A 71,131-nucleotide genomic window follows, 5' to 3' on the forward strand; every position below is an offset into this window, starting at 1 on the left:
GGGAAAAAAAATCCCCTGTTCAAAGATTTACTTTCATACACAACTTTTTGGCTGTTATTCCTGACAGACCACTACCAATTCCAACCCCTCCCCAATGGGTTTTCCTTCCCTCTCTTCTTTCTGAAAACCAACTGTTTCTCCAGCAGAGAAACTATAAACCATTCTCTTGTGCCCTGGGGGTTCTCTTGTTTATCTATGGACTCATCCTCTCACCAAAGCTCTCTTGAAATTAAAAACCCTGAGTTCATTTTGAGAAATGAAAGCAGACACAAAATTAGTCCACTCCTATTAGCCGATCTAACTTCCTCCTTCTTGCATTTATTCACTGATTCATTCATACATTTATTTATTTGTTTGACCACAAATACACTTGTGGCTTAACTCCAGAAAGAGAAAGGAGTTTTCTCTCCATGTGACCTGGAGCTCAAGCCCTTTTGTTTTTGGGATCCATATTTCCCACAAACTCACCTCCATATCACCACACATTTCTTTCTCACATCCAGATTGAGCCAGGGGCTTCCTGGAAACTCCTGATCTCCTCAGTGCAACTACAAGTCCCAGCTCCAGAGACAATTGGTACCTGGTTGTTCTTGTGGTCAGCATCCAAAGGTGTGGCTGTAGGTGCTGGGAGCAGCAGGTTTCTAACCCATCCCTGGATTGGAAAATGTACTTAGGAAGGGGGGCAAATGGAGCTGCCAAGAGGCGCTGACAGGTGAATGCTTCTCCTAGAAGGAGTCGAATGAGGAAGTCACAGCCTGCCTGCAGCTCTTCCTGTTACTTTGAAAACTAGAGGTAATAGAATTAATCCTAGGGGACTTTGGACTGGGCTAAGATATAAAATGATAGGAAGTCTAAGGTGTGCTTTGGTCAAAAATGCTCACGTCTTCCTACCTGCAAAGGGCTGAAATCACATTATTCAGGGAGGGAGAATCCCTTTCCTGTGTGATATTCAGGGATGTTGGTCATCCCAATTTTTAACTCACAAAGTTAACTGATTAAGAGAACAAGAACCACAGATACAGGCTTCCTCCTATCACACCCCAAATGACACTGGAAGCCACATGCTGAGCTGTGCAGGGGAAAACAAGAGGTCGGAAATGGAGGGCTCTGTACTCTGAGGAACTTAGGGCTGTATATCCAAAAACTTTAGGGCTCCCTAAAGTAACATGGAAATAATAACACAATTGTACAGTCCCAGACATAGAATGTGCTCAAAAGGCGTTTCTTTCCATTTCACATTCTTTCCAAGTACAAGTCATGTTTTTTTCATATCACACAAAGTTGACAGATAATTAGGGACACAAATAGCAATTGCGTAAATATTAGTATGTAAGCCACTAGCAGTCTGGTGAAAGGGATACCAAGATTCTAAATAAATATTCTCTAGAGACAGTGAGGTACATTTGACTCTTTAAAAATAAAATTTATGGAGATATAACTTGCATGCAATGGAATGTATGGATTTGAAATGTACATGCCAATGAAGTCTTACAAATGCTTACACTCATAGAACTACCACTTCCCTCAAAATATGGAACATGTTTGTCTCCTGAAAATTTCCCTCATCTTTACTGTCAGCCAATTCATTCCAGGAAAAACAAACAGTATTTTGATATGAATCATGATAGCTTAATATTGCCTTTCCTAAAACTTCAAAAACAATAAAAAAAAATCATACAGCATGTCTGCTTTAGCATTTGGCTTCTTTGTATAAACAAAATGTTTTTTTTTTTTTGGAGATTCAACCATGTTGTATCAGCACATTAAAAAATTTTTTTTATTGCTGCATAATATGGCATTGTTTGATTATAGTACAATATGTTCTTTTTTAAAAATTTTTTAAAAAAGTGTTTATTTATTTTTGAGAGCGAGAGATAAGAGTGTGAGCAGGGGAGGGTCAGAGAGAGATGGAGACATAGAATCTGAAGCAAGCTCCAGGCTCTGAGCTGTCAGCACAAAGCCTGATGCTGGGCTTGAACTCATGAGATCATGACCTGAGCAGAAGTCAGATGCTCAACTGACTGAGCCACCAGGTGCCCCTACAATATATTTTTCTACAGTTCTTTTCAGGGTTGCTTTCCCACCTCTCTCACTCCCTACTCGTCCACTCAAGTCCTCTCCCATCATGTAGGGCAGCCCTCCCCACTGAGCACTGAGCTCTGACATCCACCTAATACGTTAAGTCTGAAGTATTTGGGAATGAGAAGGGAACACTGAAAGAAAAAAAGTGAGGGTTAAAGATACTACTTACCTCTTGTTTACTTTGTGATTTCTGAATATGCTTGTGTGTGTATTCTGTTCCCAAATGTAAATAGATCAATATACATTTCCAACAAAGCTAGAAAATAAATGTGAAAAATTCATATATATATATATATATATATATATATGACATTTTTCCCAATAACAGAGAATTGTTTGAGGAAAGTCAATCTGTGGAGAATATTTTAAGGGAATTACATCATGTCTATAGCAGTGTTCATGTTTTTAAGGGGAAAGGTGAGGAGGGAGGGTAAGTGAGCACTACAAGATATTATTCATTTCGAAAAGCAGTTTTAAGACAGTGTGAACAGTATGGTCTTACTTGCTTAAGAAATGTGAAAGGATAGACATCGAAATCACAAAAAAAGGTATCCTGTGGTATTTATTTTTGAGTGATACAAATATGGGTGTTTCTTTTTTATATATATATTTAAATGTTTATTCATTTTTGAGAGACAGAGGGAGACAGAGTGTGAACAGGGGAGGGGGAGAGAGAGAGAGAGAGGAAGACATAGAATTTGAGGGAGTTTCCAAGCTCTGAGCTTAAGTCCCATGCAGGGCTTAAACCCACAAACTGTGAGATCACGACCTGAGCCGAAGTTGGCCGCTTAACTTACTGAGCCATCCAGGTGCCCCAAAAATGGGTGTTTTTTTTTAATATGAAATTTATTGTCAAATTGGTTTCCATACAACACCCAGTGCTCATCTCAACAGGTGCCTTCCTCTATGCCCATCATTCATCCTCCCCACCCTCCCATCATGGATAAAGAAATTGTGGTTTGTATACACAATGGAATACTACGTGGCAATGAGAAAGAATGAAATATGGCCTTTTGTAGCAACGTGGATGGAACTGGAGAGTGTTATGCTAAGTGAAATAAGTCATACAGAGAAAGACAGATACCATACATTTCACTCTTATGCGGATCCTGAGAAACTTAACAGAAGACTATGGGGGAGGGGAAGGAAAAAAAGAGTTAGAGAGAGAGCCAAACCATAAGAGACTCTCAAATATGGGTGTTTCTATCTGTTATTTTTGCTTATCTTGAATTTTCAAATTTCTCTCACATAAAAAAGTGAAGAATAATATGTATATAAAGATTTTTAAAAATACAAATGTGAAGTACAATAGGAAGGATTCATTTGTCGGAAACGCAGGACTGAAGAAACAGTCAACATTCCTGGGAGTGAAAAACTGGCTTAAAGTAGAAACCAAGTGAAAGGCTCAGATATGGGAGTAGACACTGCTGAAGGTCAAAACATTGGGCGAGAGCACTTGGTGTTAACATGGAATGCTGCATCACTAAACTGTACACCTGAAACTTACACTGTATGTTAACTAACAGGAATTTAAATTAAAACTTAAAAGAATATATTGGGCTAGAAAAACGGGTTACTGGATTCTTCCAGAATCTGATATTTTAAATCAAAGAGATAAAATCTAAGAAACATAAGTTAAATTAAGTGCATTAGATCCAGAACTTCAACATTCATCTAATAGGCTTTCCAAACTGGGAAGCAGATTAGGGCCCAGAATCAGAAGAAAGAGTACTTCGTAAAGAGTTAGATTATTGGAGGGAAAAAAGATGTCACTTACTCATGAATTTTTAAAAAGTTTTAGAATCCCAAATAAAAAAGAATCTCAAAGCTTCCAAAGTCCAAAAAAAATCCCTCATGTACAAGAGAAGAATCAGATTCCATCATACATCTGCCATGTTGAATGTTAAATTATTTGCTGAAAACAATTCAAAGTAGTCTTTACATCCCTGAGTAGAAACTAGAATTATCTAAGTGACAAAATGAACATCTAAATGTAAGGGCAAAAGACACTTCTGGACAAGAAAGGAATCAGAAGTTTCCCCCTCACAAAACTTCTCTTATGTAAAGAGTGAAGAGTTGGAGGTTTTGACCACAGGGGCTTGGAGCAGGGAGGTTTGGAGATACATCTCATGCTCTGTTTACTCCACTTGGGTTGGAGTAAGGTGGAAAGATAGGAGATTTGGTAGATGCTGTCGACTGAAATTAGCTACCTAGGAATGGAGGAGCCACATGCTGACTTTGTGTTTTTGTTTTTCTGGTAGCCTCTCCCAAAAGAGCAGTTGCCTCCAAGAGAAACTGTGTGGCTTTTCTGTGGTAGTGACTTATTTCATAAATTTAAATTCAAGTATCATTCACATTCATGTTGAATCCCTGACTGTTTAGAAAATGTAAATCCAAATCCCTATTGAGATTACATACTTAAGCAAGTTTCAAAAAGAATGCTTGAAATAAGCAGATATTTTGGTATTTGTTTATATAAGAACAGCTGGAAAAGATCTGGAACTCCCAGCACAGTGGAGGAAGGAGTTAGATAAGTGTCACACTGGGTCATTTCTACTAATCCATGTTAATTGTCTGCAGTGGATTTATATTAATAAAAAATTAAGAGAAATTGTTGGATCTCACAAAGTCATAAAGGTTTGATATAGCATAGTTTATATAACATAACTTCTATAACTTCATTTATATGTTTCTATAATAGTTCTGTTAATTTCTGACTAAATTATAACTAAAATTCCTTTTTTTTTATTTAAAAAAAAATTTTTTTTAACGTTTATTTAGACAGAGAGAGACAGAGCATGAACGGGGGAGGGGCAGAGAGAGAGGGAGACACAGAATCGGAAGCAGGCTCCAGGCTCTGAGCCATCAGCCCAGAGCCTGACGTGGGGCTCGAACTCACAGACTGCGAGATCGTGACCTGGCTGAAGTCGGATGCTTAACCGACTGAGCCACCCAGGCGCCCCCTAAAATTCCTTTTTGAGTTCCCAACTGATTTTGCGTTTTTTAATTTTTTTAATGTTTATTTATTTTTGAGAGAGAGAGAGAGAGAGACAGAGCATGAGTGGGGGAGGGGCAGAGAGAGAGAGGGAGACACAGAATCTGAAGCAGGCTCCAGGCTCCGAGCTGTCAGCACAGAGCCTGATGTGGGCTTGAAATCACAAGCTGTGAGATCATGACCTGAGCCAAAGTCGGATGCTTAACCAACTGAGCCACCCAGAAGCTTCTGATTTTGCATTTTTTAATTCAACTGTATGCTATTAGCACCATCCAAAAGTCTTTGTTGTTACTAAATGTATCTATCTGAAAGGACAATTTTGTTTCTTTGAATTTCTCTGAATGTTATTTTTTTAAAAATTAATAGCGCCATATCTACAACTGTATTAGAATGTGTCTGGTTTGTATTTATTTCTTGTTCTCTATGTCTCTTATAAACCATTTATAGATATTTAATCTTAGACACAGAGTTTCAAAAATGTAAATTAGAGTTTTAAAAAAATTTTTAGTCTCTAACTCAGAATTTCTGTCATTCTAAGCAAGAAACAATTATTCTAGAATTCATAGACCTTAAAGGATCTTCAAAACAAAAATGATTTATGTAGACAGGGGACAGTAATCTCATCCTTACGTCTCCCATTATTTATAGCATTGAATGAAGATGAAAATCTAAGAGGATCATTTGGGAAATTTTAATACTGTTTTTCTTTTATCCTTGTTGAGATGGATAAAATCTGGATGTTAGTGGAGAAAATTTCTGTCTGGGAGATGAGTTAGAGAGTATGAATGTGCCCATGTCTTCTCAGTTCCCTGCCTAATGAAATGAGGAAGTCCAAAATTCTCATCAGAATGGCAGACATATTGTGGTGAATGAGCAAGACATTAAAATAAAAATTGCTAACAACTTACACATAATCTATAAGTTATTGACACTCTTCTAAGTGCTTTACATACACTTGTGTACTCCTCACCCAAAATAGGGTACATACTATTATCCAACCCATTGTCACATGAGGAAACTGAGGCACAGATAGGTTGTGTAACTTGCTTAAAATCATAAGTTGTAAATAGCCTCACCAGGATCTTAACTCAGGTAGTCAAGTTCTAATATCTATGCTATTAACCTAGACAATATACTTCTCAGAAAGAAAGAAATGACTTGCTTTTGATCCTGTCTATATTTTATAAGCAAGTAATCATTAGATAGATTTACTATACATGACAGGTCAAAGTTTTCTTTCCTTATCTTATTTTACTTTCGGTTTTGAGTGTGTCAGTATCGTCAAAGAGAAGTATACTGCTGAGAGATTCCTATGTAGGGGCCGTCTTTCTTCCAGTTGTCTCAAACCCCTTAAAAAACCACCCCAGGCTTCCTCCTAGACCCCATGTTTTGCAAAGTCTGATATCCTCTTGGCATCTTGGAGATACCTGTTGGCAGCCAAGAGCAGGTAACTGGAAGGAATGGATGAGAGTATTTATCCATGGTGCCTGTGGCCTGAGTCTGAGAAGTTTCAGAATGTCTTCACTTCTGTAAGAAGAATGTAAAAGATGTGAGTGTTGCATTTTTGTGGGTGATGGGCAAGAGAGAGGGAAGTGAGAGCATTTGGGCAAGGATCCTAAGGGCTGACAGAGGACAAACCAAGTTATATGTGCTCCTCCATCAGATAGGAATGTGGTGGGGGGTGGGCGGTGAGGGGTAGAATTTGTTGAAGCCAAATTAATGTTTGTACTAAAGCCATCTCTTTCTGTGGTTGCTCATTGCCTCCCTTCTGTCTCTTTGTCCATTGGAAAAAATATTGAGTTAGAGAAGAATTTAGAGAGATTGTGGACAGATTTGTCATTGCAGAACTTGGCTGTTGAGATGAAGACTGTTCACTTGGAGGCACTGTTCACTGGGTGGCTCAGTTGGTTAAGCATCCAACTCTTGATTTCGGCTCAGGTCATGGTCTCATCGTTTGTGGGATCAAGCACCGTGTCGGGGCTCAGCATGGAGCCTGCTTGGGATTTTCTCTCTCTGCTCCTCCCCCTGCTCTCTCTCTCAAAATAAATAAATAAACTTTAAAACAGACTGTTTCCTTGAAAAGGGAAACAAAAGTTCTTTTTTTGGGAGTGTTAAAGGCTTCTCTGATGTTCTCTGAGAGACACACTACAGTTGTTTGAGAGCTTCTGGAGGCCATTTCTTAGAATCACTGCAAATTGTCTTAACTATGACTTTTTTTTTTTTTTTTCTTACCTTATGGATCCCATTTTTGTCTTTACCCTAGCTATTTTCAGGACCTTACTCTGTGTCATACTGTTGTCTGCTCTGGGAAAGATGGTGGGTTTCCTGGACTTCTCTCTGCTAAGAGACTTCTTCTCTCTCCTACTTCTCCAGGTGTCCATGTGGGGCTCAGGTAAGAATATTTTATATTTTATACTTTATATTCTTGGATTCTTTTATTCTCTGAACAGAAGGAGTAAATTACCCTATCACTATATGCCTGGGTTAATTACAAATCCTTCATTTTGATATAATGATTTATCTGCCCATACATGAGGGCAAATAAGCCATTATATGATTAGTTTAGAGAGAAAGACCAGCTGGAATTATTTCACTAATGCCTTCTAATTCACTCAGGTCTCTGCTTCATGAAGAACACATTTTTCTGAGCCCAAGACCTAATTAAAAACCCTGGTTTCATGATTTCCCAACACTCTTCCCTACTTCTTCATAGAATTTCTCACCATTGCAATTAAAAAATTATTTGTTCAATAAGAGATTACCCTATTGATTGGGTAGAGATACTCTTTGTCTTGTGCACCACCATCTTCAGTCTGAATGTTTGCTACAGAAACTAGTGTATGAATGACAATGTCTATGGGCTTCTACTGGGCCAATAATGATGCTGTATTCCAAAATGTCCAGACAGGTCATTGATATTCTTTTCACTATGGCTCTATTCCACAGATTCATTCTTGGTTATCAGCCCCTCAGAGCCAATTGTAGCCATGCTGGGCATGGACACAGTGCTGCCCTGTCACGTGTCCCCGGCCATGAGTGCAGAGAATATGGAGCTGCGGTGGTTCCGTTCTGAATTCTCAGAGGCTGTGTATGTATATCAGGATGGAATGGAGCAGGTGGGAGAACAGCTGGTAGATTTCAAAGGGAGAGCAGAGTTGGTGAAAGATTACATCACTGAGGGAAGAGTATCTGTGAGAATCTACAGTCTCCGGATCTCAGACAGTGGAATATACAAGTGTTTTTTTAAAAAAGGCAGTGAATTTCAAGAAGCCACTTTGGAGCTGAAGGTGATCGGTGAGTAATTATCTGAGAACACAGATCGTTCTAAGGGAATGTAAGTGCTCTGCATTTGATTTCTGGGGAGGATGGTGAACAGAACAGAGACAAAAAGGTACATATTCTCGGAGCTGGTCAACGTCCTTGACACTGGGTTTAATCCGAAATTCTCTCAATCTATTTATACATTTATTGTGCTGTACTTTAATATTCAATGACTTCCATAAGTATCTGCCATAAAAAATAGATCATTTATTTCTCTGATATGTCTCTCCTCACACATTTTGAAGGAAGACACCATGATTCCCTAAAATTACCATCAGAGACCAGAGTCCTAGTTGGCTGCTGTGTTGGGTAGAGGCTCAGCTGGGAATGTCAGTGGTTGAGTCTTGAATGCACTGTTTGGAGGAAGTGACTATGGGGGTTGGGCAGGGTGGACAGGTATTGCAGAGAACAAAAGTCACCAGAGGATTGAGGCCAGAAAATAACTGACGCTCAGTGACTAAGTGAAGCAGAAGTAGAGAAAACCATCAACTGCGTAGCTTTTGGGAAATAAAAAGGCCCTGAAGAGAGAGACCAGTGTGAAAAGCTGGAATGACTGAGCCTTGGTCCATAGGACGTTGAATTGGCCAATGTCAATTTTGGCACCATTGGTGCTGTTTTATTTTTAATTACAATAAAATTATAACTCATTGTATCAAACTCCAACAATTCAAAAAATATAGAAAATATAAGTTGATAATCCTTCTGTCCTTTCAATATTCCTTTTTCTCCTCCAAAGTAACTATCAATACCAGATTGTTCTATGTCCTTCCAGTTATATATTTATATAAAGATATCACTAATTACATACAATATTATATATAATAATATATAATTATATATAGTAATATATAATTATATATAATAAAATAATAGTACAATAATATAGTATATATTATATAATATAACAATATATGATTATATTATTTTATTATATATTATATATTATAATATATGTTATATATTATATAATTATTATAATATATTTATGTAGCAGACCTTAATCTCTGTTCACAAACTAACCTTTAAAATATTTATTGTAACTTGTTTAAATACAAAATTGAATCTTTGAGCCCCCAGCCAATCGGGCTAGCGTGAAGCTTTGTCTTAATTCTTACTGGGGCTTCCTGCCCCTCTTTCTCTTGAGTAATCATTGTGCAAAGGTCCTATGGAGCCCAAAGCATTCAGGATTCAGCTCCAGTCTTGGGCCCTCACTGGTTAATGCTAGGATGATCATCATCCCAGACTTTGTTAATCTCTTCCATTAACTGCAAAGATTAAGTTACGGATATTATTAAAAACTTTTGATGCTACCCTTCTAGAAGCCCTGAAGATCTCTGTCTCTTTGTTAGGTTTTGAGAAACCTCCCATTCAATCTACCAAAGCTTCCTTCTGTTCCCCGTATGGACACTAGCTCATCAACATTCTTCTTTCCACCCATACTGCACAATTACTTTCACTAATTTGTACACTCAGCAATACAGCAAGAGAGTCGTCTTCTCCATTCAGTTATGCTTTAAGCCAAAAAAATATTCCTGAAGCTGAAATATTACAGTTGGATTCAGGAGAGGGGAAAGTTTAGAGGAAAACTTAAGTAAGTTAATTTAGCACAGTTAACACATTAAAGTGTCAAGTAATTTTCTGCTCCAAATACACACACTAATATTATTTACAATATTTCATGATATATTTTTTCTATAACTTGCCTTTTTCTCCTTTACAATATATGAGACAGATTATAAAAAATTATGCTTTTTAACGTCTAAACATATTTTCATTATATAGAAATTCCATAATTTATGTTAATATTTACTTTTTAATGAACATTGACAATTTTCGATTTTATATGATCGCAAAAATCATAAAATACATATATTTGCATGAAAATATGCGGCAATATAAATTGATATAATATAAACTTCTCAAACAATTAACTTTATAACATAATTTTTCTAATGTTTATTTATTTTTGAGAGACAGCGTGAGTGGGGGAGGGGCAGAGAGAGAAGGAGACACAGAATCCAAAGCAGGCTCCAGGCTCAGCTGTCAGCACAGAGCCTGACGCGGGGCTTGAATTCACAAACCATGAGATCATGACACAACCTGAAGTCAGACGCTTAGCCGACTAAGCCACCCAGGCGCCCCTATAACATAACTTTTTTATCCTAAACTTTAATAATTCCAGTTTCAGGATAACCATAATGTCACCCTGACAGTCTAATAATTGTTCCAGTTTTTATTCTTAACAGTATTTATCTATACTTTTGATGGCATTGAATATTATTTTTCTTTTTTCTTTTTTTTTCATTCACATAAACTTGCTTAATTTATTTTTTTAAAGTTTTTATTTAAATTCCAGGTAGTTAACATACAATGTAATATTAGTTTCAGGTGTACAATATAGTGATTCAACAACTCTATACATTACTCAGTGCTCATCATAAGTATACTCTTTAATCTCCTTCATCTTTTTCACCCATCCACCCCACTTCCTCTCTCATAACCATCAGTTTATTCTCTATAGTTAAGAATCTGTTGTGCTCATGAACCATTTTACTCACTTCTATTCATTTCCTTTGTTCAAGAGAGTTGGTACCTCCCTCAAGTAATTCTGAAGATTTTCTTTCAGGTTGCTTTCTATTTTTTACAAGTGTGTCCTTCCCAGGCAAGTCAGTATCTGACAGTAAAAATTAATAGTTTCATTATAATTTTTAGCCAAAAAAGACAATGTCTCTGAGGTTTATAATATATTTCCTACATCTGAGGAATTGGAGTAGGACTGAGCCAGAACTAAGAAGAACCATGTCAGGAGATAAGTTTAAAAAGTACAAAATAATATATAGCCTTAGAAGCCAGGATAGCCATTATTCTCAGAGACAGTGGATTCTTCTAGCATTCTAGTAGTGTAATGTTTTAATATGGGTGCTGGATCCATTAGTAGACCCAACCTGTGAAAAGTTAAAAAGGAGAGGTTGTGGAGGGAAAATAAATAAATGAGAGTGTAAAAGTGAAAAACATATTGACTCCTTCATGGAATCATTTCACCTGGCTATCTTCATATTTTTGTTATTCTGTACTCAGAGGAAGAAAGAAAATTTGGAAACCATTACAAAATGAGATTGTTTAAGGAAGTGACTACAAGACTCAGTTTAATCACAGAAAGGTAGTGGTTCTAGAGACTTCAGTAAGTGGAATGGATAGATATAGATATATTGGTGTGTTCCTGAAAGAAATTAACATTGGTAAAATTTGTTCTGCTTTTTTCCTTCTGTGGCCAATTGCAGATATGCCTGGGTAGAGAAAATGTGATAGGCATCAGTATGAAGACCTAGTGTCAGCTTCAAATCTCTTGAGATTTTACTACAATTACCCGTTTATCTAATAAGAGAAGAAAACAAACCCTCTCCTCCCACCAAGAATGATGGTGCTTTGTCCATATCCCCACACTGGTGTTACTGTATAAATTAGGGACTTCTGGGCCAAAAGTGTCCACGTCTCAAATGAATGACTTTCATCCTCTCCAGGTCTGGGTTCTGGTCCTCATGTTTTCATGGTAGGTCCAGAAGGTACAGGAATAAGACTGACATGCACAGGCAAGAGGTGGTTTCCCCAGCCTAAGGTGCAATGGAAAGATGCAATGGGAGAGAAGATACCATCTCTTTCTGAGGTTGAGACCCAGGATGACGATGGGTTATTTCAAATAGAGGCATCCCTCATTGTAAGAGACAGTTCAAAGAGAGAAGTGTCCTGCTCCATGAAGAACCCCTTCTTTGGACAAGAGCAGGTGGAAACCATTTCTATCCCAGGTCAGTGTTGCTCATTTGGGGGACAGGATAAGGGTAAGGAGGGGACATTTAAGAACTAGGATGGAGTAGGATTGCTTGGTGTATGTTTTTAATCAAGTCTTTGGGACCTCTGTATCAGAATCCTTCTTCCCTAGGACCTCTCCTTGGATGACGGCATTTGCTGTGACTTTTATCATACTTGGGATATTCCTGGGTGCTGTTGTGTTTTTGGCCTGGAAAGAACGACAGGAGAAGAAGAGAGCACAGGAAGCCCAGACAGAAAAAGAGAAAGAAAGTAAAGACAAAGGTAAAACTGTGAATCAGACTTGGTGGGATCTGTGAATTTATGGGTTTGTTGGCTGTATATATAAAAGTATGCATGGTATGATCTCAATTCTTGTATACTTATGAAGGGCTGTTTTGTGACCCAGTATGTGATCTATTTTGGAGAATGTTCCATGTGCACTCGAGAAGAAAGTCTATTCTGTTGCTTTGGGATGCAGAGTTCTAAATATATCTGTCAAGTCCATCTGATCCAATGTATCATTCAGGGCCCTTGTTTCTTTATTGACCATGTGTCTAGATGATCTATCCATTTCTGTAAGTGGAGTGTTAAAGTCCCCTGCAATTACCACATTCTTATCAATAAGGTTGCTTGTGTTTGTGAGTAATTGTTTTATATATTTGGGGGCTCCCGTATTCGGCACATAGACATGTATAATTGTTAGCTCTTCCTGATGGATAGACCCTGTGATTATTATATAATGCCCTTCTTCATCTCTTGTTACAGCCTTTAATTTAAAGTCTAGTTTGTCTGATAGAAGTATGGCTACTCCAGCTTTCTTTTGACTTCCAGTGGCATGAAAAATAGTTCTCCATCCCCTCACTTTCAATCTGAAGGTGTCCTCAGGTCTAAAATGAGTCTCTTGTAGACAGCAAATAGATGGGTCTTGTTTTTTTATCCATTCTGATACCCTATGTCTTTTGGTTGGTGCATTTAGTCCATTTACATTCAGTGTTATTATAGAAAGATATGGGTTTAGAGTCATCTTGATGTCTGTAGGTTTCATGCTTGTAGCGATGTCTCTGGTACTTTGTCTCACAAGATCCCCCTTGGGATCTCTTGTAGGGCTGGTTTAGTGGTAACGAATCCCTTCAGTTTTTGTTTGTTTGGGAAGACCTTTATCTCTTCTTCTGTTCTAAATGACAGACTTGCTGGATAAAGGATTCTCGGCTGCATATTTTTTTTCTGTTCATCACATTGAAGATCTCCTGCCATTCCTTTCTGGCCTGCCAAGTTTCAGTAGAGAGATCGGTCACGAGTCGTATAGGTCTCCCTTTATATGTTAGGGCACGTTTATCCCTAGCTGCTTTCAGAATTTTCTCTTTATCCTTGTATTTTGCCAGTTTCACTATGATACGTTGTGCAGAAGATCGATTCAAGTTACGTCTGAAGGGAGTTCTCTGTGCCTCTTGGATTTCAATGCCTTTTTCCTTCCCCAGATCAGGGAAGTTCTCAGCTATGATTTCTTCAAGTACACCTTCAGCACCTTTCCCTCTCTCTTCCTCCTCTGGAATACCAATTATGAGTAGATTATTTCTCTTTAGTGCATCACTTAGTTCTCTAATTTTCCCCTCATACTCCTGGATGTTTTTATCTCTCTATTTCTCAGCTTCCTCTTCTTCCATAATTTTATCTTCTAGTTCACCTATTCTCTCCTCTGCCTCTTCAATCTGAGCCGTGGTCATTTCCATTTTATTTTGCAGCTCGTTTATAGCATTTTTTAGCTCCTTCTGACTGTTCCTTAGTCCCTTGATCTCTATAGCAATAGATTCTCTGCTGTCCTTTATACTGTTTTCAAGCCCAGCGATTAATTTTATGACTATTATTCTAAATTCACTCTCTGTTATATTGTTTAAATCGTTTTTGATTAGTTCGTTAGCAGTTGTTATTTCCTGGATGTTTTTTTGAGGGGAATTCTTCCGTTTGGTCATTTTGGATAGTCCCTGGAGTGGTGCGGAACTGTGGGGCACTTCCCCTGTGCTGTCTTGAATACCTTGCGTTGGTGGGCAGGGCTGCAGTCAGACCTGATGTCTGCCCCCAGCCCACTGCTGGGGCCACAGTCAGACTGGTGTGTGCCTTCTCTTCCCCTCTCCTAGGGGCGGGATTCACTGTGGGGTGGCATGGCCCATCTGGGCTACTTGGACACTGCCAGGCTTGTGGTGCTGGGGATCTGGCATATTAGCTGGGGTGGATCGACAAGGTGCACGGGGCGGGAGGGACAGGCTCAGCTCTCTTTTCCTTCTGAAATCCACTTTGGGAGGGGCCCTGTGGCACTGGGAGGGAGTCAGACCCGCCGCTGGAGGGATGGATCTGCAGAAGCACAGCGTTGGGTGGTGCAAGCAAGCTCCCTGGCAGGAACTGGTTCCCTTTGGGATTTAGGCTGGGAGATGGATGAGGGAGATGGTGCTGGTGAGTGCTGTTGTTCCCCGCCAAGCTGAGCTCTGTTGTCCAGGGCTCAACAACTCTCCCTCCCGTTGTCTTCTAGCCCTCCGGTTCTCCAAGCAGAGCTGTTAGCTTATAACCTTCCAGATGTTAAGTCCTGCTTGCTGTCAGAACACACTCTGTCCGGCCCCTCCGCTTTTGCAAGCCAGACTCTGCTTGGCCGGTGGGCCGCCCCTCTCCACCGGCTCCCTCCCGCCAGTCTGTGGAGCGCGCACCACCTCGCTGCCCTTCCTACCCTCTTCCGTGGGCCTCTCGCCTGTGCTTGGCTCCAGAGACTCCGTTCTGCTAGTCTTCTGGCGGTTTTCTGGGTTATTTAGGCAGGTGTAGGTGGAATTTAAGTGATCAGCAGGACGCGGTGAGCCCAGCGTCCTCCTACACCGCCATCTTCCCCTGTTGGCTGTATATATAAATGGCATCTATAGGAACATAGAGATAGGAGTGTAGTTAGAGTCCCAAGACCTCCAGTAAGACATGGAGCCTAGGATCTTCTCTCCAATGGAGAGAGAAAACTCACTGCTATAAACATGGAGTTAGAAAAAAAAATGGTCACAGTAATTCTCAATTAAGGTGAATTTCTTGATCTAGGTATATGGAAGTAGTGTTCAGGACCTGAGCTTAGGAAATGTAGTCTGGACTTTTTTTCCATAAAATGTTTTGTTATTTTCTTTCCTTTTTAGAATCACTTGAGAAAGAGCTTGGTAAGTTTTCCATTTTTCTTTGCTCTAGTACAAGAAATAGAGTCCTTACTCCATGCTGGTACTTTGCACCTCACAGGTTGTTATTCCTTTTCAGGGAGAAGAAAGCAATTATATCAACAAGGTAAGTTATATCAGTGTCGTGGTTGGTCCAGTCATCTAATCTGTTCCTCTGTTCTTATCATACCCTATTCACCTTGCTAGTGAGGAAGGGATCCCCCACCCTAATTAGGATAAGATGGTTAGACACATGACATCCAACACTGGACATATGAGCTTGACAGCAGTTTATTAATCACCTATACTCCTATCCTGGGGGAGGAGGACACCACAAGTCATGCAGACCACATGGGTTTTCACCTGGGAACAGAGTGAACCAGCAAGGGCTGAGGGAAGCAGGCTTTTTAGTAATAATAAGATGAAATTCTACTAGTCTCCTTGGAAGTATATGATTGGCTTGTCTGAGTAACTTTTCAGGTTGATAGGAAGGTGAAAGCCATTAGGTTGAGGACCAGGTGGGGTTCAGCTGGCTTGACTGGTAGGGAAATTAGTTGAATGTGGAGATTTTCCTGCTGATTGGAGGCATATCTGGTGAGAGAAGGGGAGCTTATGGTGTTTAGAGCCCTGTGAGCTCCAAAGATGTCAAGGCAGCACATGAAGTTTTAGGCTTTACAATACACTCTCACAATTCAAGTTTATCTTATCCTTCTCCCAAAAGAATCAGAACCTCCTATTCTATCACAGATATGTTGGCGGAATGTGGAAAATGTGAGAAGTAGAACAGGAGACTGAAGGAGACAAATACCCCAGAGCTGTCATTGAGGTGATTAATACAGAAATATAGCACTATTATAAATCTTCATATCTCATGTGGTTGTAACAATTTAATAGTCTGGAGTGAAGGTCCTAAGGATTAGAGAATCTAATTCCTTTGTTTTATTTCAGACTGGAGAAAAGCAAAGTTATATGCTGGTGAGTAACAGATGTCTTGGGACTTCAGGCACCCCAGGATTTCATGAGGCAATTCTAGGGCATTTTTCAAAGACATGCTATATTCTGGAAAATTGACTTTGAATGTGGGACTTCAAAAAAATACAGGGGATTCTCTCTCCTAGTTGAGAAGACATGTTCTTTTTTTTCAAAAAATTTTTAATGTTTTATTTGTTCTTGAGAGAGAGAGAGAGAGAGAGAGCATAAGCGGGGGAGAGGCAGAGCAAGAGAGAAACACAGAATTGGAAGCAGGTTCCAGGCTCTGAGCTGTCAGCACGGAGCCTGACGTGGGGCTCAAACTCACGAGCTGTGAGATCATGAACTGAGCCAAAGTCCCATGCTTTGCCAACTGAGTCACCCAGGTGAGAAGACATGTTCTTGATGTATTTTCTTATATGAGTTTTTTTTTCGTTTTAGACTGGAGAAAAGAACAGTTTGAAGCAGGTGAGTGACCTTATTATTTTGACCCGCACAATCTCTTCTATCACAAATTAGAAACACATTTATATAAACCCTCAATAAAACCTGGTTGGTTTTTCATTTCATGGCTTTCAGTTCAGTCTCAATCTCATGCTGAAATGTGAACAGATTTCTTACATTTCTGATATCATTCATTCATTTACAATTAATTTATAGAACTGTTTATTCAGGATCAAATAAATAAAGGATATCTGATCTCTGATTTCATGGAAAAGTACATGTACAAGTTGTAATGAAGGTTATGAAAGAATAAGATTTCCATGAGAAAAATATGGTGGATTAAAGGAATTTCCCTGAGGAATTGACTTCTCAATCTGGGACTTAGTGATACAGTGGATTTATTCGTGTGAAAAACACTGCAAGAGCAGTTCAGTAAGAAGGAAGTCTATTACATCAGCCTGAGACAGGGACTAGCTCATTGTATCTCAGTGTAAGTGGAAAACTATCTTAGAGTCTTTCCAGAATTATGAGTTGATTATCAGTTTCTAGTACATGTTGCTTTACTCTGAATATCCTTGCATCTACAAATGTTTCCTAGTTAATTCAATCCTCCCCAAATCAAAGCACATTCTAGTATTCCCACATACAAATTCTTATGAGAAAAATTCTGACTATTGATGATGTTTGATTTCAGAAGAACAGATTAATTATTGCTGGTATCAGTACTGGAGTCTGCTATTACTACTGGTATTAGTGTTACCATAAATATTGGAAGCTAAAAAATTTACCAAGTGTTCATCATGGGCAAGACCTAGTTCTGAGTTCTCTACACATTATCTTGTTTATTTCTCACAGCAGTCCTATGCTGGGGTATCATAATTGTGTCCATGATTATGAGGGTAAAGTGAAGCTGAGAGAAACAAAGTAAATTCAAGATCACACTTACTAAAGACAGAGTGATAATCAAAATTCAGATCTTTCTGACTACAGAGCCTAAGATTTCAGCCATTAGAAATCTAATAAGAGTGCATGAGAAGTGGGTGACTTAATTATTACATAATAAATGATTCCAAATGAAAATGATACCAAAGAAGCTTAAATGAAAGTAGATACACTGTGACTGGAATATGACAGGGCCTAATTACTCAGAACAAGCATAAAGTGACAGCATCTTTCCTAAGGACAACCACTTTCCACTGTGGAATGACTTATTCCGCCCCCCCCCCCCCCTGACATTTGCAGTTGCTGTTACTCTGGATCCAGACACAGCTCATCACAACCTCATCCTATCTGAGAATAGAAAACAAGTTTCTTTAATGGGAAATGCTCCTCAGAATTGTGATGCTTCAGTACGCCAAGGACAAGGGGAATCTGAAACCATCTTCAGTGTTCTGGGCCAGAATTGCTTTACCACAGGGAGACATTACTGGGAGATAGAAGTCAATATAGGCACAGAAGTTGGACTTGAACCTAGATGGGCTGTGGGTGTTTGCTCAGATACAGCGGAGAGAGATGGGTGGTTTGTAGAAAGTCCAGAGAAGAATTTCTGGGTGATAGCATATAACAAAGGAGTTCTCATCTCCTGCCCAGAGTCTCTGTCACTGAGACAGCATCCTCAAAGGATAGGAGTTTTCCTGGACTTGGAGGATAAGGATGTGTCCTTTTACAACATGGTTGATGGATCCCACATCTATTCCTTTACTGGAATCACCTTCTATGGGACCCTCCGTCCTTATTTAAGCCTTCAGGGTGCTGGCACATATGTGACCATCTGCTCAGCTTCAGATGACACTGAAAATTACCCTGAGTCTTCTCCAAAGACTCATTTAAAGAGTCATGATATGGGTGTTGCCCAAGAAGCTAATCCTCTATTACCTCCATAAGAGGTGAAATGTCAGCATTTCTGCTGTCTCTGCTCAGGCTTCTTATAAGTATATTCTCAAAGAAAGCTGCCCTGGGCGCCTGGGTGGCTCAGCCAGTTAAGTGTCTGACTTTGGCTCAGGTCATGATCTCTCAGTTCTTGAGTTCAAGCCCCACGCTGGGCTCAGAGCCTGGAGCCTGTTTCAGATTCTGTGTCTCCCTCTCTCTCTGCCCTTCCCCCCCTTGCACACTGTTCTTTCTCTCAAAAATAAATAAACATTAAAAGAAAAAAAAAGAAAGCTGTCCCTGCGTGGAGAGTAGGTCAGCTTCACTAGGTACATTTTCAGCCCCTTTCAAAAAGAGAGGCAGAAAGAGAAATGGGACAACTACAAAATGTCTGGGGGAGTTTCCTCTCGCATTGGTTTTGGGGAAATTCAGTGTCTTTTTTGAGCAGCAGCAAGAAAATCCCAAACAAGTGCATGGCCTCTCTTCTGTTGTGTGTGTTGAAGTAGTATTTTTAAAACTACATTTAAAGAGGGGTGCCTGGGTGGCTCAGTCGGTTAAGCATCTGACTTCAGCTCAGGTCATGATCTCACAGTTTGGTTCGTAACTTCAAGGCCTGCATTGGGCTCTCTACTGTCAGCACAGAGCCTGATTTGGATCCTCTGTCCCCCCTTTCTCTGTCCCTTCCTGGTCACACTCTCTTTGTCTAAAAAATAAATAAACATTTAAAGAAACTGCATTTAAAGAGAAAAATCTCTCTTCTTACTAGTTTTGTTATCAAATATGAAGGAGGGGGTGGTGTTTGAAGGGAAGAATCACAGTTGAGTAAATTCTTGATACATGTTACTAGTGTTAGAGATACACAAAACTGTCCAAGTTTTGTGAAAGTTAATAGCTCAGCTTGTCCTTTCTTCAGCCATTGACCTCTAAACTTGGAGTCTGCCATGGGGTAGGGAGGACTAATATAAAACTATAAACCATTTGAGCAGGAGCCCAAGACTTCTGTGAGAGAAACCTACCCCCCCCCCCCCCCCACACACACACCCTTTTTGTTGTTGTTTTTTACCAAATTCTCACCGGTTAGCAGGTCCTGAATTGTGCCCTATGTGAGTATGTGAATGAAAAAGGAATTGATGTTGCAGTTTATGTTTTTGAGAAAAATAGTCAAATAAGAATGAAGAAACATCTACAGGCTTCATGGAGAAAAAGTCATTGAGAATGCTGATATGTATATATATATATATATATATATATATATATATATATAATTTTTTTTTCTTTCTGACCATCTTCTTCCCACTCTTCAGGGTTTCTTTCCCTTTAATGCAACTAAGCCTATGTCTTCAAGGATATAAAATATGAGCTTCTCCTGTTAAACAAGCTCCCTCTTCCTGGAGATAGAAGAGATCCACTTAGATTTGTATACACTATTAACAGATCTTTAAACCATACGTCTCATTATCAACCTCTCTTGGAAGATGTATCTCCTTAGCAACATTCTGCTGATGCATTATAGCCAGTATTGAAACCCAGGAAGAATGAAACCAGAGCCCAGAATATTAAATTTACTGACGGTAAACGGAGGGCTTATATAATAAGCAAGCAAAAATAGAGTCAGGAGAGAGGTAAATGAATGGTGGACAAGCATTAATAGCCATAATCAAATGGACATGGTGGATGAGAAGGGATTTCTGGACATAAGAACCCTTTACATGGAGATAACCACAAAATAGGAACAAATGGGATTGAAACTGTGATATAGAACAGGAAGGATAACAGGTTGAGTTTTGGATATTTTACGTTTGTTATATACCCTGGACAATCAGCATGAGGTTTCCAGATGTGTTTTTAAGTATCTCAACTGAAGAAACTACAGAATGCTTCCACCTGTTACTCCTCCACTCATTTTTTTGTTTTAGAAAGGCCAGCATAAAAGCACTTTTATTGCAATAATAAAACTTGACATGCATATGTAGTGTGGGGAGGTGGGAGTGGGTAGACAGCAATAATTTCTCTCACCAAATCATTATACAGGACAGCAAAGGGTGAGAGGGGGGAAGAAAAGCAAGGAAACAGATGAGCAGGGGTAGCTGAACATCCAAAACCAGGAGACACTGCAGCTTTTCTCAAGACAACACTCAAGGGTTTGTCATGATGTCTGGACTTTCATTGGATGACTATAACCAGCACCTTCAATTTAAACTCTAAAAAAAATTTTTAACATTTATTTGTTTTTAAGGGGGGGAGGGGCAAACAGGGGAGGGACAGAGAGAGAGGGAGACACAGAATCCAAAGCAATCTCCAGGCTCTCAGCTGTTAGCACAGAGCCCGACACGGGGCTCAAATCCATGGACGGACCATGAGATCATGACCTGAGTCGAAGTCAGATACCTAATTAACTGACTGAGCCACCCAGACGCCCCATCACTTTAAACTTAAAAAAATGTTTATTGGGATGCCTGAGTGGCTCCATCGGTTAAGCATCTGACTTTGGCTCAGGTCATGATCTCATGGTTTGTGGGTTTGATCCCTGTGTGGGGTTCTGTGCTGACAGCTTGGAGCCTGGAGCCTGCTTTGGATTGTGTGTCTCCCTCTCTCTCTGCTCCTCCTCCGCTTGCACTCTGTCTCTCTCTATCTCTCAAAAATAAATAAAAATGTTAAAAAATTTTTAATAAAATGTTTATTTTGAGAGAGAGAGAGTGGGGGAGGGCCAAGGAGAGATGGAGAGAGAACATCCCAAGCAGGTTCCATGTCATCAACACAGAGCCTGACACAGGGCTCAATCTCATGAAGCATGGTGACCTGAGCCAAAATCAAGAGTCAGACACTCAGCCAACTGGGCCACCCAGGTGTCCTTTCATTTTAAACTTTTGATTAAAGTTCTTACAATTGGGGAAGTAGAGCTTGGATAGCTATGAAATTACAAAAGTCCTGAATATCCATTAGAAAAACCACAGGATGGAAAAAAAAATAGTAATAATAAGCCAGGTCACAAAGAAGGTTTCAGAGGTCTCTCCTAGCCTGGGCACAGATACCTGTAGTGTCCAGCAACTCAGTGAGAATGATCTGCCTATGGCCCAGCAATAGCGCTGCTAGGAATTTACCCAAGGGATACAGGAGTGCTGATGCATAGGGCCACATGTACCCGAATGTTTATAGCAGTGCATTCAACAATAGCCAAGTTATGGAAAGAGCCTAAATGTCCATCAGCTGATGAATGGATGAATGATGAATGAATGAAGAAGATGTGGTTTATATATACAATGGAATACTACTTGGCAATGAGAAAGAATGAAATCATGCCATTTGCAGCAACATGGATGGAACTGGAAGGTATTATGCTGAGTGAGATAAGTCAGAGAAGGACAGATATCATATGTTTTCACTCATATGTGGATCTTGAGAAACTTAACAGAAGACCATGGGGGAAGGGAAGGGGAAAAAATTAATTACAAACAAACTGAGAGGGAGGGAGGCAAACCACAAGAGACTCTTGAATACAGATAACAAACTGAGAGTGGATGGGGGATGGGAGAGAGGGGACAAAGGGTGATGGGCATTGAGGAGAACACTTGTTGGGATGAGCACTGGGTGTTATATGTAAGCCAACTTGACAATAAATTATATTTAAAAAACCAAAACCAAACAAACAAACAAAAAGGCACAGGGTTTAACGGGAGACTGGCATGGTATATTGGAGGCAAGGATCTCCCACTCCCCACTTTAGTTTTAGGTAGGACTTTTTTTTTTTTTTTTTTTTTTTTTTTTTGGGACAGAGAGAGACAGAGCATGAACGGGGGAGGGGCAGAGAGAGAGGGAGACACAGAATCGGAAACAGGCTCCAGGCTCCGAGCCATCAGCCCAGAGCCTGATGCGGGGCTCGAACTCACGGACCGCGAGATCGTGACCTGGCTGAAGTCAGACGCTTAACCGACTGCGCCACCCAGGCACCCCTAGGTAGGACTTTTAATTTGACCCAAGGACATGTCTCAACTTGGAGAGCAGGCCCTCAATAACACCTCAAATCTGCTATGACTTAGCAGTGCAGCAGCAAGAATGTTTAATATATGACAGATAAAAATTTCATCCAAAATAATAAAATAAAGATTCTTGCATTCTCCCCCACCCAACCCACACCAATTCCTATTCTAAAGTTAACCCATTACCTGTGCTGTTAATACTTGACTAATACTTACATGGAAACTTAGATTCAAAAGACTGAAACTGAACCTTCACCCCAAAAGCAAAAACTAAATAAAATGAGTAACGACATTTATGGCATATAGTTTAGTTCAACATACTTAGGGGAAGAAAGGGAAAGAGCAAAGAGCTGGGTGCCAGAACATATTCAGTCAGGGTCATGTTTATACAGAGTGTTGTGGAATGTCAGAAAAATCTCCATATGATTCACATGTGCTTCTGGAGGCACTGGATCCCTCCATGACACATCTAAGAATGGGGAGGAGGCCCTGTCATTCCTGTCATTCCAGTTTCAGAAGCTCCATGCCAAAGAGGACAGTAGCATTTGGTGGGATGATGCCTGGGTTCTCAGTGGCACCACACTGTAGATGTAGTCTAGGGAGACAATTTTACTCTCTGACCCACACTCACCTGGGCAATCCTTTCTTCCCAACCTCGGATCACCTCCTACATGCCTAGCATAAATGTAAAGGGATTGTTTCTATCCTGGGAAGAATACAATTTTTTTCCATCTTCAAGTATCACTGGGTAGTACACCACATACGTCTGACCATGCTTGGACAAGGTTCACCCACCTCCAGGGGAGATGGTCTCCTCCTGCACTCCCATGGCTGCAGCAGAGGCTGGGCAGACAGGCAGACCCACTGTGGGCCTGGGGGGCAGCTCCCTGGCTCTGAAATGTTGTTTTCATTGTTGTGGTGGTGTTAAGTAAGCTCTAATGAAGTCAGGACTCTGAGATTAAGAGTCATATGCTTCACCACTGAGCCAGCCAGGCGCCCCTATTCCTCCACTCATTTTAATGGGTTTTGTCCTTCTAAGCTTAGATCTTAAAGAACATAGGTTAGAGGTGGCAATGAAAGAAAATATGAAGGCTAATTTTCTGCTGGGATCACAATTGTAGAAATGTGAGGGGTAGCATCCTCCATCATATCCTCATTTCTGCTATGAGTAAATCAATGAGCAATGAAGGATCTCCAAGTAGCCCATAGTTCCTGACAAAGTAGTGACCTTGAATTCACCATCTGACTCCATCAATTAATTATTTATTGCTGGACCACTCTGGCAATCCCATTCTGAATAGAGCCTAGAAAGGAATGATAAAACATTCAAAAAACAAAGAGACACCTTACTAGAATAAAAAAATATCTTGGGGCAGGAATTAGCCTTACTAATCACTTTATCTCTACAGCTGACCACAGTGCATTATACAGATAAAATATCTTATAAATATCCTGTTTATGAATCTATTCCTCTCTTTCATAAATGTTTATTGATCAACTAATATATGTCACTTTTTGTGAGGACACACACACACACACACACACACACACAATCACTGCCCTAATGGAACTGAAAGTCTCTGGTTTCCTCCAGTCCTCTCCTTTAAATTGAGATCCATCCAATCTGTACATCTCTTCTGAGAGTCCCCATGCTTTTCATGACTATGACCAGCTACCTATGCATCAGGAGTGTCAGGGAACAGGATCCTTGATGGCCAATCCATCCATCAGCCACAGTGATGGCTCAATGATTGGGGTGTTTTAGTCAAGCCACCAATCATTCTCCTTCCCCATGATTTTCCCAAGTGGCATTGGAACTGAGAAAATAAATTAATCCCCAATTTGGTGAGCTAAAGAAAAACAGGTTTCTTAATACATAGTGAAAGAATGTGACTGATAAAAAACACATTTTCTTGAGACCTTCCTAGGGAAAACCTATATGTTTATATATAGGGATGGCACAAGTACATAAAACTAACAAGCAAAAAGACTGATCAGGAAGGAAGACAAACAATAAATAAATAAAGGGATAGTTAACTTTCAGACTTTATTAGACAAAACATTTTAAATTATATTAGATCAAAATAGAGTAACATTAAAAATATTTTAAGGCAAAACTAACATATCTACTAATAAGTTTGTCTTCAAAATATAGAGTATATCAGGGTATATTAATGTACCAAAAATGGTAAGTCATTGGCCAAACCCTACAGAATGTACAACACAAAAAGTGAACCCTGATGTGAACCCTACCTATGAACTGTAGTTGGAAATAATGCATCAATATCAATTCATCTGTTGTAATAAATGTACTACACCAGTGCAAGGTATTAATAGTAGAGGAAATTGTGAGGAAAGAGAGGAGGGATATGAGAATGCTCTGAATTTTCCACTCAATTTTGTAGTAAAACTAAAACAGCTCTTAAAAAAATAAAATTTTTTAACAGAAAAAAGGAATGAAGTACTGGTACATGCTACAACATGGATGAACCTTAAAAACACTATGCTAAGTAAAAAAAAAAAAAAAAAAAAAAAGCCAGACACTAAAAACAAAATCCATATATTTTACAATTCCATTTATATGAAATATCTAGTATAGGCAAATTCATAGGGACAGAAAGTAGATTCGTGAGATTAGTGGTTTCCAAAGGCTGGGGAGAGGAGAATATGGATAGTGACTGCTTAATCGTTATAGAGTTTTCTTCTGGAACAATATTCTGGAACTGGATGCTGAAGATGGCTGCACAAAATTATGAAGGCATAAATACCACTGAATTGTATACTTTAAAATGGCTAAAAGAATAAGTTTTGTGTTATGTGTATTTCACAACTGAAAAATTTAAAACTAAGTAATATAAATGTGTAAATACCAGTGGGAGAATAATACATAGTTTCAAACATAAATGTATGACTTAAAAAAAAAAAAAAGCAGAGAAAAAAATACTATGAGCCAAAAGAGACTCTCCAGGATGCAACAAATGAATGATTTTCAAAGGACAGTGATTACTGTGATGGCTGTCATCCTAAAAAATAGCAGAGTGCCATTAGTAGGTATTCCTCATTGTCACTTCAGAAGACTTTAAGACTTTTTCCAAGTCTTCCCTTTTCCAGAGTCTTTCCTCTTCCACATGTAGCTTCTCTTCTTTAATTCATTATGACTTTAAAAAAAATTTTGCTATGTGTTGCATTTATCGCTTATGTATATTTATCTTGGAATTATAAATTTTAATTGTGCACTTTTTTTACTCTAAAAATAAAACTGATATCTTCATATACGTGGCACAATGAATTTTTCTCTTTTTTTCCTTTTATTGTTAAATAATTGACATATATCACTATATAAGAGTAAGGTCCACGGCATGATGATTCATTTTGTATATATTGTGGAAATGTTTACCACACTAGGTTTAGTTAACATCTATCATCTCATATAGATACAATGAAAAGAAATTAATTTTTTTCTTGGACTAGAATTTCTTTTACTTAAATTTTTTTTTTTATTTGAGGAAAGTTGACACACAATGTTACATTAATTTCAGGTTTACAACATAGTGATTCAACAAGTCTGTATATTATGCTATGCTCACCATATGTCACCATACAATACTATTGTAATATTATTGACTGTATTTCCTATGGTGTACCTTTAATTTTTGTACTTATTCATTCCATAGCTGGAAGCCTATGTCTCCCACTCCCCTTCACCCATTTTGCTCATACCCCTACCCCTTCTCTATGGTAACCACCAGTTTGTTCTCTGTATTCATAGATCTGATTCTGCTTTTTGTTTATTTATTCATTTGTTTTGCTTTTGGATTCCACACATAAATTAAATCATATGGCATTTGTCTTGGACTAGAATTTCTGAAAAATTTTTTCACTCCAAGTTCTCTATTAACTTTTTGAAAAAGTCTGGAACAGGAATTCCACATTTCATATGATATTCAAGATTATATCTCAGTTATCATATTGTTCTCTTTCCATTTAGCTGTATTTTCTCTTACTCTTTTCAACAGTATTTTTCATTTACTTAGCCCCACTTGGAAAATTGTCACCTTCGTAAAGAAACATATCAAATAATAATTCCTTGCATTTCCTCCTTTGGCCTAATTGCATTTCCCATTGGATTTTCTAAGAATCTTTGGTCATCACATATCAGGTTGTGATGAGTGGCAGGATATCAGACAGCTTGGGAGAGTATAGTTCTCTGAAGGATCAGTCTCCAGATCAGATTTGAAGCCAGACTGACATTAAAGCATCTTGATTTGGTAGCTTGACGATGGTGTGAAACCTTTCAAGCAGCTGGTAAAAGGAGAAGAGCTGGGACTTAGAATATAATCCTTGTTTCCAGAATCCAAGGTTGTTATTTCCCTTGGAGATGTTGCAAAATTTCATGGGTGCAGGAAATATGTCAGGAGAACCCACATTAAAGGATCAAAGAATGAAATGAAGGAGTGTAGTTTCAGAGAAGAAAACTTGGGGAAAAGTGTAAATAGAGCACTTGTTGGTCATATTATAAAAGGAAAGGTATCCAGAGGCTCTTCAAGGGAGATTCTGACCCATCCTGGAGCCATGGAGAGGACGCTTGGAAGAAAGGTAATGGCCCTGTACTGGTTTCTATAGTGACTCATTGCCTGAACACATTCTCAGGTAACACAGGGATGACTCCCTTGCTACATTATCCTTGGCAACACCTGAGACCCATACTGTCTTGTCCCCAACCTCCACCTCACAGTACCACTTCCCTCACATGAGCCCCTCCTGGCTTGGCACATTGAGCAAGTCGTCAAATCTCCATAGGATGTATGGCTGCATGAGTGTTCAGGGGTCACATGCTTGTTCTCCTCAGAAAGTATCATTCTGGGTGAGCTCTATTTGGATCAATGTCATGTTCATTATAGAGAAAGAAAATCCATTATGATAATAATCAATGTGGAGTATTTTAAAATATAAATTTCATTACATTAACATCCAAACAGGCAAACCAAAGTTACAGTGACGTAAGAAATTTGAAGTGAAGAAACTTTATAGGGCACAAAAAACAATCTCTATGTCAACACATAAGGGCCCTTTATCCACAGAACAAGAACCACCAATAAGTGAGTCACCATATTTTTAAAGATCTTAGTGAAATGTTCATGCCAACAGAACCTCAGTCAAGTCTCAGCTATCAGTCTTGAAAGCATAGATGACTATGCTACTTTTTTCATCCTCTCCTTAACTAGATCACTTGGGAATGTTCATAGTGGGATCCAATTATTGTCTTTTAATTCTTTTGCTACTTTTATCACTGTAAACTCTGATATCAGTCAATACCAATCCTCCATTACATGAATGTAAAACCATGGACCTTATGTTTCATTAATTACTGAATGTTCACTGAAAGCCTCCCCTATGCGGTTGCTGAAAAGAGAGGCTAGGGAAAGTGCACAGCAAGGTTCCCATTACAAAGTATGCTCCATACCATTTCTATTTACCTGACTTACCTTTTTTATAGCTCTTCCTCATGACCAGGCCTACAGCTGCAGCAAGAAGCAATCCACAAATAAGCACTGTCTTCCATGAAAAAGTCATCATGGACTCTAAAATGGAAAACCCATAAGCTCATTAAGTCATGAACCTGGGAAAATTCAAAGATTGTTCTTTTTATCTGAACAACTCCTGGGCTAGAAAGGAGGATGAGAAGTGGGTCTCTCAAGGAGATAGCTGGTCAGTTCCTCCCTGCTCTGCAGAAGCTGAGGAGAGACCCAAAGTTTATGCTAGCTTTATTGTTTGCTCCTGTCAGAAATACACACACACACACACACACACACACATGCACACATTTCTTTCCCTTCTCTTTTCCAATTATATCACCATCGCTGGAGTAATGAGGGTAACAAAAGGAGAAAATTATTTAATCCACAGGCATGAAGATGATGTTAAGGAAAACTAGTTTCTAATTCTGAAGACAATCCACAATAAAGAAAAAAGAACACCAAGAGTGATATTGTTTTTATATCAGAAGAAAAGACTTTGTCCTTAGAGTAACAGTAGAGTCAATTCTTTTTTTTTTTTTTTTTTTCAACGTTTATTTATTTTTGGGACAGAGAGAGACAGAGCATGAACGGGGGAGGGGCAGAGAGAGAGGGAGACACAGAATCGGAAACAGGCTCCAGGATCCGAGCCATCAGCCCAGAGCCCGACGCGGGGCTGGAACTCACGGACCGCGAGATCGTGACCTGGCTGAAGTCGGACGCTTAACCGACTGCGCCACCCAGGCGCCCCTAGAGTCAATTCTTAAAAGTTAGTGTATACACAACAATATAACCTTAGGACTTTAGTCAAGGGATATTGATAGGATCTCCAGGTGTCCTGAAGACCAGTTTTGCAAGAGATAGTGGAGATTTTATCAGAGAGAATAAAATAAAAATTAAAATATGGTAGAGCAATGAAATAAGTAAGTCTGCATTTGTCTTCATATTTATTTTCCACAGTTGAGAGGAACACATGGAGTCACCAACCTGAGAGAGAAAAAGTTGCCATTTTCTCCTCACCAAGAAGGGGGTTGCTAATGGAGCAGGTTACATTCACAATAAAGCTGTTTGTGACCAATAGAGATGTCTTCACATGGAAAAGCCCATGACTTCCTTGAGTCAGAACCTCTGAAAATGATGGTATTATCTTTGCTTCCATGTCCTTCCACTGCACATGGGGCTTTGGGAACCACCCTTCTGAACTGCACATCAACTCTATTTCTCCATCCTTCTGTCCTATTATGGTAATCAGCGGGGAAGAACCTAGACCTGGGGAATAAAGATCAAGGAACAAAACCTCAAGTATCTGCCAAGTGGTTATATGGCCAGTAACTTCACTGAGAGGAAAGAGCTTGGCAAGTCAAAGGTTTGGGAAGAGAACAAAGCTTATAGTGGAATTATATTCCACTGAGAGATGACATTGGCTGGAGTGGTTTATTGTTTTGTTTTTTATTTTTGTCTTCCTAAATTCAATCCTCAGGGAGAGTCAGAGGAACAATAAATTTTAAATCCAATCTTTTCTGTATCTGTGAACAAAATAAGTTTGACCATGACACAAATCTCATGGACAGGATAAAAGAAAATGATTAAGAGAATATTCTTAAAGATCAAGATTTTAGAAATATGTGTGTCCAGTGGCAGAAAATGATGGAGTCCATTTAACTTCTCAACGTGTGCCCCTATGGATATGTCATGAATATGTTTATGAACGGAGACACAAAATCAATGAGGGAAACAAATCACTTATCTAAGATGTTGACCTGTGTCTTCAATGGCATTTGCTAACCTTGAAAAATCAATTCTAACTCACAATATAAGCAGTGGGAAATTATCATTCAGGGAGTGATTTTGTCTTTCCTCTTCCATCCTGCCAATTCTGTTGATACTTATTATTTTAACTGATATGTGGATCTAGTTTAATCTTCGCATAGTTATACTTCCTAGTAACTACACATTTTCCAGAATTTTAATAACACTCTGTGAAATAATTAGTTTTGTGTAAAGTTATGGAGTAAAATTCTCCAATTTTAGTAAACATGTGGTCATTTTATGGAGATCCTGGTAAGTGCACAGATTTTATACCCAGAGAATTAAATCTGGTTCATTTGCGTTTGTGAACTTATAAGTATATACTACAGTTCCTGTGCATCAGAGTGTTCAATATAAATTTGACAAATGAATGGTCATTCAGAAAATTTCAGGTACCAGGGAAATTTCCAGGAACTAGCATGTTAAAGCAGTAGGAACAGAAGTTGAAACCAAAACATCTGGAATCCTTACCTACTATCTTCAGATCCAAACTGGCCTCCTGGTAGACACCATCTTTTTCAAAACGGCACCGGTACTGCCCATTATCTGACGTTGTGGCGTTGTGTATCTGTAGGGTCAGTCTCCCCTCATTGATGGCATCACTCACCAAGGCTGTCCTCCCTCTATATTCTGTCATCTGCTCTTCAGTCACATGTTCCCCATCCGCATACACATAAACAGCAGGATAATGGTGTGATTGGAGCCACCTCACCTCCATGCTTTGTGCATTAGTCTTGGGGGACAGACAACAGGTTAGTTGTATGTCTTCTCCCACTCTGACAAGGATGGGCTGGGAAGGTCCAATCACTTTTAAGGAAGCTATGAAATACAGCAGACAAAACACAATGAAAGAAACAAAATGAAACAAATAGTGCCATCAGTAAGAACATCTCCAGTGGTGTTTAGAACCCATGGGCATCCCAGGGAAGCTGTGAGGCACAAGGTCATCCTTTAGAGAGGGGGAAGTTTGGTGGAATCAGGATAGAGGCTGTCCCTGTCCAAGGTAGAACCATCCCATGATGTGTGTCAGTCTGAAAAAAAAAAAAAAGAACTACTAATGGAACCCACACCTGCCCTTACTTATAATTTTATTCAGATTACACCCCAATAAAATAATTTTGCAATTATTACTTCTAGAATAAAATTAGTATTTTATCACTTCACATCTATATGACCTCTTTAAACTACTCAATCTGTGTATGCCTCAGTTTCTTAAACTGTAAAATAAGTATATCACTATCAAAATAATAAGATTGTTCTGGAGTTATACACAAAAATCTATATAAACCTCTTGGATGATCAAACAATGTGAGTGGAGGCATGCAGACCGTGAGACTCAAGGGCACCGTAACCATTCTTTCTGTCTTGATAATGAGAAGGGATAAGAATGAGTGTCAGGTGGATTTTTAGTAATGAAATATCAAGAAACCTTCCCCTGGTTTGATTTTTATAACACCTTATAAGGCGTTATATTTTAGTTCCCTGAGGTCCCACATATGTGGAGTTCTAAACACACATCAGGTTCAATGTCATCAGATTATTTTGCAAAGCATTATAAGATCAAGAATTGGGGAGGTTGTTAAAATACAAAACATAAAACAACAACAAACACACAAAAGAGTCCTAATCCTCCCATTGTGAAAATGGGAGATATTCTCTGGTGGCTTTCCCGGACCCAAGCTATGTTACACTTCCAGTTCATCAGGCTCTGACCATGCCAGTTTTGCTTTGTTCTAAATTGAGAGTCAACCTTTTCTATCAAGTGGTAAAAAGGTTTTCACATAGGTTGTGATCATTTGTAATAGAAATACAGGCATAAATTCGTGTATTGTCTGGATGGGAGTCAATGGCAAAAATGTCCTCATTATGTAATTAGCCAAAATCTGCCAGGTACTTCTTTAGAAAGGAAACTTTCTGTCAACACAATCCTAATTTTCAGATTATTCCTTTCTATTCTAGCTAAAATTTGACTCCCAATTATTTCCAGCATTTTCTTTGCTTTATCCTTCAATTTTACCTAAAATAATATTATCTCCATTGCATATATATCTTTTAAAGTCTTGAGGGAAAAGTAGGAGTCAGAAGAAATGAACTAGGGGTTAGTCTGCTGCTCTTTCTCTATCCATGTATTTTACAGTAAATTGCTTAATGAAACAGACGATTTCCTTATCTCTATTACCCATATGAGTAGGTGTATCATACATATATGAAACTCCTGTTTTTCCAATATCCAAGTAAAAAATAACGTTTAAAGTGCAGGAAAAAAATCATGTAGTGCAATCTGTTAATAATTGAGATTCTACTAGAATACAAGTTCCTTGTGAGAAGCTCTGCATAATTCCCTTTCTCTATATAGTTTTGTCCATACCCTTCCACACAATTTGTGATGACATATGTTGTTTTGTTTATGTTACTGAAATGCCCTCTGAATATTCACTGAAAATTAAATATTCTCTGGAGAGTGCAGTTTACTGCATAATACACCAATTCCTTAAAACCTGATAATCCCATCATATGTCATGTAATCCTCTTTCAATCAGCATATTCAATTAAGTGAAATATATATATATATATTGATATTATATAATATTAAGTTAATTATATCATATCATATCCAGACTCTTAGGGCCTGACACTACATTAGAGATTAAAGTCAACACGTTCATTCTGAAGATGAGGAAAATAGAGACCAATGATCACCAACCCTCAAAGCTCCTGGAGGTGCAGCCCTGTAATCCCCACCTGACAGGAAGCCAGGGGAGCTCCATATTTTCTTCATGTTTTACTGTGGTCCCAGAAGGTCAGCACAACTAGGAACAGCACAACATCAGATTGCATTTTGTGTGCTGGGTCTGCAATGGACATGTCAAATAGATTCAGATAACTTGGAGGAGTGACTCTTTACCTAAAGTCTTCCTGGGGGACAGAGAGAGACATATGCCAACCTGCCCCAAACACTGGCTTGACTTTCTGATCTGTAACTAACAAGTTTTGTTGGTTAAGGTTTCTGACTGCTCATAAGCAGATACCACCCAGGCAGAAAGGGATCTAACTTAGAAGGTAAGACTCACAGGGGTGAAGTTCTCCTCAGATTGTGGCATTACCTTTGACCTTCCCAAGGCCCTTCCCTTTATCTTTATGGCTCGATAGGGTCGAAAGTGTCACACTAGACTCTGGCAGAGATTGAGGTGTGTTTGCCACCATGATTTTCCTCAAAAATTCTTACATGGACTGAAAAGTATGCTTAAGCTCATCTAATGTGCGCATAGGCACACACACACACACACACACACACACACATACACACATTCCTGTAACTGGTGATTTGAGAGAGAGCAGGATATTGATGGAGAAAATAAGTGATACAAGGTCATATGCATCTGGGCAGGGAGCAGGCTGGTTATCATGGTTTGGGAGAAGACATCACAGAAAGGAGGAAGATGGTAAGGAAGTAAAGGAAAAACTGAAAGAGACTCAAATATCAGTTGGTTACTTTTTAAACCATTTATCTTTATCTTAGGTACAGTAAAATAATAATACTGCAGTCCAACTACTAAGTAAAAAAAAGAAACAGAAAAACAGGAAATGATTGATTGACCCAGCACATTGTTCCAGCCTGATCTGGGAAAGTAATGGCTCCCATCCAATAGTGATGAGGCTCCCATCCACTGGGGTGAGGAGAAGGTGCAGAAACCATAGCAGGCCAGAGGGTTAAGGTGATGGGTAGTGACTTCCAGTTACCATGACACTGCCCCTTCACACTAAAATATTTTAAAAGGACCTCCAGAGCCCCACCACCTGTCCTATACCATTCCTTAGACACAAAGGAATGGTGTCTAAGGACACCACCCTTTCCTCCAGTCAAATAGAGCAGAGATTATGTCTGTGCCCCTTACGGGTGTCTATCTGAAGCTCACTGGGGTCCCTGTGAACACTTAAAGTCAAAGGTTACACTGTGCAATGGTGCTTGAAGGAGGCTGTGGAGGCCTACATTTGGCTAGTCACCTTTGGTAGTAACTGAACTTGATACTTGGTAAAGTCGTGCCTCAGTTTCTCATCTGGATCACGAGCTGTCATGGTAGATCCTGCTGGCTTTGTCCAGGGATTACCACTTTCCTTTGGGGAGGAAAAGTCTTTTCTACATTTGTGCATCCAATGTCTACTTACCTAGCTCATTCTGGAGTTTCTCTGTAAAAAGAATGAAAATAATATATTAAAGAATTTTATCTAAGGAAAGGAGAGAAACTATTAAAAGAAAAGAAAAAAAGAAAAGAAAAGTAAAGGAAAAGAAAAGAAAAAAGTTCTACTTTGAATTGAAAAGCTGAATTTATAAAAAAGAAATTAAATGCAGAAAAATATTCTTTCCCATAGATCATTTTGTGATCCAGCTGTGTTTCCTTTTTTTTTTTGCACACACACACAAAATTGTTTGTTTTTCCTGATATTTAACATATTGAAATTTAATATCTTATAAAAATAATACATATTCTTCTTATAAGTGCATGGAAAGTATAAAAATATATGGGCATACACAATTATTACCTCAAATTCCAAACTGACAGATTAAACATATATATAAAGCATTTATATATATAAAGCATGTAATATATATATTCAGCTCCTTTTAACATTCACATGCGGGGGCCCCTGGGTGGCTCAGTCGGTTAAGGGGCTGACTTCAGCTCAGGTTATGATCTCACGTCAGGCTCTGTGCTGACAGCTCAGAGCCTGGAGCCTGCTTTGGATTCTGTGTCTCCCTCTCTCTCTGCCCCTCCCCTGCTCACACTCTGTCTCTCATTCTCAAAAATAAATAAACATTTTAAAAAAGACAAAAAAATTCACATGTAATGTTTACTTTAAATTCTTTCACATATCCATTTATATGAGTAAGAATAACTATATCTTAATATCTAAATATAAGAAAGTGTCCCAAAGTCTTAGTGCTGTTTTAAGTTACTTAAAAGCCATTATTCTTCACATGATTGTAAATGTTTATAGATAGATAGATACGTAAGTAGGTAGATAGGTATAATCTTAATCATTAATAGTCCATCATGAGGATTTTTCAACCATTAAAATCATTTGAAAATATCATTTTGCATCAATACTATAATTTATAATAACATAAGACACAACACTCCACTGTTGTATTGTGCCTTTTTTGCTGTTTTTGTTGCTATTTATAAATAAGGTTATAGGTAAGATGCTATTATGTAAATATTTGTCTCCATCTCTGATAATCATCACATGATAGGTTTCCAGAAGTAATTGGCACAATGTGGCATAGGAAAACATTTTAATTGAAAGAATATAGTTTTATTTTCTTTGTCATGTGATGCATACTTGTGAGTAAAGAAAATTAATTCAAAAAGAAAAGGTAGAACTTGAAAATAACTGGAATATCATTCACAATAGCTATTCAATCAAAATATTCAATCAAAATTCCAACCATTAATAGTTTATACCTTTTAATACATATTATTAAATTTTAGATATTTTCCTTGATAAAAAGAATATTCAGTGCTAAGGAACAGTCCCTTGAACCTTTCTTGTTAATCTGAGCACATTAGTACTAGAGGCAGAGCTCTGACCTGGAATGGAGATGACTGAGCTCTTCTCCTCATTGAGGATAGGGTTGTGGATGAAGCAGGACACGGTCTCCAAAGAGGCATTCCTCACCACAAGAGTGGCTTCCACATAGAACAGGCCGTTCTCATCTTGGATGGAATGCTCAGAGACAGACAGCAACTTCTTTCCTGTGGCATCTTCCCAATAGACCTGGGGCTCTGGGAACCAGCCTTTTGCAGTGCACACAAGCTGGACTCCACTTTCTATAGGTCCCTCCATGTGGATGTAAGGGGAAGATCCCACACCTGTGGAAGGAAGACACAGCCCTGAGGCCTGGAACCCAGGGAGGCACAAATCATAGAAACTGAGATCCCAGTGACATGGCTTATAGGGAGGGGGCAAGAGTTCATAGGTCTGGGGACAAGAAGTAGTCCAAAATCTTCTTCGCATTCAAACTGGAGTTCATATTCACTTTGTTCTCCAGTCTGGATGTATAAACTTTAGCATACGTATTTTTCTTCAGATCCAGACAGAGGAGAATAGAGAAAGGGACATAACGACATTTTGTTTATGTCACTAGTACTGCTAGCAAAGATGTGTTATAATTTATTCATTGAGCTTCCCAATGCCACAAACTCTGTCCGACACTTTAGATGATACCTTGACTCTGATTAATTAGAATGTTTAATAAATATAAAGCCAGAAATCATCTAAATGGGGACTATTCTTGCTCCTTGGGGAGCAAGTAGATAACCTGCACATGTAGAATGGGATGCCCCATGAGGAGCTCTTGTTTCTAAATCTTCCTTCCAGTAAATGGGAAAATGTTTTTGAGAAATCCCAGTTATATGTAATCATGAAATTCTTTCTTTGTCCAACATCACTCTCAAACCCAAACAAAGGGGTCCCCATAGATGATAATTCTGACTCTATCACTTGCTGGGGGAAAGAGACTCACTCCCTTCACCTAGAGCCCTAGGAAATGTGTGGCTTATTTTCAAAGGTTCCTGATAGTGAACAGCTGCCTCCCTCTCTTCACATCTCGGAAATACATATGCTCTTTCATCCATCTTCAATCACCTAGAACATAAAAATAATGATCGTAGTTGTAGGTACTAAGAAAAAGCAGTGTTAGGGAACATTTTTAGTGTGAGTCAGAGATGGTAACATCTCCAGAGAACTATTTCCCTGAGAAGATAAGTGGATTTGCCTGATTTTCTCATTAGCATATGAGGGAGTTATTCCTGTCAGGGAACCATATGATTACTTACTTTTCAGATGCGTGTTTTTTTCCCTAGCTCAAATCGTTTGGTCAATCATCCCCTTTTTCTCAACTGTTTCTCACTTTGCTAATACAAGAGCATCACAGTGGGTATGTCCAAATGCGTCTGGAAGTCCTCAATTCATTGAACACTAATATTTGGTAGTCTCCATAAAAGCACAAAGTTCTTAACCACTTTGTTCTCAGCACTAGTTTTCTAACTGGGGGGCATTCCACAATGAAACACAATTTTCACATTTAATTTACTGCATATTGGAGGTCGGGTAGAGAACAACCCATTCCATTGAGATATGACTGCTGGGCAATCAGCTAGACTCACTCACTCGGTGATTGACTTACCCTAACACATTGGCCTGATATACCACAAATCTGTGGCTCAGAAAAAACTGTTAATGACCGGATGTCACAGATTGCCATTCCATTGTCAAGAATAGTCAAAACTGTGTAAGCTAAATTTGAGAAGACTGTTTTAGGTGAGCTTGCTTTGAAGACTTCAGAACTATCTGCCTTCGAATGAAGGCATTCCTCTTCAAATGAAGAGGGCTGGGCATTAGGAATTGCCTTGATGATTAGAAGGTAATTCTTCAACTGGCAATAAGCTTACCACAAGTTAATAAAGCTTTCCTTCCAAGACTCTGTCTTTTCCAAGATATTCACCTGCTACTTCAAGCAACAAGCTTGTTTCTTCATAATAGTTCTTCTCTTGGAAGCAGCACCAGTATTGCCCATTATCAGATGGTCGAATGTTGTTTATCTTCAGAGTCACACTTCCCTCAGGAACATCATCCTTTATCCACTCTACCCTTTCTCTGTACTCCTCCATTTGCATCTCAGTCACATCAGCTCCATCCCACTGTGCAAACACGACTGCGTTGGGATCTGAGCGGTACCATGTCATCTTTGTGGGCATCATGGCCCTCTTGGGAAGGATTTGACAGGTGAGTAGAGCATCTTCCCCAATCCTAGCCAGTATAGGATGTGCAGGACCAATCACTCTCCAGCTATCTACAAAACAGAGTGAAAAAGAGGAATTGGGAAATGTCAATTGGAAGATTAATATGCTTGCTTTGGGATGTCCAACCTATCAAAATGGAGGCACCTGGAGAAGGAAGGGTTTTATTTTCAGTGTTTTAAAGAAATCTAGCATGATATTTGCACATTTTGCTGTTAAAAAGACAATTTTGTGTATTGAGGAGAACATGCAGTTGAAAAAAATTGAGTGTCAGTACTATATCTGTCACCAGCTGTGTGATTTTGGGGGCGAAGCCATTATATCCAGTGAGATTTGAGATTTGGAATCTCAAGTTCTTCTCCTTTAAGATACTAAAGCTACAATTTCTGGGTTGTTTTATTCTCAAATAAGTTAATGTATGAATTGATTTTTCACATTGGGAACATTGTCAGTGATTTATTTTATATTTTATAGTAATTTATTTTATAGTTAGTGATTTTACTCTATACTGTTAATGACTGCTTTCATAATCATTTTTCCTAAAATTTAGGTAATAAATTCATTCATTAGATTTTTCAGCTTTTCAGGATTTCTTTGGTCCTAGGTAAGGAACTGGGATTATTTTTTAATTTTAAACAATTTTTGGTCTGGAGTAGGCAAGATTCCGGTTACTGGAGCTATGTACGTACAATTCAGTTTTTTCAAGGGCATTTTGTGGTGGAGTAAGGGCAGTGTTTTGTCTAGAGAGTCTGAGCCTTTTAATCAAATTTTGAGTCATGTTTGACCTCTTTGTTGTTATCTACAAATTGAAGAGATATTTAATAATTCTATTTGTTATTAAGTTTAATAATCTCATAAGTCATGTTATTATATTCTTTCTTATCCTAAAATGCTCTGGGGCCATTTTCACTTTCTCTGCCACATCCAATCGTCCTAAAAAGGAGCTTCAACTCTCTCACTTGCTGATCACTATCAAGTCAAAAATCACTATAGAACTGAATGGAGATGTGCTTGCGTTCTTCATTTATGGAATCCAAATATGAAGCTAGATCTGAACTCATTCCATCTAGTTGACATCTTTTACAGGTTAAGAAATTGCATTACACAGAGGGCAGGGCATCCCCACGTCACATCACATAGTTTCTGGCAGCAATCAGTCTGGTGCCTGTGCCTTCTGGTGCCCTGTCTAATATGTTTTCCACTTCTGCATGCTGCATTTTCCTTGGGCCTCTGACACTTCCCTCTGACACCTAATTTTCATAATCTTTTTTATTTTTTTTAATGTTTATTTTATTTTTGAGACAGGGAGAGACAGAGCATGAACAGGGGAGGGTCAGAGAGAGAGGGAGACACAGAATCCAAAGCAGGCTCCAGGCTCTGAGCGGTCAGCACAGAGCCTGATGCGGGGCTCGAACTCACGGACCGCGAGATCGTGACCTGAGCTGAAGTCGGATGCTTAATCGACTGAGCCACCCAGGAGCCCCCATAATCTTTTTTAAAGATACAATTCAGCTACTGAGATTTCAAAATCCATTTCTTGGAAATCTCTTCTATTTCTTGTTTCCAAGTATTTTCATGCTGTTTAATTTATGCTAAGAAGCAGTCGATTGTCTTGTCTCCAAAGTGCTGTCTTGCATGGAAGCAGGAAGGTGGATGAATATCTTAATGCATTCCTGGTAGTATTTTATGTGAAGCCTCATTTAATCCTAAAGTCTGTCTTAGCCTATAAGACACAGATATACTGTTATTCTTATCATAGAGACAAGGAAACTAAGGGAGAAGGTACTCAAGTAACTTCCCAAAGATAGCACAGCTGGAAGTGGAGGACCCTTTCTGGAACATAGATGCTTTGGTTCCTGGATCCCCAGTCCTAATATTGTCCTAGCCCTTTTGACTTGGAACTCTGCATGTTGACTGTATCGCTGGGACATTTGGGCATACAGTAAAAGGAAGAAGGGCATTCATTGTACCTGGCTGCCTCATGGTGAACAGTACGAAGAAGAAAGAGGCAACCACACCAGACAGACTGTATCCTGGAAAATCCACCATTCTCCCTGGAGCAAACACAAGAGAAAAATATGAGTACACTGTCATGGAGCAAACTCACTCTGTGGTTTCCAATAATTACACAGTCACAACAAGGAATCAACATCAACCCCTCCACAATCAAACAAGGAAACGGACTTGACACCATTTCTCTGCAGTTACCGTTCATTTCTGACCCCTTACGTCAGGTGGGGTACTTTAATCAATTTTTTTAGGCCTGAGGGAAGATTTCTGATTGAAATGAAAAGCCCTCCTGAGCTAAAGGGACAATAATATTTCCATGTTTTAAAAAATCTCCTAACGTCCATTTATTCTGAGCATGTAGAAATTTTTTTTAATTTTAATTTTAATTTTTTAAAATTTACATCCAAATTAGTTAGCATATAGTGAAGCAATGATTTCAGGAGTAGATTCCTTAATGCCCCTTACCCATTTAGTCCATCCGCCCTCCCACCACCCCTCCAGCAACCCTCAGTTTCTTCTCCATATTTATGAGTCTTTTATGTTTTGTCCCCCTCCCCGTTTTTATATTATTTTTGTTTCCCTTCCCTTATGTTCACCTGTTTTGTCTCTTAAAGTCCTCATATGAGTGAAGTTATATGATTTTTGTCTTTCTCTGACTAATTTCACTTAGCATAATACCCTCCAGTTCCATCCATGTAGTTTCAAATGGCAAGATTTCATTCTTTTTGATTACCAAGTAATACTCCACTGTATATATATACCACATCTTCTTTATCCATTCATCCATCGATGGACATTTGGGCTCCGTATCCTCACTCTGCAGCCAGGAAGCCATTGCTAGTGCCTTGGGAGAACCCAGGGGCAGGACACGCTTTGGAAAATGAAGGACAGAGTGGTGGAAATAGGGCTACAGAAGGAGACCGCCAAGGAAACCACCCTAAATGGCCTTTCAGTGTCATCTTGAAATACACAGGAATAAGTATAAGAAATAACGCAACTGCAGAGGTTGGCGAACCCAACATGCCCATTGTACCAGCATTACAAAAATACTTCCACCAACTAAAAAGCTTTAAAATTACTAGGACAAAAATAGAAGGCTAGCTTTAGTTCTGAAAACTGAAAAATTCAAAGTGAAAGCAGCATAAGACTCGTTCCATCTGATACATCAAATATCTTATTGCTTCACACCAAACTGGAAGAACCTGCTTAGGAGCAACAATAAACTAGTTATTGCTTCTCTTTCTCTTAATGCCAGTTAAGATTCTACAGGGCAGGGCAAGCAACATTCACTCAAATAGAGATTATAAACCAAGTGTTTCCGGAGATGATTTATACTTTATTATGACTGCTCGTTGTTTAAAATGATGCACACTTTCATCTAAAACATCTTTAGGGAGGGGATGCCTGGCTGGCTCAGTCAGTAAAGTGTCAGACTCTGGCCCAGAACATGCTCTTCGGGCTTGTGACTTCAAGCCCCGCTGTGGGCTCTGTGCTGACAACTCAGAGCCTGGAGCCTGCTTCAAATTCTGTGTCTCTGTCTCTCTCTTTCTCTCTTTCTCTCTCTCTGCCCCTCCCCCAATCACACTCTGTCTCTATCTCTCTCAAAAATAAATAAACATTAAAAAAATGTAAATACCTTTAGGGAAACTGATACAAGCCCAGTCACAACATGAAGATCTAAAAGAGCACTCAAGTATCAATATGAAAATGGGGCCAGGTGTTAGAAGACAGCATAGACCATCTGTTGCTCGCTGCTTGAAACATTATCAGTCACTTCCCCTCTGAATGAGGGAGATTGCCTATGCACCCTCTTGTGAAAAGCAGATACATTTTGTTCCGCCAAGAAAGAGCAAATAAAACCTGTCAAGTTCATGCTAAGCACCATGGCTCAGTCATGTGAACTAAGAAGGACCCTCACTTGCTACAAATCAGTTTATAGATTTGTGTTCCTTTAGGCCTTTCACGTTAAAGCAGGGGGGGAACCTACAAATGCAACTAGAAAAAAAACTGCCCAAATTAATGAAGCGTTCAAAAAAATTTTAACGTTTATTTATTTCTGAGAGAGAGGGAGAGACAGACCGTGAGTGGGGGAGGGGTAGAGAGAGAGGGAGACACAGAATCCCCAGCAGGCTCCAGACTCCCAGCTGTCAGCACAGAGCCCAACGCAGGTCTGGAAATCACGAACCATGAGATCCTGACCGGAGCTGAAGTCAGATGCTTAACTGACTGAGACACCCTGATGCCCCTGAGACTTTTGAAGAGAATGGTGAAAATGTGTCTTAACCTTCACTGGTGCTCAGAGAGAAATTCATGAGCGAGTATAAATGGAGAGAATGACTGCCTTAGACCAGGGTTCTGAATGGGAAAGGTAACAATCTTGCCCTTAGAGAGTCTTTGGCAATGTCTGCAGAAATTTTTGGTGGTCACAACTGGGGGAAGGGGGCACCCGATGAGCTGCTAAACATCATACAATTCACAGGAAAGAATTATCCAACTTAAAATGTCAACAGTGCCGAGGGAAAACACTGTCATGGACCATCTGCTGTCAGTGTGCGGAAAATCTCTGGCAGATTTTTTATAAATACATGGACTTACATTGCAAACTTTAAATTAAAACATTTTTATTACAAGGTTTTTTACATCTCAATTTTACCATTCGAACATAGGCCAGGAATCTTTTGAAATTGCCATTGCTACTAAATGTGGTAAACTTTGGTATTCCCAAGAGATGTGGTCTAATTTGTGTATGTATCATCGAATTCTTAAAAGCCTATGTTTCATTTAATTTTCTGGATAAAGTATAAGTATTAAGCTGCAATGATAAATGAGTGATAAGTGGCGGTTTGTGTTGAGGAATTTGGTGAGTAACAATTCCGACTTCTGGGACCTATGTGTGCACTATTAAAATTCACACCAAAGAAAATGACAAATTACTACATATTTGGGTCATTAGGGGTTTTTTTTTGTTTTGGTTTGGTTTTTTCCAGTAAAAGACCTCAAATGTTAAATTCGCAAAATGCCAAGTAATTACAGTAATTAGCTGGTGAGAATAAATTTATTCAGTCCACAAAGTTTGAAGTTTATATATCTATATAAGTTTTAAAAATAGATATGTTACACATTTTTATAGAGGGAAAGCAAGGTAAAATAAGAATTCTAGGAGACAAAGTGACTTTGTGTTTACTTCTATGACCTTGAGAATCTCACTCTATTGTCTTGAACTTCTCCATTCTCTCCTCTCTGATGGAGATACTCATTCCTAACATTTGTTCAGCTGTATCATCGCCACGACAGACAAGTGAGGCCCAGAGACACAAGCACAACATCACGCACAAGTTAATAACGTGATCCTGCTGTTCTGAGTTTAATCTAGTGCCCTCACCCAGCCTGCGGCACAGCAGTACTATGAGGATCACATAAACTACAGCAGGACTTTGAAAAGCACGGAGTTGGGTATGAGTGTCAGATGCAAGTGAACGGTATTAGGGCAAGCGGCAGAATTTCGCTGTGGGCGCTGACTGTCCACATATCCCATTTCCTCATCTTAGTCGACTTCCCCAACTTCCCCTGGCCATCCTGGCCAGGGACGCAGCAAGCCACTCACGTGTCTCTTTTCTTCTTCAGGGTGAGACTGGGGGCTGCTGGGTCTTCTCAGTTGGTCTCAGGTGTACCCTTCATCCACGTGCAGGTGTCCAAAGGCAGGTCAGGGTCCTGGGGTGCTGACCGGAGGGAGAACTGAGGGACAGCCAGATGGCATGGAGGTGGCCCCGGGTACCCCTGGCTTAGGGTGAAGGGGGATTTGTGCCACTTCACCCAAGCTCAAGGGACAGCCAGGTCCTGGAGGCCCACCCTGAAAATGGATTGCAATCAGAATAGCATTTTCACCTCCTACAGCTGTAATCCCCGGAAAAGTGAAACTCAGACAAGTGGACTTTGACTGGGTTTAGTTGCAGCCAAAACTGTGACATTAGCACTCCACCAACCCCTGAAAGCCATGGCACTACTACTGGGCCCCATTTGACACACTAAGTGTGCGCTGTCTCCGGCAGGTCCTCACACAGCCCCTGGCACTGGTGGTCTGTCCTCACCCTTCCTTCCACCTCCCATATATCAGGGGTCCCCCTCCCCACCCCCCCCACTTAGTGTCAAGTTTGCACCTAAATGCAGTTTGCTAGGGCTTAGAGTTAGAAGCAAGACTGAATAGCAAATGTCCCATCCTTCATTTTCCTGGGGAGAAAACAGGCCAGAAAAGGATTACCCTCCCCAGCTTCACAGCACCCAGCCAAGGTCTCATATGTGCAAGTTTACTGCTCTTTTCATCTTGGTTCTTTGTCCCTTTTTGCTGAGTCAGATATTGACTCTCAGATCCTAAGGAAATTTAATAAGCTTCTCAACCAAATGCTTGGGCACAAAAATTATAACGATAAAGGCTACAGGCACATTTTGGGGGGGCGAGGGCGGTATTCTTGTTTAGGTTAGATTTTCCTTTAAATGCTCCCAAGTGAGTTTCTTTTTTTTTTAATTTTTTTTTTCAACGTTTATTTATTTTTGGGACAGAGAGAGACAGAGCATGAACGGAGGAGGGTCAGAGAGAGGGAGACACAGAATCGGAAACAGGCTCCAGGCTCTGAGCCATCTGCCCAGAGCCCGACGCGGGGCTCGAACTCACGGACCGCGAGATCGTGACCTGGCTGAAGTCGGACGCTTAACCGACTGCGCCACCCAGGCGCCCCCTAAGTCAGTTTTTTAATCAAAGTACAAGTCCCCCTGGGGTTCTGCAGAGACATTCTCAGGGATTCAGGAATTCTCCAGAATAATTTAAAATTTAATTTTAGATGTTCATTTCAGTATAAAATATAAGCATTTCTGATATTATGATATAACAAGATTTGAGCTGATTTTTTTTCCCCTGAAGTGTCTTCTCCTCCGCTGTTATCATAAGCCCATATTTTGGCACCTAACTTGATGTTGTTATCTCTAATATAAGATTTTTTCTCCTTCATCCTTCAGTGTAGATGAAGAGTCTTTCCACTGTGGAGAATGAGAGCTTCGAAGAAGAGAGAAAAATAATTAAACATTGCCAAGCATCTCTTTACTCTTTCTATGTATCTGTTAGGTAAATGTGGCAAGTGCCCCACTTTACCTGGTTCCCAGAATGGCTGCTGTGCCACAGACTTCCCTCTCCCAAAATAACATGGAAGCAGCAAAGGAAAGTCACCCAAGGTAAGAAGAGGTAAGCCTTGTAAGGCTCAAATATTGGAAGGAATTTTGCTACCTAAAATGCTGGCGTGGAATGATATAGCAAGAGGAGAGTGATGTTGTGAAAAGAATAGTCATCATCAAGGCATATAGTGGGAGTCAATGGTGGAAATTTGAGGACAACCTTCCATACCAACACTGCATCATCCTTACCTCAGGACTTAGAAATAACCCTGGAAAGGTGTCTGTTTTTAAATGATTAATTCTTGTGAATGCCACTGAGTTTCACTTGCAATTATTAGCTTAATTCCTCTACTATAAGACATAATAGTGCTTGACATAAAGGTTAGGATCAGTAAGTAAACAGAAAATTTTTTACACCGAAATTTGCGGTGTGAAAATATTCTACCCATTGCACATATTCTGTATCATCTCGATATAGATTGTTGGGATTCTCCCAGGAGTCTTTAGCACCCATTTTATACATTTTGTTTATGGTCAGTCTCAGTAGTAGTAACTGCCAACTTGAGGAAGCTTATTTACATTTTTGTGCATTTCTTCTCAAAAAACCCTTACATATGCTTTCTCAAGGGCCTACCAGTTTGGAAGTAAGAACTGTGTCCTGAATTATTATGTGAACTATGGATGTCCATTTTGTGTAGGGATATGTTGACATGTGGGAGAAACAGGAAGCACTGAGGAGACTAAGCATCTGGGACCAGGCAAGGATCCCAGAGAGGGCGGGAGGGAGAACAGAAGGAAAGGAGAGTCATGCAGCTACATGGTCACCAGAGGGCAGCAGAGACACACTCACTATTAGGCCTTCAAGGGCTTTTCTTCAACACATGATTCACTCAGCTGTTTCTTCCTCCAAATGCTGCTGTCATTCACGACTCCCTCAGCCAGTATGATAAAAGGAGCCCTGAGCTTAGGATGTCTGAGATTTTAACTCTGGTTTTGCTATAAATTTGGATAAGCTTTACTTTGGATAAGTCTCTTTTGGGGGCTTCAATTTCCTTAGCTTTAAAATAAGGATAAGGATAATACGTGCACTACTCATGTTAAAATATTCCTAAAAGGGTAATGTGAGAATATAATCATGACATAAAATTCCTATTTAGGTATAGGTTTCATTATTGGGAGTGGAGTTGTGGAAAAAAGGGAGACTACAACAGTAGAGGAGATGAGAAATGACAAGAAAGGAGTAATGTAAGAGGAGTCAGGAGACTTGTTAAGAATTTAGAGACATTCAGGTGATGACCATCAGCTCCTATTCTTGGGGCTCCTAATGGAAACCTTTTTTGAGAATTGTCAGGTCAACTCACCAGAAAGATAATTTATTTCACGGAGTCCCATAGCAATGGGTCTTATAAATATAGAGTTCTCTCCAGGAAAAGAAAGAAAAATAATCAATTCTCATATTCTGGTGATATACCAATATATCATTTCATAGTCTTCTTGGTCTTCTCTCTGATTGGAGGGGAGACGGCACTGGCAGAGCCCTAAGATCCCTCCCAGAAGATGGCTTCCCCAGAGCACTGATGGGGAGCTGCTGCTCAGAAGCGGAGCGTGGCCTCTCTTCACAAGTTCAATGGGCACTTTGGGAAGGGGGGTGTGGTCCTTCTCTGTCCCCCTCCTCCATCACCCTTTAAACTTGGGAACAACAACAGACAAGAAAGTGTGACTGTCATTATCGCTGTTTAGAAGAAGCCTGAGGCTTTGAAATAATGTTTTACAGTAATATTTCTTGTATTTGTTCCTCTTGAAAATGTATTTTTCTGACACAAGATAGAAGATAATTGGCTTTGAGAGGAGGAATGGTTCCCTCACTTTAAAGTAATATTTGAGGCTTAAATGATGAATTCAGGCTGCCCATTACAGGATCAGTAAGGATGGAGGTCTACAGGGGGCCATGTGTGCAGAAGGAAGCTGACTAAATAGAAGCATGTCAACAACCCTGACCTCTGGGAAGCTTGCACCCCACAGTGGTGTGTTCCAAGGTATAAATAGCCTGAGGATTAACTCAAGCCCTGATGGAATAGAAACAAGCTCTTCTGTGTTCATGACTATACTGGAGTCCCTCTGTGATACCTCAGGTCCATCAAGATGAAGTGAAATGAGAATAAACTGTCAGGAAACAGCTAGGAGGGCTCCTTGGTATGTATGACTCTCCTCATCCTACCTACCTTATCCAGTGTCGTTTTGGCCTCATCAGGGGACACAATGGACATGGAATTGTGGCAAGCTCTCCTGAGACCTCTAGGGCTTAGGACTGTGACAATGTTCCATCAAATGATAGGGAGCAGAGTATTGTCATCTAGACAAGGAAGGCAAAGAATCAGTGGCAAAGTGAGATCTTATGGATTGAATAGTCATTGAGAGAGGAATGAAGATTGTGATTCCTAAAGTTCATGCCACAAGAATAGAGTAACTGCAGTTGCCTCAAGGACTCTTGTCCAGATGCAGCTTTCCTAGCAAAATCTCCTCACATTATAGATTTGCTACCAGAAGTCAGTAGAATTTTTTAAAAAGCAGTAGAACTTCTTCAGAGTGGTACTTGAAATACCCAAACGTTTAGGGATGGGGCACTGGGGGATTCCTAGCTCTGACGGACCTACAGTCTGAAAGCTGTTAGTACTGTCAGACCAATCACTGTCTCTGTATCCAAAACATGTCTGAAAAACCAATTCCTCTCACATTTAAAAAAGTTTAATGCACTTTTAAATTTAATTTTACAAAAAAGTTACATAAGTGTAGAAACAATCACTAATAGCAACCATGATTTTTTGAAAATGATAAAAATTACAATAAATTGATTCCACTGTGGGGGTTAGCTCGTAGGAGTAAAGTGCCAAGAAGAGCTACAAGCACGGGTGAAACTCACACCAGCTGACTAGCAAACCAGAGCCGATGCTGCACTTGGGGAATCAGGAAAATCACGAATGTGTGTTAATGCACTTCCACTCCTCCCAGGGCCCCAGAGGGTGCACTCACAGAGATAGCCAGGCATGGCTATCTACCTACCAACTCACCCCCCCCCCCACCCCCCGCATTTGCACCCTCTTGCCCTGCCAAACTTCTCAGGTTCTTGTATTCCACCCTCCATGCCACTCTGAAGCAGGCTACTGTAGTTCCTCATGTCACCGGTAGATGGCAGGTTTGTCAAGAACGGGGATTTCAGTAGGCTCAACGACTATGGAGTGAGGGAGGCTGTACAGAGTTGCTTGCTAAAACATCCCAGATTTTAACTTCCAACCTCTTCTTTTCATAAATTGTGTGGAACGGGGCAAGTGTAGGAAACTTGCTGCTGCCCAATATGCTTCAGTCTCCTCAGGGCCTCAGCAGAATTGGTGACTGAAGATGGGGATCATGAAGAAACATCTAAATAAGCAGAGGTTAACAATGGGGGGGGGGGAAGGGAGAGGGGTTCAGCAGTGGTTGGAGAAATTAGGCACCTTTCCATGGTAAGTTCTATCTTTTGCTCCAGTACTGCCGCACTTTCTTTCTGGAACCAGTTCTAGCTTCTGACTTCCGTTGCAGCTCCTGCTGCTCCCATTACCAGTAGCTGCAGAGCATGGCCCAAAGTCTTCTATCTGAAGACCTTCTGCTTCACGTCCCTTCCCTCGTTGGCTACTTTTAACAGCCGCACTATGCTGTATTGTGTGACAGTCCTCCATTTGTTCAACCAGTCACTTGTAATGGGTACCTGGATTGTTTTCGGTCTTTTCCTGTTGCACATAATTTTGCATGAAAAGCTCCACATGCACCTTGGGCAGCTGTCACTGTAGTAGGCTGAGAAGCAATAAAACAAAATAAGTAAGAGAGATGGCAGACAACTTTGTCAGGAATAGTGGAGCTCCCTCAAACCCTAGCATGCACCCTGGCACATTGGGGCCAATCTTAGAGTCAATTTTTTTTATGGACTATGGACTCTGACTTTCTGCACCAATATTGCTCCAATTTGCCAAAGCCACTTACCTTAACATTTGCTGAGCATGTGGGTAGTGCCACCTTCCTTCTCAGATTTCAGGGGTGAAAGATGCCTCCAGAACTTGAATACTATCCAAAGAACAGGCCTCTCTCTTAGGGAAACTCACAACAAGGTACCAAACCCTTCACAAAAGAAAAAGAGAATGTATGTCTGAGTCTCCCATCTCTTCTCCAGTGTCTCTTGCTTTGTGGTACTGGATCCCTGGTGACATCTATTCTTACAATTTCAGATTTGAGGTCTGAACAGGCTGGGTGGGGACGGGAGCCATCAGCAGCCCTATCACCTCCCTTCCTTCTAATCTCACCACCAGCCGTTGCACATTCATCCTGGCTTGAAACTTTATCTTTGTACCTTTGCTAGGTGGGAGCCAGCTTACAACAGATGTTCTGAGTCTGTGCAGTTTGATTAAGTACCTGATTGTCACGTTGACTTTCCCTCTTGGTCTCCAGACACACATACCAAGCTCTGCATAAAAGCGGGTATGAATTTCTAGCTGCTGGCTATGACCATCCATTGCTTTGCCATCTTGTCCATGGCAAAGACAGGCGCTGTAGCTGGATATGTGGACTTCTTTCCCCACACATGACATCAATTTCACAAAAGCTTGACAGAAATTCTCCCAAGCTGCAATAGGAAAGGAGCTATTGAAACCAACCTGGTGCACACGAGGACAGTATAATCAGTGTCTGATTGTTTAATGATGCACTGGTTGTTTAATAATTATGCTTGTGCATGATCCATGTGTGGCATGGTGCAAGCAGAAATGAATGGAACATGCCACCACCATTCATGTGGGGTCACCATCAGGACTCACACCAGGGGCTGTTAAAGCTCCTACCCAAGACTAGATCTTCCGAATGATGGACAATACATGCCCAAAGGGATAAGGGGCAGATGCACCCCAATGTTTATAACAACGCTATTAACAATAGCCAAATTATGGAAAGAGCCCAAATGTCCATTAACTAATGAATGGAAAATACATACACAATGGAATGTTACTCAGGGATCAAAAAGAGTAAAATCTTGCCATTTGCAACAACAACAACAAAAGGAATAGAGGGTGACATAGAAAATTACATGGACTGTTTGTTGAGGTAGGAACATAGATTATTAATATGTGATCTTTTCTCTTTTTTAAATTTAAATTCACGTTAGTTAACATATACTGTAGTATTGGTTTCAGGAGTAGAATTTAGTGATTCATCACTTACATATAACACCCACTGCTTATCACAAGTGCCCTCCTTAATGCCCATCACCCATTTAGCCCATCCCCCACCCCCACCCCTCCAGCAACTGTCAGTTTGTTCTCTGTATTTAAGTCTCTTATGGTTTGCCTCCTTCTCTGTTTTTACCTTATTTTATTTATCCTTCTTTTCTCCTACGTTCATCTGTTTCCTTTCTTAAATTCCACATATGAGTGAAATCATACGATAGTCATCTTTCTCTGATTGGCTTATTTTGCTTAGCATTAATACACTGTAGTGTATTATTCACGTAGATTTTTGAAAAGACATGAAGTAAATCAGGTATTTTCACTCTAGAAATGTGAGCGTAACATTGTCATTTCTGAGACCTCCTCCATTTCCCCTTCAATCAAAACACTTGCAACTTGTTTAAAATCAGCCTTTTTACCCCATTTAGCTGAAGTTTTCTGTTTATTCCATACCCTATTGCATATCTCTACTCCCTCCCCTCTTTCTTGTTCCTTATGAGTCCAAGGCAATTTAAGGATGGTTCTGTCTTCCATGGGTCTAAGAGCTTTACTTCTCAGTCTGCACTATCCACTGTTGGGCCATTTCAATTTTCTGGTGGCCAGGATAAAGACGGGGTAGGGAAGAGGAGCCTATGGATATCCCCAGATGTGACCCAGGCAGTGGCCTGTTCCCATAGTTGGTGCCATCTCCAGGCTGCTTTGCATAAGTCTACAAGAGTCATCTGCTGGATCTGAGCCTTGCCTGGGAAGCGAGCTGTAAACTTTACTTTTCTGTAGACAAAGTTTCCATTCCATAATGACAAATGAATTTGTATAGTTGAGTTTTAGTTATAGTTTAAAAAATTAATCCTGTGTGAATTGTGTCATCCATAATATTTTCTACCTGCTATTTATTTATAGGTAATGAATGAAAGAGATGGAGGTTTTAGGAAAAGCAGGGTATGGATTAAAGAGGTCACTAACCTCTAGAGGGAATAATCACTTTTTGTAGCAAGTTGTTCTGGACTTAGGCTGTTTTTCTTTTCCTTCCCACACTGAGTTGATGGGTGATTGCAGCTGTCTCAGTACTGCGTTCATTGACTGGTTTCAACCCCCATCATGTACATTCCTCCTGCCTTCTGAAATGCTCATCTGGACAAGACCTTTAAGTAAAAAAATATGAAGCAGGTATAGAAAAAGAATGTATGGAGTGAAAGAAAGAAGGGAAGAAGGGAAGAGGAAAAGATGGAAGGAACAAGGGAAGGAAGCAAGATTTGGAAGGGAGGAAGGAAGGGGAGAGAAAGGGAGGAAAAGTAAAAGGGGTCAAAAGGAGAAAGAAAGGGAATGGGGGATAAAATAAAACAATTCTAATTTTTAATAATTTCCAAAAAATTCTTACAATGGTGCCTCTTTTCATACACAATATAAAAATATACCAATTCCCTGTAAACCCCTACTCCTATGATGTCAGAGAGAATGCCATTCATATCTACTCACCAGATGAATGTGTCCTTCACCTTTTGCTGTCTGATCATTCACCATCTTCTACATCCCAGCAAGCCAATCAAGGGTGAATTATGCAGTATGATCCTCTTCTAATACAGAGTCCAAGGGTACAAACCCCTACCAAATTTGTTGGAGATCATGATTATACAGATTTATTGGCCCAGATGATGGCCCGGTACCAGCCATGACTCTAAAGCCACTGGGTTTGCGTCACAACTCAGGTTATAAAGCCTGGTTAATTAAATAAAACTCATTGAAAATTTTGCAGAAAATTGAAATTATAGTTCCAGGAACCATTAGTGGAACTGTATGGATCTCAGAGATAGGAAAAGAAGCACCTAGTGCACAGCCACATTAGAAAATGAACTTCATATAGGAACCTCAGGATCTAGCAGCTGCTCTCAGCATAAGTGGGCGAGGTCCCTGCAGCTCCTTAGAGGAAGAAGTAAAGGATCTTTTGCTCCAGAGGAAGTATACATTGCCCTCATTCAGTATCCATATTGCACACCCTGAAGGAGGCCTCGCAAACTACTCAAATGCAAGTACACTCTTTGGTTGCGGTTATTACTCTTACTATGTAGTGCAGGATAATAAGATTGCTACTAGACCCCGTGTGTCTAACACTCTCTCAGGAAGTGTGCTGAAACACATTCAGCAGGGACCCAACTGCACTACAGGATGGCTGAGCATCAAGCACTTGCCTGCCTGGTTGGAAGGATTTCAGCCTGTGTGTCATGGATTCTGGCCATAGATTCTGACCAAGAGTTTACTTTCTTCTGCATTAAATGGTACCAATGGAAGTGATGCCCAAATGAGTCAGTTTGTCCTTATACCACTCTCAAATTATATCCCAAGCATAAAGGCTCTCCCAGCGTGACCAAATCAGACCCATCTGGCTGGTCAATTTGTGTTCTAATATTTTTACTATAAGTTTAATGGATGAGGCCTGGATTGTAAAGCTGGCATCCATAAATGTCCCTATAATTAGCTTATCAATGTGTTCAGAATCTATATTATTTTTTATTAAAAAACTTTCTTTAGGATTAGTGGTTATTTATTTTTAATTTACATCCATGTTAGTTAGCATATAGTGCAATAATTATTTCAAGAGTAGATTCCAGTGATTCATCTCCTGTGTATAACACCCAGTGTTCATCCCAACAAGTGTCTTCTTTAATGCCCCTTACCCATTTAGCCCATCCCCCCCACCCACAACCCCTCCAGGAACCCTGTTTGTTCTCTGTTTAAGAGTTTCTTATGTTTTGTCCCCCTCCTTGTTTTTATATTATTTTTGCTTCCCTCCCCTTATGTTTTTCTGTTTTGTATCTTAAATTCCTCATATGAGTGAAGTCATATGATATTTGTTTTTCTCTGACTAATTTCACTTAGCATAATATCTTCCAGTTTCATCCACGTAGTTGCAAATGACAAGATTTCATTCTTTTTGATTGCTGAGTAGTTTTCCATTGTGTATATATACTACATCTTCTTTATCCATTCATCTGTTGGTGGGAATTTGGGCTCTTTCCATACTTTGGCTATTGTCGCCAGCGTTGCTATGAACATTGTGGGGCATGTGCCCCTCTGAAACAGCACACCTGGATCCCTTGGATAAATACTTCATGGCGCAATTGCTGGGTCATAGGGTAGTTCTATTTTTAATTTTTTTTGGAAACTCCACACTGTTTTCCAGAGTGCCTGCACCCATTTGCATTCCCACCAGCAGTGCAAAAGAGAGCCTCTTTCTCTGCATCATTGCCCACATCTGTTGTTGCCTGAGTTGTCAATGTTAGCCATTCTGGCTGGTGTTAGGTGGTATTTCATTGCGGTTTTAATTTGTATTTCCCTGATGATGAGTGATGTTGAGCATTTTTTCATATGTTTGCTAACTATCTGGATGTCTTATTTGGAAAAGTAGCTATTCATGTCTTTTGACCATTTCTTCACTGTATTATTTGTTTTTTGGGTGTTGAGTTTGATAAGTTCTTTATAGATTTTGGATACTAATGCTTTATCTGATATGTCATTTGCAAATATTTTCTGCCATTCCATTGGTTGCCTTTTAGTTTTGCTGATTATTTCTGTCGCTGTGCAGAAGCTTTTTATTTTGATAAGGTCCCAATAGTTCATTTTTGCTTTTGTTTCCCTTGCCTCCAGAGACGTATTGAGTAAGAATTTGCTGTGGCTGAGGTCAAAGAGGTTTTTGCCTGCTTTCTCCTCGAGGATTTTGATGGCTTCCTATCTTATGTTTATGTCGTTCATCCATTTTGAGTATAATTTTGTGTATGGTGTAAGAAAATGGTCCGGGTTCATTTTTCTGCATGTTGCTGTCCAGTTTTTCCAGCACCATTTGCTGAAGAGACTGTCCTTATTCCATTGGATATTCTTTCCTGCTTTTTTCAAAGATTAGTTGGCCATATGTTTGTAGGTCAATTTCTGGGTTCTGTATTCTGTTTCATTGATCTGAATGTCTGTTTCTGTGCCAGTACCATGCTGTATTGATGATTACAGCTTTGTAATACATCTTGAAGTCTGGGAGTGTGATGCCTCCAGGTTCAGTTTTCTTTTTCAATATAGCTTTGGCTATTAGGGGTCTTTTCTGGTTCCATACAAATTTTAGGATTATTTGTTCTAGCTCTGTGAAGAATGTTGGTGTTATTTTGATAAGGATTGCATTGAATATGTAGATTGCTTTGGTAGTATCGACATTTTAACAATGTTTGTTCTTCCAATCCATGAACATGGAATATTTTCGATTTGTGTGTGTGTGTGTGTGTGCATGTGTCATCTTCAATTTTTTTTTCATAAGCTTTCTATAGTTTTCAGTGTATATATATATTTTTAACCTTTTTGGTTAGGGTTATTCCTAGGTATTTTATGGCTTTTGGTGCAATTGTAAATGGGATTGATTCCTTGGTTTCTCTTTCTGTTGTTTCATTATTGTTGTATAGGAATGCAACTGATTTCTGTGCATTGATTTTATATCCTGCACATTTGCTTTATTCATGGATCAGTTCTAGTAGTTTTGTGGTGCAGTCTTTTGGATGTTCCATATAGAGTATCATGGCATCTGCAAAGAGTGAAAGTTTGACTTCCTCCTTGTCAATTTGGATGTCTTTTATTCCTTTGTATTGTCTGATTGCTGAAGCTAGGACTTTCAGTACTATGTTGAATAACAGTGGTGAGAGTGGACATTCCTGTCGTGTTCCTGACCTTAGGGGGAAAGCTCTCATTTTTTCCCCATTGAGAATGATATTAGTGGTGGGTCTTCCGTATATGATCTTGAGGTATGATCCTTCTATCCCTACATTCTTGAGGACTTTTATGAAGAAAGGATGCTGTATTTTGTCAAATGCTTTCTCTGCATCTATTGAGAGGATCATGTGGTTATTGTTCTTTCTTTTATTGACGTGATATATCACATTGATTGTTTTGTGGGTATTGAACCAGCCCTACATCCCAGGTATAAATCTCACTTGGTCTTGGTGAATAATTATTTTAATGTATTGTTGGATCCAGTTGGATAGTATTTTGTTGACGATTTTTTAATTTCTTTAATGTTTATTTATTTTTGAGAGAGAGAGAGAGAGCACTGGGGAGGAGCTGAGAGAGAGGGAGACACAGAATCTGAAGCAGGCTCCAGGCTCTAAGCTGTCATCTCAGAGCCCAATTCAGGGCTCAAACCCACAAACTGTGAGATAATGACCTGAACTGAAGTTCAGGTTATTAATGAGGTCATGGACACTGTATTCTCCTTTGCAAGGTACACCCCTGCTGATCCAATGGAGCTCACTGAGACTGCTCATGTAGCAGTAGAGCCCATACTTGTGGTTCCATCCTGGGCCAGGCCTCTAGCACATATACTCAGAATTCAGCACCAGCCTGACACTTATACCCTTCATTGATCTCTTCATGGAAAGGCCACCCTCCGCCAGGTTGGCCTCCACCACTCCCAAGCACACCAACTCCACAGACAACATCACCCTTTCCTGAGAGCTTACTGTTGGAGATGATTTTACCTCAGATGGCCACACCACAACCCAAGAGAACAACAAGAAGACAATGTGCCCCAAACTTGTGGGACATTGGAATTTTTTCCTCTCATTTTTTCCCACACAAGGAAGGAAATGATTATATTAACTGTCAACCTGGAGGCTTATTTGCAAACATGCCTCCAAATGATTGACAATGAGGACCCAAGAGAGTACTTTTTTTTTTTTCTGAAAGAGCTAAGCACTTGCCTCAGAAAGCTAACCTTTAGCAAAATGCTTGTAAACCATAAGTCCCCTGCCATCTGCCTGGAAGGACTAAACAGCATTTCATCTTTATGTCAATGAAGCCAAACAATGTATTCTAAACCATCCTAGTTACATAAGTACTTCCTCACAATACCCCCAGTTTGACCTGCTCAACTCCGTGATCAGGGACCTCTTCATGCTGTTTTCACTGCTAAATGTACTGGATTACAGCTTTGCTTTCCACCTAACACCTCCACAACACATTCTGTTCCTCATTTTGTTTCCACCACCACTACCGACACCTCCTCCAGACTTGAATTTACCACCTGCACTCCTCTCCACATCTTACCCATATACCCCTCCCTATTGTCCAACACAACCCTGCCTTACAACCAAATGGGCCACATCCAACCTGACAAATATATTCATAGAAACTTCTGAGCCTTGCAAGTAAATGATGCTGGGTCTGTCACTTCGCAGTGGCTGACCTACAGCCAACTTCTGGCCCTAATTGCTGACCAAATTCCTTAAACAAAACATCTTCAACAGGTAATTGTTAAGCAAAAATATATATTAATGTGACCAATTAAAAATGAAGACTTTTCCAGCTCTCCTTCCCCCAAACACACACAATATAGGTATATGTATGCAAACACATCTGTATTCTATAAGATCATTCGGAATTAGATAAATTCCACACTTTAGATCTCATGCAATAGAGAATAATATTTAAGAATGCCATTTCTTGACTTTCTTACCTGGACTGTGGAGTAAAATCACTTCCTATTCCTGGAAGAAGAGGTGAAAGGAGGATTCACAGGTGAGGGCAGGCACATTTTCAGAAGATGGAAACAACTTTGCATTGGAATGTCCTACATTTCTGGGATTTGTGCTGGATATGGAGTGGGAAAGATGGCATGTGGAGTTGGAAATGACTTCTGAAAACAAGGTGCCAGAATGTCTAAAATCAGGAGGAGGTTCTGAGTAAGGAGTCAAACCATTAATTGGCCATGTGAGGACAGCTGTTGAAGACAAACACTCTTAGGCTTCTGTGGTGAATCTATTCCTTTAGAATTTCTCAGTTATTGAGTTCAGCTTGTGCCTTTTAGAACAGAACTTGGGTACTATAAAACAACCTGACTATAGATGTTCAAATCATAACAATGGAAACTGTGGTTGGATGGCAGGGAAATATTCTGAGATGTGGGTCCTAAATTACCAACCTCCCCTGCCCCAACACATACACATACACGTACACGTACACGTACACATACACATACACACACTTGTGGCCTTGGGTTCCATGTGAAACTGATCTCATTTCCAGGCCTTACTTACTATTACCCCCAAATACTCCTCTGGTTCTAGGTTTGGTACTGTGAAGGAACCAGAGGTAAGGTGTACATATTTGCATTTAGTAATTTAAGGAAAAATTCCCATTAGCTTCTATGTCTTGTCTGCATCACAGGTAATAGAAGTAAGAGTATTACATTTCTCAGGCTCTTTTTGCCCAAGATCTGAATGTGGTCTACATGCTGCCAGTAAAAGTTAGTATTATGAGATTTGGGAAGTGGCAGGTAGGTTGAAGCTATCTCATGTGGTAGACACAAGAGTTTCACACACAGGAGTCTTGGCAACAGCCTTGTGTTTCCAAGACAGTCCTTTCCTTGGGGCTCTAGAGGAGACAGTTTCCTGACCTCCTGGATTTAGGGGTACACACTGACTTTTGCTCCTCCAGCCTTCCTAACACCTTAAAGTCCTTGTAATACAGGAGAATTGTAATACAGGAGAATTGTAACAAACAATTCTGTTTAAAGTGTCTATAGGGACTTCTATTTACAGACTGAACTCTGACTAGTACAGTGGTTCCTCACCATTTGATGTCACCGAACAGAACTCACTCAGGTGCCCTCAGAAATCCCCTCAGACTAAGGAAGCTAGAGTATAGGAAGAAAACAGGAGACCATGAGTAGTGTCTGGATAGGAACATCTCTCTTGTCACAGGGAAAGGGAAATGAAAGTATTTTCTAACGTCTCCCAATTTGGTAATCTCATGAGGAGAACCAATCAGCGTTCTAGAACTAAACAATATCATAAGTTGCTGAGCAACACCTTAGTTTGAAAGTGCTGTTATGACATTTAAGATATTTTTCTGTAAATTGTCTTTGAGTTTACCATATATTCATTGAGCAACTTATAAAAACCAAAGAGTATGACAGCCAGCAAAGGGCAGTCATAGAGAAATTATATTTGTTTTGACCTCTGAGGAGCAGATGACAAGCCTAAATCATAGGACCAGACTCTCAGCAGAGACTGATACTGTAGAACTCTCATCTGGACCATTCCTTTGCCTCCAGGAAGTGTATTTCTTAACAATTTTAGGGCAAAACTGTTGTGGGTCTCTTCTAAGTGATCTAGAAGTCAGTGGTAGAGGATGTTCAAAGCTCTTGTATATGATCAGATAATCAGTAATGTGTAGAGTTTTTTCTCTCATGATTTGTGAAGGCAGCAGTGGGTGGATATCTTATCCAGCAGTGGATAAGACATTAGCACAACAGTATAGACAATCTGCCCAGAGTATATGTGTCATGACTGATAATAACAGTGAACTCACCATCTGGTGGTCTGCCTCACTGACAGTTCTCTCTTTATTGAAAGTATTCAGATTCTAGCCCTTTCTATGTATGGCTTAATTTTCCTTCCTACGGCACTGTATGTCCAGAAACATGAGGGCCAGAGTGTGTTAACTTTCAGGTTTCTCAATGGTGAGCATCAAAATAAATTCTTAGAATCAGAACTGCAATAATTTATGACATGAGGAGAACTTTCATAATGTTATGACATGAGGAAAGTTATGGTAAAGCCCTCCTGCAGGTTATTATCTCTATTGCCCCCAGTAAAATAAGCTTTGCCCAATTTACTCCACCCTATGCATCACCTTGATTCCTCAAATGAGCTGTATCCCCAGCGGTCCACTCCAGTCTCAGGTCATATTTAGTATGGTGGGGATTAGGAAAAGGTACCCCCCCTTTACAGTCCACTGCTTCCAGTCACCATTACTTATGACATCTCTTCCATTCCTCTCCAGCTAGAAGAGTGTTGACACCAGAGTTCCCCACTGATGTTCTGTAAATATAGTACAGTGCCAGGGATTCCCAGCTTTTGGGCTGAGTTGTCCATCTGGGAGTCTAGGAAACTGGAGAAGAATCCTGAAGCAATAAAAAGTTTTTTTTTTTTTTAATTTTTTTTTTTCAACGTTTATTTATTTTTGGGACAGAGAGAGACAGAGCATGAACAGGGGAGGGGCAGAGAGAGAGGGAGACACAGAATCGGAAACAGGCTCCAGGCTCCGAGCCATCAGCCCAGAGCCTGACGCGGGGCTCGAACTCACGGACCGCGAGATCGTGACCTGGCTGAAGTCGGACGCTTAACCGACTGCGCCACCCAGGCGCCCCAATAAAAAGTTTTTTAAGTGAAGCTCTGTCACCCAGTACTGTCAAGAATCAAGTATTCTCCATAGCATGACAATTTACCTTCTCTTTAGATGATTTGTTGTCCCTTAAATAACTCCCCAGCTATCACAGCACAGAGGCTGTGAGGCATAATCTGTCACTAATTGTCACACAGGGTGTTTCCATAGATTTTATTCTCAGTGCCTCAGGTACATCTGTTTCTAGAACTTATATTGGGATGAAACAGTCTATGGCTGAATGCACAACATTCTCAAAAACTTGAGTTTTTGCTCTTTTTATTTGTTTTGATTAATTGATTAAAACTCACTTCTTTATCTAATGAAAGAAGTGTTTCCTTTCCTGACCCTTTACAAGAGCTCCTTCCTTAGCAACAGATGTGTCATCTCAAAAGTTTTTCTGATTGGCTTCAGCTCAATTTATTTGAATTTTAATCAGTCAGACTCTATCATACCTTACATTCTCTTTTCCTTTATTCTTGTCAGTTCTACCCCACTCTTAAGCTCTACTGACCCCTATAAAATCGCCAAAGAAGAAAATGGCCGTAAGTAGAGTCCCAGTGCTAGGATTTTTCATCATGGCTTTACTGATGGGTCGTCAGGAATCATTGGCTATCAAAGGTAAGTGCTAAGAGAAACAAAACTTTGGATATAAGCTCTAAGAACATTCGAGAGATAAACTGTAACTATTTGCAAGACAATCTTTGGGCTGAAGGGAAAGTGTGGCAGTCTTCATGTGGTCTAAATCTGAAAGTATAAAAATTATAGTTTGAATATCTTATCATAAATTGAAGTCAGTCACATTTAGTTGAGAGGAACAAAAGCTGAGTATTGATTAATACCATTGACTTTGAGATCAGCCAGACTTGAAGTGAAAATATTTTCTGAGAGGCATTAATGTAAGCTAACGTCTGGGTTTTAATTTCTTTTTCTGGAAAATAAGTAAATTTTAAAATCTCACGTAATTTTGTATGATTAAATGAGGAAAAAAATTTGAGAAGTTCTTACCATTGGTTCTTAGCCAAATACATGGTAGTTATGTTTTGGCAATTGAATCCTGTCAGCATATTTTAAGCACAGACATTGTACTGAAGATCACCAGAAAGGGAAGTCACCAAAAGCAATTAATCTATCCAAGGGAGGGTAAGGGCAGGTATGTATGCTGATACAAAATGCATTTAACTTACTTCCTCTTGGGAGAGGGATATCCCCTTCACCCTTTCAGTAGATTTTACAATGATCTATGGTCACTATCATTTAGTGATTTTCACAAAAGAGTAGAACAATGAGTAAGAATATGGAGATTCTGCTATTATTCTCTGTCATCTCCACACGAAATGTTTACTTCTGTGAAAATGTATTATGAAAAAGTATCCTTCACTCAGACTGATCCCACAGAGGGTGGCAGGTACACTGGAAATAAGTAATGTAATAATCCAACTCCAAGACCCATGATAGAAATTTTAAGTTTCTATTGCCTAGAAAGAGCCACATATAGAGATACATACCTTGTAAGATAGAGTCTCTTCCCTTGGGATGGAAGGGGAAGCTAGAGGTGTCTCTGTTCCTTAAATACAAAGCAACTTTAACCCTAAAATGCTTGTTACAAGCCTGATGATGTACTAAGAAATTACTTACTTTGCTTGCCTCATTTAATTCCAAAGACAAAGCCAAGGTAGAAGCAAAACCACAGGAAAGTATAGTAGGAAAAATAACATATGAGTAGATAAACTAATCAATTCAAGGTTACTAAGTAGCTGAATAAGAATTAAAGATTTAATTTGATTCCACAGTTCAGAACCCAGCCTTTTAAACAGTTTTCCCCTCTTCTTATATTACAATGTTCTGAGAAATGCCCTAGAATTCTTGTCTAAGTGTATTTAATTGCCAGGAAAATGCAGTGAGTGAACAATTCTCTTTCAGGAGCTGCTGCTGTATTTCCAAATAGGGAGTCATTTCTCAGCTAGTAACATGGAGCCAAACAATGGCTTCACAAGACTCGGATTTTCAGCCCTCATTTCCTTCAATCCACCCTCTCTAACTCTGCCCCTTTATTTCTGCCCTCCAGCTGTGTTCAACATGGATGTCTTCCACCTGACCCTCATCTTCAGACTCATCCCTGCCCTCCATCACTCCTTCACTCCATATAGCTCCACTCCATATTGTTCCACTGCCCCTGCCAACATGTTTGTCTCACATCCTGGATTCTTCTTTCTCTCTTCCACCTTTCTTCTCCCACCCTAACACCTTTCCTGCCTTTTCAGAGGAGCATGTGATCATCCAGGCTGAGTTCTATCTGAAGCCTGATTCATCAGGCGAGTTTATGTTTGACTTTGATGGTGATGAGATTTTCCACGTGGATATGGAAAAGAAGGAGACAGTGTGGCGGCTTGAAGAATTCGGACGTTTTGCCAGCTTTGAGGCCCAGGGTGCCTTGGCCAATATAGCTGTGGACAAAGCTAACCTGGACATCTTGATAAAGCGCTCCAACAACACCCCAAACACCAATGGTAACTTCTACACCCCTAGACATTGGAATCCTAACGTTGAAACAGATGCTTTGGCTTGTGTTACATTTTTGTGACTGACTTTCCCTGCCAGGGGCCTAGAGTCACCGTCAGCAAGCCCCTACCTCTCATGCCAAAGGCCCAAGAACAATGTATGAGTTTATTCCTTTCCTGAGGTGCTCACATCTTATCCTCACCACCCACAGTGACTCATACTGTGAGTCATTGCCCCAAATCTATGCCAGGAGAGACAGGAATAAAATTATACCCATTACTTAAAGTATCCCAATATATATTATACCATAACATTGGTTCCAATTCAGGAGGGAGAGTATCAGAGATAGGTATCTGAGACTGTGGCATAGATTCTCAGGCACATTTCCAATTGCTTTTTCAAAAGCTTCAGTGGGAGGGAGAGGGTATAGCCTAAGCAGGGAGGCCTAATTTCTGTCATGTGTCCCCAGAACCTCCCGAGGTGACGGTGCTCTCAAACAGCCCTGTGGAACTGGGAGAGCCCAACATCCTCATCTGTTTCATCGACAAGTTCTCCCCACCAGTGATCAACGTCACGTGGCTTCGAAATGGAAAGCCTGTCACCACAGGAGTGTCAGAGACCGTCTTCCTGCCCCGGGAAGACCACCTTTTCCGCAAGTTCCACTATCTCCCTTTCCTACCCTCGACGGAGGATGTCTATGACTGCAAGGTGGAGCACTGGGGTTTGGATGAGCCTCTTCTCAAGCACTGGGGTATGGACTATCTTCAGTCTCCTTCATTCTATGGTTTCCTCCCGTGATGCATGTGTCTGGTGCTTAGGGACCCAGAGTACCCTAACACATCCATAACAATTGCTGCACATCCTATTCCTTGTCTTATCCCATTATTCAGCTCCCCCCACTTGTTAATTTGCATTCCTTTCATCCACCATTCTGTCTTCCTCTTATTTAATTGTTTAGTAACTATTCATTTGACTAACCACCCTACATTTGGTTCTAGGTGCTACTCCATATGACTGTCATTACTTCTGTACCGTACTCTGTTTTGTTTTCCCCAGAGTTTGATGCACCAACCCCCCTCCCAGAGACAACAGAGAATGTGGTGTGTGCCCTGGGCCTGATCGTGGGTCTGGTGGGCATCATTGTTGGAACCATCTTCATCATCAAGGGCATGCGCAAGGTCAATGCTGGTGAACGCCGAGGGCCTCTGTGAGGCATCCACAGGTGGGTGTCATGTGGTTAGAGGAAGACATATATGGAGTTTTCCAAGGGTAGGAAACAGAATGGAGAAAAGGATGTGCGATGTCTTTAACAGAAAATGACAGGAAAGTCATGGCTCTTGATTTATCTTTGCTGGACAGAATCAGACTTTGGCATCATCTGGTATCCCAAGGTTTTAAGATCCCATATTCTTTCGCATACATGTACACCTAGACCACAAATTCAATCTTGGAAGTTATCTTTACTACCTAAGACCATTGATGCACATAATACTTCTAAACCAAATGATCTAGGAAGGATTTGGGCACTTCTGGTTTATATTTTCTGAAGCAGTACATCAGTTCAGAAACATTTCCAGAGGTTGACTCTTGTGGGGTTAAGATAAATTCACTGGATGAAATGAAAATCCCTTGAAGGCCATTGCCTGTTTTTATTTCTGTAATCTGAAAAGTGGTGTGGAAACTTCCAAGAAAACGTAAGCCGTGGTCTGCTCATTCATGCTTACTTGGAGAGTAGGGGATGCAGTTCATGTTGGAAAGGTTATATTTACTAGATTGTATTTACTATTACTTGGGTTAGATGAATATTAAGACACTTTTCCAAATCAGGGTTGCCTGAGTGGCTCGGCAGGTGAGTGTCCAATTCTTGATTTCAGCTCAGGTCATGATCTCAGGGTCATGGGATTGAGCTCCACAGCAGGCTACAGGCTGAGTGTGGAGCCTGCTTGGGATTCTCTCTCTCTCTCTCTCTCTCTCTCTCTTTTTCTCTCTCCCTCTACCCTTCTTCTCCACTCATGCTCTCTCTGTCTCTAAAATGAAAAATATTTATATTTTATTATTTTTTAATGTTTTATTTATTTTTGAGAGACAGAGAGAGAGAGAGAGAGAGCATGCACGAGAGGGTCAGAGAGAGAGGGAGACACAGAATCTGAATCAGTCTCCAGGCTCTGAGCTGTCAGCACAGAGCCTGATGCAGGGCTCAAACTGGTGAACTGTGAGATCATGCCCTGAGCTGAAGTTGGATGCTTAACTGACAGAGCCACCCAGGCGCCCCATAAAAACAAACAAACAAACAAACAAACAAACAAATAAAAAATGTAGAGACTTTTCCAAATGAAAGGATCAAGGGAGAAAGGAAGGAATCTGAAAAGAGAGCTTGAAGTATTCATCTTAACACTTTAGTAACTATGTGTGTCCTGCTACAGGCAATGGCGTTTCCTAAAGAGGAGATCAATGAAGAAATTTGTGCTTTAATAGCTTCATGACCCAAGCAATACTCCAATTGTGCACCTCATAGAAGACAACTTTTCTCCAGCATTTTCAGCCCTTTAGCTATTCTAAGAATAATGATGCCTTCCTGATCTGTCCAGACTCTGACATCTAGTTATTCCCTGATTGTTGCCCCTTCTTGGGTATGTTTTCCTCCATTTTCTATCTTCATTTTAATATCACCATGTAATGCCTCTGGAATAGACCCTAGAAGATCCTTTCTCTATTATGGAACCTTTTGAATGTTCAATATAGACATCATTTCTACATTTATTGCTTGGGTTTCTTCAAACTGTAATTGTGATTTTTTGAGCACAATAAACTTTTGATGAGTCTGAGATGAAGTTTTGGTGTCTAAACCAGTTCTTCATAGGGACTAGGAAATATATGTGATTCTTTCTTCCTGAAATGTGTTAATGTTGAATGTGTGTGATAAATTCTGTAAGTAATCAGAAATATCTAGGTTCATTAGGACCATGCCTCACTTGTAGCATCCATAAGCAATCCAATTGCTGTGGTCCAGTCCCCCTAGGAAAACCCTGGAGTAGAGTTTGTTGGGAGATGTCTACTTAGCAATGGTTTCAGAATCTGATTTTGGTTCTTGGGTCCCTAAGTTAATAACATATCTGGATCTCTGGTAGGATGAATGTGGAAGCCTAGGGTTCAGCGTTAGATAATAAGTGAGACTGATGATGAGGAGCAGATGGGAGTGGAGTGGGGAGACAATAGAGGAGGATTCATATACTTTACAGTATTACATATCAATTACATCCCGTCCAGGTTTAATGAAAAATAGGATCGAACATTGTGGATCAGCATTACCCATTTTATTGACATAGTCTTGGATGCCTATTTCATTTCCAGGAGAATGGTCTGACTTATTCCTAGAACAGTCTTGGATTGGATATGTATCCCTGAGTAGAAAAATCAAGTAAAAAGTGGGAGTTTGGGCAGAACATGACCTTAAAATGGAAGGAAAAAATATTTAAGACACAGGGGGATATTGCTCATTTATCTGTGAAACTATTACTTGATCTTTATTTCTAAATGGCTAGCAGAGCCTACCCAAAACCATAAAGATTAATTATCCTGACAGTTTGTTAGAGTGGCAAATAAGGGATGTTGCATTGATGTCAACTTGGGGTTCATCTTGCTATACATTCACTAGCTGTGTATTCACTGATACCTTACTTAATTCAACTTACCTGATTCCTTTCACGAATATACTGGTGGGAATTTTTATCATACTGAGTTATTGTAAAAATTAAAGGAAAACTGCAAGAAGAGTAATGAGGTACCACACTTAGTGGTAATAATGTTGCAAAAGTGATAAATTCTATTATTTTTTCTCAGAATTTCTACAGCCCGGTGATAAAAATCTCAGAAAAACCAAAGCAAGATGACTTTGATGGGTAGCAAAATAGATCACCCCAAAATATACCACTTAGCCATAAGGATCGTTTTGAACTGATAAGGTGGTCTTGGGTAATACAACTGCTTTAGATTGCTTATTAGCTGAAGAAGGAGTCTGTGCCATAGCAGATACCTCCTGCTGCTCCTGGATCAATGCCTCTAATGTTACAGAAACTCAAATACAGGAAAAAAAAACAAGCTTCTTGGCTAAAACACATTGATACCAACTGGTTTGGTATCTGGGGGTCCCGACTAAGAGACATACTTCAATCCCTTGGTATTCTCCTGATAGTCATCGTGAAGCTACATTCTCTCAAGGGGCTTAAACACATGTTTATAATCACCAGCAGTACATCAGATGGTCTCACTGCACTTGGAGAAGCAGAAATGGCATGAACGGTGAGGTGCAAACACCTTCCACGAACCTGATCTGATAACCTAAGAGTTTCACAGGGAAACAAGAACAACTTAACCCTGATGGTGACAGAGAGGCACTAATATGAAATTTGGTCCGCCTCTCATGTGTGCAAGGATGACCAAAATGGGGGAATTGTTGGAGTAATTTTACTAGGAGGCCGTCAGACAGAGATGGCTCCAATATCTTGGTAACTTACACGAGCAAACTGAAACCTAAGCCAGAGTCAGTTCCTTTAAGTGCACTCATACCCCAGCAAAATTCACCAATAGCCAACTGGGATTTCCCAAGTCAGGCCAATGAATAAGGTATAGCCACTCAGGTAATTTCTGTGCTCTGTTTCTGCATCTATTCTATCAAATCCTTTCCCCTAAGCTCCTGTCAGAGAACTTGCACCATTTTGGGGTTGGCACTGCCAGATTTGAATAATTCTCAAAAAACAAAAACAAAAAACAACTCTTGAAAATTATCTTATGCCTCAGTTTCTCTTTTATCACTTTATAGGACTTACTAAAAACTATCAAGTTTCTGTACCTATGGCTTAAATAATGAAAGCCACATCTTCAGAAATTTGAAAATAGGCATAGGTATTTCTTTTACATAGCTCAATTTTTTTACTATAAATACAGGTACAATAGGAATAGAGTAAAACTTAGACACATGTGGAATAAAAAAGAAAACATCTCTATACTTCCATATACTTCCATACTTTACCTTTGAAGCGTAGTTTTAAGTTTACAGAAAAATTGGGCAGAAAGTACAAAGTTCAGAATTTGCATCTTCCTCCTGCTTCACAAATAGTTTCGCCCTTTATTAACATTTGTCATTAGTGTGTTGCATTTGTTACAACTGATGAACCAACACTGATACATTACTATTCTCTGATGTCTATAGTTTAGATTAGGGTTCACTCTTTTTATTTTTTTGCATATATTTACTTTTTATTGAATTTGTTAATGTTACAGAGTCCTTGCACTGCCAAACCATGCCTGAGAATTCAAAGAAAGAGATGATACAGTGGACTGCCTCAGCCACCCAGCATACAGTATATTGAAACTTGATTCATGTGCATTTTTTATACTTTCACAATCTTTCAAAAAGTTATAACAAGACTTGGAATTTTTTATCTCCTGCAGGCCTTCAGATTTCTAGTATAGTATGCCATTAAATAAAAGTTCCACACATTCATCTCAGTTCATTCCTCAATAACATAACCCCTAAAGAAAATTTTGCTGGAAAAAAAATGTATACTTTTCAGGGGAAATATGTGGCTCAAAGTCCAAGAGTTTATTTAAGAATTTTGGTTCCCACATGAAGTCTCCAGTTTGACCAAGAATCTCTTGTTTCTTGATTAATCATCCAACCTCTTCTTGGCTGGTTCAGCTACTCACCCCAATACACCAGAGGCCAGGCATCCTGCCTGCCACCTCCGACCACACCATTATGGCCCAGGTGTGGTGGGCAGGTCCTGTCAGGAGATCCTGTCAACTCCCAGGAGCTGATTCCTGCACTGACACTGTCATCAAGACTGAACTCCCATAGGGGTTCCCCCCCCACACACACACAGGAACAGTTTTACTCCCTCATTTGCTTCACTCTGGCCAGTAGCAAGTCTGCAACTCTTGCATTTGGCAAAGGGATTTATTATAGAGAAACCCAGACTCTGCACCAAGCGGTCATGCATCACTTTGCAATATTTCTATTGAGCCAAAGATACAAAACTAGTAAGTTACCAAACTATCTCATTAGATGGAAAAGCTTTTCAGTAATCCTGGGTAGCTTACTGAAGTCCCTTTAAGGACTAAAAATTACTGGATAGTTTAAGCTGTAATTTTTAAAAACAGAAGGGCTATGTCACCTGTCTCTCTCGCCCTGGACTCTTCAAATGAACATAGACATACCAGAAGGTTGAGAACAGAGCTAAGCTGGCACGGTCATTGCATCTGCAGAATGTCCAATACCTTAAAAATTTGGGCACAAGCATGTCTGGTAATCTTTTCAATTTTTTTTTTTTTTTCAACGTTTATTCATTCTTGGGACAGAGAGAGACAGAGCATGAACGGGGGAGGGGCAGAGAGAGAGGGGGACACAGAATCGGAAACAGGCTCCAGGCTCCGAGCCATCAGCCCAGAGCCTGACGCGGGGCTCGAACTCACGGACCGCAAGATCGTGACCTGGCTGAAGCCGGACACTCAACCGACTGCGCCACCCAGGCGCCCCTTGGTAATCTTTTCAAAGATCATGTAAGATCTGTGAAAACCTAAGTGGGTTTTAGGTTAAGGTTCTGTTCATGTTGCTCTGAATTTATAAGGACATGTCAGCAAATCACGTGGCCTGAGCAGAACCCACACTCTTTCCACTGCAGTTTACTGTACAATGTAGACCTGATTAGAGGAGGCTTTGGCAGCACCTGAAGTAGAGCCCCCTGCATCCACTGCCCTTTACATCAAAGGCTATTTTGTTCCACTCTAGGGACTGGAAAATTCATGAGATGTGTCACAATCCTAATGCATATTTCAGGTTACTTATTCAACCAAGCAATATGCTCTGTCAAAGAACTTATTCCAAGTCAAAAAAAAAAAAAAAAGAGGGGGGGTCTGTTCCACATTAGCGGAACAGAAAAAGCACTACCCAAATAAAAAATCACTAAAAGAAATGAGATCACGCCCCTCCTACCCCCTCTCCCACTTGATAGACCCAAGTTCGGTTGACTCTAACTTGTGGTTACCTCAGAATACAACTCCCACTTTAAATTATAAAATCACAGCCCTACACAGATTATTGAACACAGGAGTTCTTTTGAGAGCTCCCATTCCAGGAAGTCTAACACAGCCCACTACAGAGTATGCCGTAAGGATGGGGCACAGGACAGGTTAACATTAAGGTCACTTAAACTTTCATCTTTTGCAGCAGATCAGAACCCAGATGGCTGACTTTCTGCAGGATTTCTGATAGGAATCCAGGAGAGCTGGTTTCAAGCTCCACAACGACACTTAACTAGCTGTAACCTTCGCGTTCAGAAGGTTACACATGAAGTCTGCGCCCAGGGCAGCAAACCTGAGGCAGTCAGCCCTTACCAAGGCTCGGTATTTCCCAGCTTCCTACATGCTTGGCAGAGGACTGCAGGGACCGGGGACTGTGTGGCACTGTAGATTTCTGGCGGGCCTTGCAGTGTTTTCCTCGTTGTCGTTAACCTGGCTCCAGGAGGCGTATACACACCGCTAGTCATCGCTGGTTTCTGTAATGATTATTGCAGCAGGAGGTGCTTGTACTGGAGTGGTTTTTCTCCAGGGACCTGAAGATTCTTCTACACCACCATCACCACCTCCACCTTCTTCCCAGTTATCACCTGGATCTTCTCTTTTCTCGTTATCTTCTTCCTTTTCACTTATTGGCATTGCCTGACTCTGAGGCCGCTGTAATCAACCTCTTTTTGCTCAAATTCTTTCCACTCATCTTCATCCTTAATGTTGTTGTGAGACTAATATTCAATGTTAAAGCTAAATTAAGGTTTGGTTTAATTAAAATAAACATGGCTTTACAGTTATCAGCATTACAACTAAAGCATTTATTCTGCCTGGATTTACTTAAGTCAAATAAATTTATATGCTTTCAGTTGCAAAATGTTTTTTTGTTTTGTTTTGTTTTGTCTTTTTAGAATATAGCTCAGGAGAATGACTAACTCTTTTATGGGTAATCTGGGCATAATTGTCAAGAACAAGTAAATTGTATCAATGTAATTAAGTTTAAAAGGTTTGTAGGTAAAACTTTAATAGCTTCCACAATCTTTGGTTACCTAAAACTTTAAAGTTTCGCTAGGTCAAATGATAAATTGGGTTAAATTCATAGGATATCTAAGTCTTTTCCAAATAAGATAAAATATTATAACATTGATTATTAAACATAGGTTTATTTACTTTATCTTATTACAAAGATGCGAAAGATAAATTTGGGTGTGTTAGTAAATATATTTTATGCCTTACTGGAAGATTGTACTATGAAAAAGCACATATTTCTAGAAATTGTGAAATATATTAATAAATTTGCCAATCTAGAGAATTCTGATGTCACAGAGAGTTCACAATGGCTCACTACTTAGTTTTCACAAAGCAGTAATGTTTCTAAGCAAAGTTCTAATGAGTATAATGAAAAAACAGAAATAACAAGGAAAACATCTCTGGAGGCAAAGAGAATAAGATGTATGCTCTTGTTAAAAAAATTATGAGAGATAGAGATACATTTGTTCAGGGAAAAGGCAGTAATTTTGTCCTAAAATGAGACTGGTTGTTTAGAGAGGAGAAACTTGGGACAGCTATTGAATATTTTTTAAAAAGTTTGTAGAAAGTGGTGGAAAAGGAATCCTTGGAAAAGAATTTTATGAGTGGTCAGGACTAAGGTTGTAATAAGTGAATTTTAATATGGAAAGTACAATAGCATAAAATTGAAATCTGGTTTCTTTCTCTGTGAGGATGATAAAGTTTTCTTGCATTGCTGGTCTGCTTTTGATAGCAAATAGTGTGGTGGAGTCCCCTCCCTAAGGAGTGTGGTGAAAAATCCCAAGATAAGGGAAGGCAACCTGGCTATGTGTGAGTAGGTGACATACTTCACAACTCTGTAACATAATACCACCCAATCAGATCGTATGTCTGTATGTTTTCATGTATGGGAGACAAAGAAACAGAAATCGTATAAAAGGCTACACCCCGCTGCACTCCAAGCTTAGTTTTTCGGGTACAAACCCACTGAGCCTGTGCCGGCACAAAGTTGCTTCCTGGAAAGAAAAGCCTCAGTGTCACAACTCTCTGTGTGAACCTCGGTCCCATTACAATAATAAACAAAGGCTTTTCTTTATCTGCCTAGGAAAACAATTTCTATGTTATGTCTTTAACAGGTCTTCAATTACTTATGAAAGTTAAATCTCAATATTAAAAGAGCTAATTTT

At 39.9% G+C, this 71,131-nt stretch overlaps 4 protein-coding genes and 2 pseudogenes across 14 annotated transcripts in view; 2 read left to right on the forward strand and 4 right to left on the reverse strand.

Annotated features, from left to right (window-relative positions):
- Window positions 1-783, reverse strand: part of LOC123608199 (butyrophilin-like protein 1) — an 8,003-nt gene extending 7,220 nt beyond the window's left edge. For 2 of the 8 annotated variants that reach the window (XM_045497829.1, XM_045497828.1), the window contains exon 1: window positions 581-783. In XM_045497829.1, the coding sequence (XP_045353785.1) occupies window positions 581-603 (23 nt within the window). In that variant the 5' untranslated portion in view covers window positions 604-783. Of the gene's footprint in view, window positions 1-468 lie in introns of all 8 variants that reach the window. The other 6 variants (XM_045497827.1, XM_045497826.1, XM_045497833.1 and 3 more) reach the window with 5 other exon arrangements.
- Window positions 784-6,336: 5,553 nt separating this feature from the next.
- On the forward strand, window positions 6,337-18,831 carry LOC123608200 (butyrophilin subfamily 1 member A1-like). 3 transcript variants are annotated; one of them, XM_045497835.1, is made up of 10 exons: window positions 6,337-6,626; window positions 7,341-7,469; window positions 8,024-8,371; window positions 11,920-12,201; window positions 12,320-12,487; window positions 15,364-15,384; window positions 15,479-15,505; window positions 16,327-16,353; window positions 16,789-16,815; window positions 18,034-18,831. In XM_045497835.1, the coding sequence occupies exons 2-10, from the start codon at window positions 7,391-7,393 to the stop codon at window positions 18,672-18,674; spliced, it is 1,620 nt and encodes a 539-aa protein (XP_045353791.1). In that variant the 5' UTR covers window positions 6,337-6,626; window positions 7,341-7,390; the 3' UTR covers window positions 18,675-18,831. The 3 variants fall into 3 exon arrangements, with proteins under 3 accessions (XP_045353791.1, XP_045353793.1, XP_045353792.1); XM_045497837.1 differs by having other exon boundaries at window positions 7,451-7,469; XM_045497836.1 differs by lacking the exon at window positions 15,364-15,384.
- A 3,787-nt stretch (window positions 18,832-22,618) lies between these two features.
- On the reverse strand, window positions 22,619-23,495 carry LOC123608203 (annotated as a pseudogene).
- A 292-nt stretch (window positions 23,496-23,787) lies between these two features.
- On the reverse strand, window positions 23,788-43,698 carry BTNL2 (butyrophilin like 2). Of its 2 annotated transcripts, none has more exons than XM_045497838.1 (9): window positions 43,376-43,698; window positions 39,732-39,815; window positions 37,467-37,814; window positions 35,551-35,832; window positions 34,127-34,147; window positions 30,431-30,778; window positions 29,138-29,419; window positions 28,121-28,216; window positions 23,788-23,938 (listed from the first exon to the last, which is right to left on the reverse strand). In XM_045497838.1, the coding sequence occupies exons 2-9, from the start codon at window positions 39,808-39,810 to the stop codon at window positions 23,898-23,900; spliced, it is 1,497 nt and encodes a 498-aa protein (XP_045353794.1). In that variant the 5' UTR covers window positions 39,811-39,815; window positions 43,376-43,698; the 3' UTR covers window positions 23,788-23,897. The 2 variants fall into 2 exon arrangements, with proteins under 2 accessions (XP_045353794.1, XP_045353795.1); XM_045497839.1 differs by lacking the exon at window positions 23,788-23,938 and adding an exon at window positions 26,818-26,936 and having other exon boundaries at window positions 43,376-43,697.
- A 16,137-nt stretch (window positions 43,699-59,835) lies between these two features.
- On the forward strand, window positions 59,836-64,705 carry LOC123608205 (HLA class II histocompatibility antigen, DR alpha chain). The gene is made up of 5 exons (XM_045497844.1): window positions 59,836-59,993; window positions 61,637-61,882; window positions 62,344-62,625; window positions 62,931-63,096; window positions 64,298-64,705. Exons 1-4 carry the CDS (start codon window positions 59,912-59,914, stop codon window positions 63,083-63,085), a joined length of 765 nt encoding a protein of 254 aa, XP_045353800.1. The 5' UTR covers window positions 59,836-59,911; the 3' UTR covers window positions 63,086-63,096; window positions 64,298-64,705.
- Window positions 64,706-69,240: 4,535 nt separating this feature from the next.
- LOC123608208 lies at window positions 69,241-69,655 on the reverse strand (annotated as a pseudogene).
- Window positions 69,656-71,131: the final 1,476 nt, after the last annotated feature.

The sequence above is a fragment of the Leopardus geoffroyi genome, chromosome B2 (genome assembly GCF_018350155.1).
Source record: "Leopardus geoffroyi isolate Oge1 chromosome B2, O.geoffroyi_Oge1_pat1.0, whole genome shotgun sequence".
Lineage (NCBI taxonomy): Eukaryota > Metazoa > Chordata > Mammalia > Carnivora > Felidae > Leopardus > Leopardus geoffroyi.

Coding starts and splice junctions, on each gene's coding strand:
- BTNL2 (XM_045497838.1), bottom strand. CDS start 39,810: ATGGTGGATTTTCCAGGATACAGTCTGTCTGGTGTGGTTGCCTCTTTC. Junction 37,815..39,731: donor GTTCACCATGAGGCAGCCAG/GTACAATGAATG, acceptor TCTGTTTTGTAG/ATAGCTGGAGAGTGATTGGT. Junction 35,833..37,466: donor CTTGTTGCTTGAAGTAGCAG/GTGAATATCTTG, acceptor TTCCTTCCACAG/GTGTGGGATCTTCCCCTTAC.
- LOC123608205 (XM_045497844.1), top strand. CDS start 59,912: ATGGCCGTAAGTAGAGTCCCAGTGCTAGGATTTTTCATCATGGCTTTA. Junction 59,994..61,636: donor GGAATCATTGGCTATCAAAG/GTAAGTGCTAAG, acceptor CTGCCTTTTCAG/AGGAGCATGTGATCATCCAG. Junction 62,626..62,930: donor GCCTCTTCTCAAGCACTGGG/GTATGGACTATC, acceptor TGTTTTCCCCAG/AGTTTGATGCACCAACCCCC.
- LOC123608200 (XM_045497835.1), top strand. CDS start 7,391: ATGGTGGGTTTCCTGGACTTCTCTCTGCTAAGAGACTTCTTCTCTCTC. Junction 15,506..16,326: donor AAAGCAATTATATCAACAAG/GTAAGTTATATC, acceptor GTTTTATTTCAG/ACTGGAGAAAAGCAAAGTTA. Junction 16,354..16,788: donor AAAAGCAAAGTTATATGCTG/GTGAGTAACAGA, acceptor TTTTCGTTTTAG/ACTGGAGAAAAGAACAGTTT.